General features: G+C 28.3%; 5 protein-coding genes, 1 long non-coding RNA gene and 1 pseudogene across 8 annotated transcripts in view; 5 read left to right on the top strand and 2 right to left on the bottom strand.

Annotated features, from left to right (window-relative positions):
* Positions 1–1,584: 1,584 nt before the first annotated feature.
* LOC114131728 (solute carrier family 23 member 2) lies at positions 1,585–25,090 on the bottom strand. Of its 3 annotated transcripts, XM_050205980.1 has the most exons (15): positions 24,928–25,090; positions 21,776–21,878; positions 20,265–20,402; positions 18,338–18,495; positions 16,274–16,479; positions 13,979–14,105; positions 13,156–13,276; positions 11,383–11,524; positions 11,138–11,251; positions 9,953–10,092; positions 9,561–9,708; positions 8,153–8,232; positions 7,509–7,650; positions 7,313–7,433; positions 1,585–1,706 (listed from the first exon to the last, which is right to left on the bottom strand). In XM_050205980.1, exons 2-15 carry the CDS (start codon positions 21,812–21,814, stop codon positions 1,649–1,651), a joined length of 1,734 nt encoding a protein of 577 aa, XP_050061937.1. In that variant the 5' UTR covers positions 21,815–21,878; positions 24,928–25,090; the 3' UTR covers positions 1,585–1,648. The 3 variants fall into 3 exon arrangements, with proteins under 3 accessions (XP_050061937.1, XP_027852830.1, XP_027852831.1); XM_027997029.2 differs by lacking the exon at positions 24,928–25,090 and having other exon boundaries at positions 21,776–21,954; XM_027997030.2 differs by lacking the exons at positions 21,776–21,878; positions 24,928–25,090 and adding an exon at positions 20,065–20,227 and having other exon boundaries at positions 20,293–20,402.
* Positions 25,091–29,317: 4,227 nt separating this feature from the next.
* On the bottom strand, positions 29,318–35,427 carry LOC126552141 (uncharacterized; annotated as a pseudogene).
* Positions 31,065–33,560, top strand: LOC126552140 (ras guanine nucleotide exchange factor R-like). The gene is made up of 9 exons (XM_050206731.1): positions 31,065–31,237; positions 31,589–31,883; positions 31,943–32,247; positions 32,319–32,366; positions 32,433–32,486; positions 32,555–32,647; positions 32,713–32,787; positions 32,854–32,946; positions 33,012–33,560. Exons 4-9 carry the CDS (start codon positions 32,357–32,359, stop codon positions 33,110–33,112), a joined length of 426 nt encoding a protein of 141 aa, XP_050062688.1. The 5' UTR covers positions 31,065–31,237; positions 31,589–31,883; positions 31,943–32,247; positions 32,319–32,356; the 3' UTR covers positions 33,113–33,560.
* A 273-nt stretch (positions 35,428–35,700) lies between the features above and the next one.
* Positions 35,701–37,677, top strand: LOC126552463 (piggyBac transposable element-derived protein 4-like). The gene is made up of 6 exons (XM_050207164.1): positions 35,701–35,767; positions 35,860–35,910; positions 35,979–36,044; positions 36,109–36,171; positions 36,374–37,551; positions 37,654–37,677. The coding sequence occupies exons 1-6, from the start codon at positions 35,701–35,703 to the stop codon at positions 37,675–37,677; spliced, it is 1,449 nt and encodes a 482-aa protein (XP_050063121.1).
* Positions 37,678–38,323: 646 nt separating this feature from the next.
* Positions 38,324–45,716, top strand: LOC114131555 (uncharacterized). Its single transcript, XR_007605981.1, has 9 exons — positions 38,324–38,565; positions 39,025–39,166; positions 41,034–41,201; positions 41,346–41,724; positions 41,829–42,007; positions 42,082–42,505; positions 42,579–42,853; positions 42,936–43,095; positions 44,063–45,716. It is a non-coding gene; the product is annotated as an uncharacterized LOC114131555 (long non-coding RNA).
* A 346-nt stretch (positions 45,717–46,062) lies between these two features.
* Positions 46,063–49,799, top strand: LOC114131556 (pyruvate kinase-like). The gene is made up of 9 exons (XM_027996804.2): positions 46,063–46,232; positions 46,317–46,446; positions 46,533–46,765; positions 46,992–47,175; positions 47,291–47,500; positions 47,728–47,912; positions 48,089–48,331; positions 49,098–49,320; positions 49,557–49,799. The coding sequence occupies exons 1-9, from the start codon at positions 46,179–46,181 to the stop codon at positions 49,745–49,747; spliced, it is 1,653 nt and encodes a 550-aa protein (XP_027852605.2). The 5' UTR covers positions 46,063–46,178; the 3' UTR covers positions 49,748–49,799.
* A 9,899-nt stretch (positions 49,800–59,698) lies between these two features.
* Positions 59,699–60,162, top strand: part of LOC114131554 (uncharacterized) — a 10,243-nt gene continuing 9,779 nt past the window's right edge. The window contains exon 1 of the mRNA XM_050206730.1: positions 59,699–59,837. Coding sequence (XP_050062687.1) covers positions 59,747–59,837 — 91 coding nt within the window. The 5' untranslated portion in view covers positions 59,699–59,746. The remainder of the gene's footprint in view (positions 59,838–60,162) is intronic.

Raw genomic sequence — 60,162 nt, 5'->3', positions numbered from 1 at the left:
TAAATTCTGTTTATTATCAGTTAATATTTCTATATTACATTTGTATTTAACTCTGAGGTCTTCAACAATTTGTTCAAAGTTTTTTTTTCCATCATTTGTTTTCCTTACAAAAATAAACGATTAATTACAATATGACAATTTAAATATAATACCTTTGGTTCGGATGTTAGATAGATCTTTCAGAGTTATAATTTTTCCCGTTTCTGTACTTATCCTGAATTCATTTTTTTATTTGCCTGCATGTCTATCAATTCGATAATGTCTGATTTATCTTTAGGTGTCATACGGCTTTGGTTAGGTAAATTATTAAATAGTGTTTCATTTGTTTCGTGGTTATGAGTATCACACATTTTATCTATTACCAATTTATTCATATCATTTATTTTTAAGTAAATAAATGATAGACACTCTTGTTTTATACTCCTAAATAATGTTATGCAATAATGTTTTATAAAAAATACATACTAGGTATTTAGAATAAAAATATATACAAACACGATTTCACTCTTTTTTTCTAAACATGTTTTATTTTTTTATGAGCTCCACCATGAACGCACGTATACTTTAAAAAAACAATATTTTAAATTCTCTGAAGTTTTTTCCAGTTTTTTTGGACATGTTTTTTTTGCTGCAATCAGCGTTCTTCTTAGTTTTCACTTAGTTAGGTTAAAGTTAGGATATATATTACTATAAAGTTGTCAAATACAATATTGTAAAACTACTGATTTATGATTTGTTTCATAAAATTAATTTTTTTTTTGAAAGGGTGGAAAAATATTTAGCCCCGGTGCACGTATACATTAAATGCGCCACTACTCATTGCTCCGGGTGATCAACTTTTCCGCCAAAATCGACTTTCCCGATTATTATTTGTACAAAAATATAAATTTCCTTTTACCGTCAGTACAAATTTCAATTTCTACATTTCGGCAACCCCCTACCATGTAAAAAAGTAGAGTTATTGAATGTGTCTTTGTAAAATCACATATTTAATTAAAAATTAAACCTAATTATTTTTATTATTTTAAAAATCATTACCAATTACCAATCACTCTACTTGTTTACGTGGCAAGGGGTTACCAAAATATAGAAACTGAAATTTGTACTAACGGTAAACGGACTTAGCGGTAAACGGAAAGGTCAATTTTGGCGGAAAACGGTTTTAAAATATAAGATAAATATTGTACTTTTTACATTTTAAATCAAAAATAAATAAAAATACAGTTTTTGTAGGTATGTTTTGTTTTTATAATGCACATTGCACAAGCACAAGGACCTATGTAGTAACCAATAGTTATTTATTTGATTTATTTGGAAAATTCATCAAATTAGCCAATTATAAACTGCGAGAGTTAACAACCCGTATAATGATACGTATGACGTAATTTATCAAAGATAAAGAAATTATATTAATAACAATAAGTTATACTTATGAATCTTCCTATGTTAATTGTCTATCTAACTGTGTAAACCACATCGAAGTCCATTCAACCGTTTCAGAACTGCGATAAAAAAAAGTGACTTAATTTTTTACTTTGTATTGATGATACAAATAACGAGACTTGATAAATACATACAACTCAATAAACAATATTAGGTATATAATTTTACAATAAATTATATTAATAAAATACACACATTGAAAATTCTAATTTTTCTTTGGTCTGTAGGTTGGTAAAAATGGAATTGAGTACGTCCATTTCATCCTGAAAAAAATGAAAGTATAAAAATTATCATTGTCAATAGTATTTATAAATATACGTATGTGTTTTATCCATAGTAAATATTAAATATCTAAATCTCAATTCATCATAGTTTTGTCTTATTATTGTATTATTTAGGTACTTACAAATCATTTTTGAAAAAAGACTGTCAATATTATTATAAGTGACGGTTATATTAATTAAAAAAAAAAAAAACAAGTACAAAAAAAAATTGTTTTGGTGTTTAAATTATACTATTGGGCCTGAACGATTAGGTCAATAGATCTGTTTAGATCAATGTCCGATCTGTATGGACCATAGAGTAATATAGAGAGGCCGTCTCCTTATATCGTCTGTATGTCAGGTTGAAGCGCAGTTAGACTCCCTTTTGCAGGGTCACCATGTATATAAACAAAAAAAAAATGTACAACTAAAACTTCAGGTCAACCTGTTTGACATAACTATTAAGTGATAACTGAATAATTGATAATGTTAATATCTTTTAGTGTTTACACTTTACCTCGTGTTTACCAACATTAGCCGGACTTTTAGTATTTTTTTTTAAAAACAAATTCAGTAGTTTTTTGTTTTGTTTAATTCATTCAATTATTTTAATAAAAAATGCCGAGTTGTTTTTTCTGTAGCAGATCGAGAAATGCAAATTCCAAAAGTGCTAATATTTCTTTTCATAAGTAAGTATCAGTAACAAATGTTATTTGACTATTATTTGCCATTGAGTGTCTTTATTAAAATTTATTTTATTTATATAAAAATGTCTTTTATATTCATATAATAATTATTTATTTTTATTCAGGTTTCCAACTAATGAAAATATTAGAATAAAATGGTTGAATTTTATAAATGAAAATGGTTTAAATACAAAGGATATCACAAAGAATAGTTTATTATGTTCTGCTCATTTTGATTCAGCAAGTTTTATTTTTAATCAAAACCAAAACATGAGGATTCTCCAAAAAACTGCTGTTCCAACATGTATTGTTGAAAGAGTAAAAAATGTAAGTTAAATAATATATTCAAAAAATGCCCAAGAATATAGAGTTTTTATTTTATATTATCGCATTTCAGTTTAAAATTGTTTATCCGGAATTAGTAAAACCTTTCCTGCCAAGTGATTTAAACACTGATGTGTCTAGTACAAGTGACAACCGTGTTTTGTTCGAAAGGACTGAAGTCAAGGTGAATATCATATTTTAATTATTACTCTTATTAACTTTAAATAATTATAATAACATTTTTTTTTAGTTATCTTCTATGTATGAATTAAATGTAGAAGAAGACATGGACATTTCATTGATATCTGTTGGTCAAGGCTTACAAAAAAGATGAAAATATACATGAACAGGTATCTAATTATATAATCTTTTATTATTTTTAACGTTTTTAAACATAATTTTTTATTCTTGTTATATTTTAGGAATTGGCTAGTTGTACTATTAGTCCAAACGGCAAAGATGAAATTGCATCATTGCTGTCAGTTGATGAATCATCCATAAACACAGTGAGCACTTCTGATACATTCAGTATTAAAAAACCTTGTGTAAATATGACTGTTTAAATTCAATGATATAAAATTATATATTTTGTTTGTTTATTATGTGTTAGAAGTACATGATTTCAAACTTATTATTTTTAATTTAGATAAAACGTGAAACATCACTTATGGATGATAGCTGGATTCATGCATCAGATACTCCACGTCGTCGCTTCTTAAAACGTGGAATTCAGGCACTAAAGGGTGAGCTTGCAATTAAAGATATGAGGCTCAAAACAGCACTGCAAACTGTTAGGAGACAGAGAAAAAAAATTGCAACAATGAAAACAATCATCATAAAATTGCAAAACGAGAACCTCATAAATGAAGATGTTGGCTTCACATTGTTGGAATCTTTTGGTAATAATCAAGATTTAATTACTAATTGGGCTAAAAAAAATATGGGTAAGAAAGTTCCTAAAAAATATAGTCCATCAGGCAATATGCTTTATCATTGCACTTTTTCTCCGTTAGAGTTTATGAATATGTTCGAAAACAGTTTAACGCTATACTACCACACCAGCGTACACTTAGTAAATGGTATGCTAATGTTAATGCCAACCCTAGATTTACACAAGAATCTCTTAAACTATTAACATTGAAAGTAAAAAATTCCCCTAATTTGGTTTATTGTGCCCTGATGATGGATGAGATGGCTATTCGCCAACATCTTCAGTATGATAGCTCTACTGGAACATACCACGGGCGTGTAGATTTAGGCAATGGAATGACCAATGATAGCCTTGATATAGCCAAAGAATGCTTTGTGCTTATGGTTGTTTCTATAAATGAAAATTGGAAGCTACCAATTGGGTACGTTTTAGTAAGTAATCTTAATAGTTCCCAAAAATCTGAACTAATTAAACATGCTTTAACACTTTTACAACAAACTGGTATATCGATAATTAGTTTAACATTTTATGGATGTACAACCAACTTAACAACTGCAAAACTTTTGGGATGTAATTTTAGTATAAATACCTTAAACACATCTTTTGTTTTTGAAAACATATCTAATGAAATAGTAACATTTATGGATCCAGCTCATATGATAAAGTTAGTGATAAATGCTGTTGGAGAAAAAAACAATTTTTGGATGATGAAGATAATATTATTGATTTTGAATATATAGTAAGGTTATTTTGTTTGCAAGAAGAAGAAAGTTGTCATTTAGCAAATAAATTGAGAAAAGAATATATTTTTTACTGTAAACAAAAAATGAAAGTTAAGCTTGTATCACAACTGCTTAGTCAGTCTGTTGCTGATGCTTTGAGATTTTGTATGAATAATTTAAAGATGGATGAGTTTTCGGAAGCTGGTGCCACAATTACATTTATGGAAATGTTTAATATTGAATTTGATATACTAAATTCACGCTCGATTAATAAATCGAATTAACACGAATTTTCACGCTTGAATTTGTATAGGATATAAAAAAGCATTGATCAAAGAGAATATAAAAGATATTTCTATATTTACAGACAAATTTATTAATTATATAAAAGGTCTTAAGGTAAAAGAATTTGATGGATTTGTACCTGTCTTAGATTCTGAAAGAAAAACGGGATTCATTGGATTTATTGGAGGATTAAATAGTACTTTAAGATTGTATAATACTTTTGTAGACTCGGGCAAATTAGACCATATAAAAATGTACAAATGTAGTCAGGATCACATAGAATTGTTTTTTGGCACAATAAGAGCATCAGGAGGTTATAATAATAATCCAACGGCCCAACAGTTTAGAGCAGCATATAGAAAATTAGTAATTAGAGTAAATAATGTCCAAAGTTTTAATACCGGCAATTGTATACCACTTGAGGATATTGATATTTTACATTACTCCAGTACAGATCCTATTAAAGTACTGAATAATAATTCTATAGGTATTAGTTCAGACTTAATTATTGATGAGGTAAATGTTGAAAATATTAATTCATTTATTATAGATCATGATTATATTGGTAACATTTCTGAACATTCATTAAGCCAGTTTACCAAAGAAATTATTATTTATACAGCTGGTTTTGTAGTTTATAAACTTATAAGTAATTATCTTAAATGTGAAGAATGCAAACTTTCATTAGTAGCTGTGGTAAAAGATTGTTTTTTAAATTCTTTAATTTCTCTAAAGAATAAAGGTGGTGATAAAAGAGGATTAATGTACCCCAGTGATGATGTCATTTTCATTTGTTTTAAAACTGAACATTTTTTAAAAATCTACAATTATAAAGAAAAAGCAATTAACAGATTAGAAATCCAGTACAAAGTTTTAGCACATTATTTTTGTCTTTAAGAACTCATAGTCAAGAAACAAGCAGTCCATTATCAGATCATTTTACTCTTTTAATAAAATCAATTGCAACCACCTACATAAATTTAAAAATTAATTATATTTTTAAAAAACATAATGAAACACCATACCTTAGACAATGGTACAATAAACTTACCCAGTTTAGAGGTCAATGAATTTAAAAATTATATAATTAATATCATTTATATTAAAATAATAAATGTAGAAAAAAATGCATGTTTTAGTTCTAAGTTGTAACATTTATGTTAAATATTAAATATAAATAATTAATTGGTTGTAGTATAATGTTGTTTTATTTTAATTAAAGGTAAACCATCGTAATAAATCAAAGAGTGTCTAATAAAATTCAAGAAAGTCTTCTGTCTTGTTTCTTCGCTATTCATTAACAATATATGGTAAACAAAAGTATTTATTTTTTTCAAAAGTATCCCAGGATAATTTGTGTAAGTATGGAAATTTAAGTCAAGTATGTATTTAGTAGTGAATAAGATATTGTCTTTTTTAATTCTAGAGTTTAAACTTGTACATTTTAATATATAATTTCATAACTTTTCATTAAATTTCAGGTATAAATAACAATAATTTTTGTTTGATCTTTATTTATCTTAGTTTCTGTTATAGTATGTTGATATATGGATATTTAGTATGTACATATTTATCTTTTATTGCAGCGGTTCCCAAAGTTTCTCAGCCTCGAAGCCTTTTTTTAAGTAAAAGTTTCTCATGGAGCCCCCAAGAAATATTTAACGTTAATTTTTATCTGCCTGTGTTCTATCTTCTATGAAGAACACAAATTGTATACAATACAGGGTTATTCAAAATGATTCATCTGATTTCTGATGCTTATATAATTTTATTTTTTAGGTTTAAAACAATATGTTAAGTTTAATAACTCTGAATTATACTAATCGGTAAATTATATTTATTTTCAACAACGAACAATTTTAAAAATTGTAACCCATAACTTTAAATGAATCCAACAAAAATAACAAAAGTTATCACACATAATGTGAAAAAGTATTTCTGAGTAAGTAGTAAATAAAAAGTAAAAATTATTGTCTGACTAATATTACCGGGTAATACAATATGTTACATATTTAATATGGCTAACCTGTAAAAGGGAGTCTAACTGCGCTTCAATTATTTTATAGAACGGCCTCTCTATATTACTCTATGGTATGGACCATGGTGCTTGATATTGTTTTATAGCTATGTATTATAATGAACCTTATACATTTAAACTACTAATCTGAAAAAATAATATGTGATGTGCTATTTTTTATTTTTAAATAACAACAAATATAATTTATTTAAAGTATTTATAATTTAAAAAATTGTCGTGGTCAAACATTTATTAAAATAACCTTATTAATTTATGTTTTAAAAAAACTTTTTTAACTGTATAAGTATCTCAGTATCTATAATGGCCCATTGGGACTGTAAAATGTTCCATAAACAGAAAATAAAGATTGGGGAATTATTTTTTTAAAACCATTTAAAAATGTAGGTAGGTACTAAACAGCATAAAACAATTTTTATAATCTTTATTTGAATGTGACAAAAACTAGCCTTTAGATTTCTATTTGGTACGTTTTAATTGTTGAATTTTAATCCATTGTGTTTTTTGCAAGATTCACGTACACTGTTAATATAATGCGGTCACATTGGCATAATTTATATTTAAAACAAATTTTGTAGTTACTTATCATCTAAAACATATCAAAAGAATTATTCAATACTAACTTCCTTAACGCTTTCATGCCAATCGGAAAATCATAAGTGCTTGTTTCTTCGCCTGTAGTGGGTTCACTAGTCAGATTCATTTCATTGGCCCAAGCTATGAGACCCCTTTCTTCTGGAGTGCCTATATTGACAATAAAATATAATATATGTTTATTCAAACAACTTACGATTTACAATGATTTTTTTAATTTTCAACCTGGTATGGTATTGTCCAAGAAGCAGCCGATCAAACCACCGACCAATATACTCGTACTGCAAATGACTGTTAACACACTGTCTAATATTTCGTTTCCGGTTTGAATTGCATTCGGGTGAGCGATAAGCCATTTCGGTAAAACCTGAAATCGTAAACGATTAAATCAATAGAGGTTTGAAGTTTAATTAAAAAAGATAATTGTTTAATTCCCAAGCAATAAACGAATTTTACATAAATACTGAATTCTTGTATTAGTAATTGCACAAGGTACTATACAGTATGTCCCAAAAGTCCCTTATCATCCGATATGGAAAATCAATATATTTAAACGTGGTTTTTTTACAATACTAAGTATAGAAATTCTGATTGAATGGTATGAAATTCAATTTTTTTTTTTAATTTAAAAATTAAAAAAAAAATTTTTATGCATTTAAGAATTTTAATTTTTTGAGATAGCCATTTTGTTGAATATATTTTTTAAGACAGTTCAAAAAAAAAATAAATAAATATATTATAACTGAATAAAAATTGGTTTGATTAAGTTAGTGCAAGTTATGTTTTTGAAAAGCTATAAAAAATAGTTCTCATTTAAAATTTAGTTTTTTATTTATGGGTAAATTGATCTAAAAACGTAATGCACTTACCAGCGAAAAGAACATTGAAAATCCAATGATATATAAATTCCTCGACGAATTCAATTGAACGTATTGCAGAGCGGATAAACCTATAAACCCAAATATAAGTTAATTTAGTAAATAAATATTAAATACAAATATAATTTAAGTGAAAAATTGCTCAAGTAATCATGTAATTTATAAACACGTGTTAAATTTGTTTTTAGGGTGAAAGTTCCCATGAAGAATTTTATAATTAATTCAGTACTTATTGTTTATAACAAAGGATACCAATATAATTTAATTAATTTATCTTCTGTAACTAACAATGGCCATACTACATATTGACGGAGATCGTCGTGTTTAGACTCTCCCCTCCGAAAAAAAAGCTCACAAAGTCACCCTAAAAATTATTCCAAAAGTATAAAGGTGCTTTAGTTTCACTTTTATAAACATTAAATATATATCCCAAACAGAATATTTGTATACTATATAATATGTAAACTATGTATAACTATACATTATAAACTATGTAGTATAAAAAATATAAATTCAAAAAAACATTTTTATTATTTTGTATTTATGATTTTTTTGAATATTAACATATTAAATCAAAAATCAAAAACTACTGTTGCTCAAATTTCATAAATAAAATCAGCAATAATTTTAATATTGAAGATTTAAAAAATACAACTAAAAAAGAAATTTTCCCTTGTTTATGAAAAATGCTATGAGTAGCACTTACTCTACTAGTTAGTTCAGCAACATATGAACGATATTTTTCAGTTATGAGAAGAATAAAGCGTGTATGAGAACTGCATCAAGAACTTTTTATAAATCTGTCAGTTCTATACATGGAAAAATATTTAACAAACAGTATTTACAGTGAATATATTTTAAATGGATTTTAAAAATCCTCAAGAATGACGGTTTTAAAATAAAATAAAGTATTTACGAGACTCATTTATAGTTTTATTTTTTCTAATATAAACGCTAAGTATTTTTTATTAACTAAATATTATTAAATTTTAAATATGAAAAAAATATTAAATAGTTATTTTAATTTATATATTTGACACAGTACAATTATTTGAATATTAATTAAAAAAATTGTCAACAATTATCAATGATAGGTTTGTGGGGGGAGGCATGCCCGCACGACTTAAGTTCATGTAAAAAATTGTAGTCCCCTTGGCTTTTTCAATGGATATCCACCAGGGATTCTACAATACCATTGCAACCGGAGTTTTTATTTTTAACTACTATTTTTTTTTTTTATATATATATTATTGTAATTAGGTAAGTATTGATTGTAGAGCTATTGATAAAGATACATTCTAAGAGTTTTAAAACTAAAAATTTAAAATACAGTTTAATATTTTAAGTCATTCAACAAATAATTTAGTTCAATTTAAATGTTTTAAATTAAAATTATTACCAAATGCACTAATCATTCCGAACATAATACAAAACATGCCTCCAACAATAGGCTCAGGAATGATTATAAAAACTGCTCCAAATTTATTGACAACGCCTTGAATCAACATCAATGCACTGGCGTACTGTATTACGCGCCTACTGCCAATCTACATAAATAAATTTTAAATTAATAAAATCGATACAAATTTTAAGAAAATAATATTTTCCTACGAGGAATTTATATGTGTATTGTTGTATCCTCCTTGAAAACGTTAATAAGACATAATGTTTTTTTAAACTTAATAAGATTTTATTTAAATGTCATTCTAAATTAAATTTACTATTATGCACTTGCAAGATGAGGGCACAACAATAAACACGGGATGATATCTTGTATCATTTTTATATCACCTTTGTGACGCCGATCGCACCAACATTTTCTCCGAACGTGTTGGTGCCATTTCCACTTCCCATGAGTCCAGCAAATACCGTTCCTAGTCCCTCAAATCCAATTCCTCTGTTGATAGCGTGTATTGGTGGAGGTGGAGCTCCTAATATTCATACACAAAATTCAATTTATTTATTGCTTAAAGTTAAACAAGCATCCAATATTGACTACATAAATTTTTATGATTTTTGTTTATAAATATTGCATGACTATCATCATAAATAATTGTTTAAGTACTTGCGAGTTTTGAATTTTGTAATCTGAGATAAAAAAAAAACTAATTTAAGTATAACTTTTTGAAAGTGTTATATAAAAATTCATTATGTAAAATCGATAAAAGTAGATTTTTTTTTCAAACCATTAATTGTTATTACAACCATCCACACACTTAGTACTGCCATCCAACTCAGTAATGACCTCTAATTTAATTTTATTGTTTGAATTTCGGAGAAATTTGTATCGACGTATCTTCTCTGGCTTACACATGCAAAACATATAGCATATATACATACCGGTTTATTATTAAAGTATATTAATAGTTAATTTTAGAAAATAAGTATTTATTATCAAATCTGTAGAGAATAATATTAAATGTCCTCCAATAATTTTGATGTTAAGTATTTATTTTAAAACAAGTCTTATGCATTTTAATAAATTTATTATTCATTTTAAACAGTCTATATCTACTTGAAAAATTTTTTAGTAAAATACTGCTACGTAGATTTGCTATTTTGCTATGTGTATATGAAAAAGGTAACAATTGAATGTGAAGTTCTTTGAAAGTCTTATGTCATAAATTGTGAAATGTCGTATTAACTCTAAAATTCAAGCCATAACGATCGCGATTGTTACCAAATTTGGCCTAAAGTACCTAATTTGTCTTATATGAAGGTTTAGCTTAATTTTCTTTAATTTTAAAATATCACAATACGAAGCGCCCACCTAACTATTATCATTTGTCGGACCTCAAAATTGTTGTTCGCCATGATCGATTCATTGTGGTTAAATGTGTATATTGTATAGAAACACACTAATTTCAGTATCTTACTCGTGTAACTTAATGTTATATTTTATCCAGTCACACCATCACATTATATGTTGAGCATAAAGTAAGAGATGGCTGTTTATTATTTTTGATAAGTACATACCACACATTTTGGCTGTTGTCGGATAGTAGCTTATGGACTCAACAGTACACGCCAATACGCCAGCCAACATGCCTATGACGCCGGCTACACTAACGGTTGGCCAACCCCATTGACCTTTGAATTTCAGATGATACACAAATATTAACATGTAATGAATATCACTAATAACTTAGGTGAAACGTACATTATGATAAGTACCTACGTCTCGCCTAAGTGTAGTTTAAATATAACTGTATTATAATTACCAGGATACGGCACTCGGAACCATGATGAATCACCTATAATCCGAATCTTGACATCGGTTCTTGCGGGATGTCCGATTGGGAAGTAATCGTACATGGTGAATAGCGCGCACAGAATCCACATGATTGTTATAGTCAGTAGTACCTGAAACGATAACATAAAATATTATCATTAATCATCGTTAGATGATTATCTTTTCCTCTTTTTTTCTTATAGAGTGGCGACTTATTGATATTTTACAATCTATACATTACATACAATAAAAAAAAAATTATAAAATAATTATTACATAGGCTGTGAATGACTTGAAGAAAGCTTCACAATTGAATCACCTTATATAACGAAGTAAAAATTATATTAAGTACTATATAGTGTATAAGCATGTCTTATAAACTAAGTAGTTCTCAGCAACAATTGTGTTTGAAGTGTCTTGTAAGGTTGTCAGGAAGTGTCTTTGAGGCCATTTGTGAGATGAGGTGATTTGAATTTAACAGAAGTTTCTTTTAGAACCTTCTGTAAAAGATAATAGCTGTATTGTGAATGGTTTTGACTTGAAGATCGCCATAGAATAGTTAGTTAGCTACCTATCACGGAGTTTTTACAATAATACGAAGGCTAAGTATTGCAAGCCTTGAATCGTTTTGATATTTAATTTTTTTTGCTGAACCCTAGAGTGAGATTTTGGAGGTCCATATGAGATGGTGGACATTTTTATAGAAAAAGTGTTTTGAATGTTTGTATTCGACCTGAATAAGGGCCTTTGTAGGTTAAGTTTACTGTTAAACATTTTTTGGTTGTTTTTAAACGTGGACCTTACTCGACAAGTAAGATGAAATTGTTCAGAGTGATCGTCGGGTAGTCTTTTGGTCAAAGTGAGAAGCTTATGTCGTTATGTGTAATGATTTAGATACATTGATATTAATTTTCTATTTAATAAACCAGAAAATAAAGATGTTTAAATGTAGTTAGATTTTTTAACTGACAGTGGAAGGATTGGAATTTGAGGAGAATAAGGTTGTGTTATTGGCATATCTTCCAATGAGGGTGAATAGTTAACTGGTAAATCTGTGGTGTAGAAATGAGGAACGCCGGGTAGTGCTTCAAGGTATGATAATAGTTTAGTCGTTTACTGTTGACTATGACAGAACGATTTGTCTTCGAGGTATGACTTTAAGAAACAGGACCTACGTTAGTCATGTTTTTATTGTTATCATATGAAATTTCTTTATTCTCTAAACATTCTAAATCATAACTAAAATCATTAATATATTTATTATTTTTTTCTTAATAATTAACAGATTTCTGTTCATGTAAATAATTCGAAAGCTTTATTGATTGTCCTTAAAAGTCTGTAGAAAATTGAATATTTTCAAAAATTAACTCGTTTCATTTTATATTTCTAGAATCCTATAGTTCAAAATTTAATCTTAAAAAGATTAAAATCTTCATAATCCTTGAATACAATTGGATTTGGAACTAAACTAATTAAAAAAAGATGGTGAAATTAGCCAGTCTTGAAACATGGTTAAAAAACATTTTCATCAACCGTGGTAAAACTGTATAATTATAATTTTAAGAAACAATGAAGAATATTAGGTCTCAATAATCGAAGATGATGGTTTAGTTAAATTTGATTACAAAACATTTAAAGGCTGAGGACTTGATATGTCTAGTGGCTACTACCAGTTAGCTTTGTTTTATTACTAAAATACGGAAAAGTGCTTGCACAATCTATAGTGATTATTATAAACATAGCCATATAAATAGATACCCACCGGAAATAGCTGGAATACGTTAAATTTTGTGTTTGAAAATCCATTAGTTTTGCTGTACGTCGGGACTGGTAACTTGACATTCGTCAGGAATTGCGAAAATAGCGTAAGTAGGATGATCGTCCTGCAAAAAAAACCGTTTAATTTATACGAAAGAAACAGCCTTGAATAGACTTCTGCTTTAAAAATTTGATTTATTTAATCTATACGATTCGTTAAGACTTAAGAGGAAATTTGTTATTATATTAGCCAATTTAAAAGTGCCATATGTACACCGTAGGTTTGCCAAAGTCCTCCGATGAAGTAAAAATTAAATTTCAATGATAAACGCAAACCATAATAATTTTATTTGATATTAATTAATTTCGATTTGCACATTAGAAATATTGAAATTAATTAATATCAATTAATAGTTTACTATTTCTTTTTGTTTGGTATGTGAGATACCAAACAATGTTTGAATATCATCGAATTATATAACATTTTTAATATAAGTTTTTGATGTAGGTATATTCTATTCAATTATACTACCTATGCGTGTTTATATGTATATAATAGTAAAAAAATGTTCATCTTTCGAATTATTAATATTTGATTATATAAAATAATCTATAACCTTATAAGTGAGATCTCAAGTAGTTGATTAAGGCTGGGCTATTAGGTAGGTACCCAAAGATTATTTTGGTTTTTATTTTTTACGCAATAGCTCACACGATATCACACGCTACTGAGGTGAACTTAATTGCTTAGGGTACTAAATTATTTAAACACCCTACACGTTATTTTATTATATATTTGTTATTGGTAGAAGTCGACCAGCTGTTACCCCATAGATATGCCCCAGTGCTTGGAAGCCGATTCGGCAGCATTCTCGAAGAGTGATAGGCCTACCAGCGACACAGTCGGAACGATCGTCAATGGTGTAACGTACTTGACCACTTTTCCGATAAGACCTAAAAGTATTACATTTTTAATTAGTTACGTAATTTTAAAATACCTATTATTACAATATTTTTATGACAACTGTTTTACATTAATTATTTATTATAGTTGATATTTGATTTTGACGGTATGTCACAAAGCATATAGGTAACTATAATAGGTATATCTAAAATAGAAAAAAGTTCATATCAAACTTCAAAATCAAATTTCACACTATGCAAGTATTCTTGAGCATTTATTCACATATTTACTACACATTATATTTATTATAATGGTAATGCGTATAAAATGTTTTTTATTTGAGAGGACGCCCCACCCATATGTGTTGTCTCCGTCTTACAAGTAGGTACGTAAGATAGCAAATTTTCACTCAGCAGATCACTTGTAGCTCCGTTAGTTTAAAAATTAGAGTGAATCGACCTATTATGAAACTTGAAGGTAAGAACATTATCTGTGTTTATATGTAAATTAAAAATGCTCATTCATCTCTTTAAAAAAGATTAATCGTAAAAAAAAATCAACATATGAACCAAGATAATGTTCTTACCATCAAGTTTCATAATAGGTTGATTCACTCTAATTTTTAAACCAACGGAGCTACACGCGATCTGCAAAATTTGCTATGTTACGTACTTTTAAGACGGAGACAGACAACACATGTGGAGTCCTCTTAATTTTTTACTTGATTACAATTTGTTCTTAAAAATATATATTTAATGATAAATATTTTATTAGTAGTCAAATCGTTAATAAATTAAAAGGCCGGGGAAGTATAGAAAAGTATAGGTGAATTCAAAACTTTTACCTAATCGATGGAAACTGTCAACCTCCAATATAGTTATAACGATATGAACTTAATTAACAGACTGGAGTTATGTTAAAGTTAAATAATATATATATAATATACAATTTTAAATTATAGGCTGTAACGTATTAATATTTAATACGACCATCTATAAAAGAATAATTCTAAATTCTGCAGTAAAATAGTTTTTAATTAATAAAGTAATCATATTAAATAACTTTTGATGTTTATATTCAACTTTTGTAGGGCCTACTAAAAGGGTCTCTTAAGCTCCGGGTGCCCATGGGCCCCTGCAAAACTTAAGACGGCTCTGATAATATTATTAATTATATGTATATTAATTACTACTAATAATAATTATTAATAATAATTTATTATGTATTATAATGTAAATATAAATGTAGAAAATTAGGTTATAATAAAAATGTTCATTCATTTTGTTTAGCACAAATATAAATTTAATAACAAAATAAAATGAATATGACGTATCACAGAGAACAAACAATCAGAACTGAATTTTTAATTAAGATTAAATTGCTTGGTATGGTGATCTATTTCTTTAAAATTTATCACAATATGTCATCATAATTTATTGTCTAGAAGATAAAAGTAATAAAAGTGAGCCCCGATTAACAATCTCGATATCGTGATATTTTCAATAATTACTTTTAGATATCGATATCAAAATTATTAAAAAAATACCTACGATATCGGTATCGTATCGAATTATCGATATCTTTGGCCAACACTAATATATATACAGTAAAATTTCTCTATAACGGACTCTCTATTAGACGGAATCCTCCTTATAACGAAAAATTTCATAGTCCCAGTTCAAATAATATATGAAATTGACTTCTCTAAGACGGAACCTTTACAAACAAAAAACTAAAACTGACCATTTTCGTGACCCAATCAGTAAAATTTTCTCTGCAAGATAGAAAATAAAATCATATAAAAATAAAAATAAATTAATTTTATCATTATCTGAAATATTGGTTTAATTATTACTTTCTAATAAGCGTCTAGACGTATATCAGGAATAGCAAAAATTAGATGTGTATTATGTATATTAATTTTATCATTATCTGAAATATCGTACAATGGTTTTACTTAAGGATGTTCATAGTAATTTATTTATTCTCTTCTAATAAGATAAAATTATAATCTATTAAAGCTAACAACAAAAGCACTAGAATGTGCTGAACATGCTGTTCTTAGTCATGAAAAGCGGTTAAATATTACAAACTATTTTGATATAAAATATGTAAAATAATAAATATACATTTATTAATTATGTATTACTTTTTCATAATTAAGAATATAATATAAAAAATATAGTATGACGTATAATGTATACATGCGATCACTCACCAGAATACCCAAGAAAAACCTGAAACAAAGCCGATACGGCTATTGCACCTGAAAGCTCTCTCATACGCACTTTCCAAAGTTCTTCTTGATCGTAAGATGACATTTCGTTAATGCTTGCCATAGATGGACACCTCCACTGTGGTAGTTTCAAAATCGCCAATGTTGGTACAAGAAATGAAATTGTTCCTCCCTGTACGATTGGAAGCCTGTTGAAAAATATGATTAATGGGTTATAATTTATTAATAATAATCCCAAAATTAATTATTTTTAAATTGATTTTTGAGATTTAAAATGATAATGTTAATATTTTTTATTATTCATTACAATAATAGTAATCTGTTATAAGTACTTAACCAAAATCAAATATTATTAGGATGTATAGGAATAAAAAATTAATTGGGTAGGGATTACTTAACGATTAAAATATTAAAAGAATATTATTTAATTTATACGATTAATTTATTTAAGCTATATAGATTATTTTGATACATAATTATTATCTTTATGGTGAGGCTAATCAAATCGTAATAAACAATAGTATAATTATGTAATTAAAACACGACTGACTATTGTTTCAAAATTTAATAACGTTTAAGTCAAGACAATAAAATGTTATTAACAAGTTATATAATGGTATTAATATCAAATATTTATTAAGAATAAACCGTTATTATTATTATACATGGTTACGAATAATACGAGTATTCGGTATATGGAGTCAAGAATGATACAAGAATTTACATTTTGAATATTTAAAATGTCAGATAAGACAGCGATAAAATATATTGTGATAGATGGAAAGATTTTTACTAAAGTTTATTATAATTTTATATTATATTGATCGTAACAGTGTTACTCCATACTAAAACTCATGTTTTTTTATTAATATTTTAAACATGTTTAAATCATTCTATTTTTTAAAAATACATTTAATACAAAAAAAACATTTATCAAAAATATACGATAAGATAGCGAATGACCTGATAAATAGCCTTGACGAATTTAGTAAGGAAAAAAGAAAAACAATGTCAACCTTTAATTTCAGACATTTTAGTAGGAGAGAGTAGTGTTATTTTGTGAAACTAGGATGCAATCAAAGCAATTCATGAGACACAGCATTAGTCTTGGCAAACCAAGTTGTATGTAAATGTATCAAGGATACTTTCAAACAATAACTACATGATCCGGATAAAGAAATTTAAAACCCTTAAGAAAGAATATACTAACTCTTCTGAATTATCCGTCGCATACACAGAAATAGAAATTAATTGTAATGAACCTAAAGGATATAAAACCTATTAAGTCTGCAGGGCAATCGAAGTTCTAAATAAACTGTTGCAGTTACTATTACACATTTTATTGGTTGTCTGATAATTAAACACCAGAAATCAGATATATATTTTAACTAAACAATTTTTGATATACAAAAAATAACTCAAAGCAAATAGTTTCTTATTGATGCCATAACAAAACCAATTATAATTACCTACTTAAGAGGACGCCGTACCCACATTTTTTGTTTTTGTCTTGCACATATACGATATAGCAAATTTTCGTTCACCTGTTTCAATAATGTACTGTTAGCTTTGATGTAAACGTGTATTAAACTATTAGAAAATTTATAAGTAAGATTATTATCCAGGGCTCAACGTAGGGCTTTATTGATATTACTTTTAAATAAATTATGACCTTTTTGAAATTGTACATTTAAAAATGACCATAACTTATTTAAAAAATAATAATATCAATAAAAGGCAGTATGGGGACCTAGATAATAATCTTACCGTTAAATTGTATAATAGTTTAATACACTTCTATGCCAAAGTTAACAGCACACTATTGGAACTGGTGAACGAACATTTACTAATTTATTTCTATGTCGTACTGCCGTACTTGTGCAAGACAAAGACAACACATGTAGGTACGACGCCCTCTTAAAAGATATATTTAAAAATAGGTTTATTTAGTTTTTTAAATTTAACGTGGTATCTTTAAGCGTTGTAAAAAGAACCAATTTATTACTTAGGTGGAATTGATTGATACAATTAGTTATAAAAACATACCTGCAACCAAATGTAACTTGTATAAACGTTACTATAGCTGTTACGAATATCATTGTTGATATAATATGGCCTCGAGCGGGATCATCTTCCTTCATGCACAGGGCTGGTGTTAGGATAAACGGGATCGAAACAATAGCACCAATCATCGTAAGGTAATGCTGCAAAACACACACAAATATAAATATAAATTATACATAAAGTAACAGTAAAATCTAGAAGAGGACGTACTGTCAATTTCTTTCCACCAGTAACATAACATGACAAACAAAATAATTAATTTTAATACACCCATATTAAATATAATCAAGGTCCCCGTATTAAAATTCTGGAAACTGATTCAAAATCAAAATAATATTTGATAAATAGTTTAAATACAAAAATACCTTAACAATTTATTTAAGTAGTGTATGATGACATTTTAAAATATTATTTATATAAATTTGCTTAACTTTATATTATATAATATAACCTATTATAAGTAATCTAATATGAAATATAAATTCAGTATTTTAGAACATATTTTTTCTTATTCAATTATTTAAATTTTAAATTCTTAATGAAAGTTAACTAATGTATTGATTTTACAATGATTTATGTTTATTTTTTCGTACTAACAAGTTTTATTAACAAATTTCTTTTGATTTTTCGAAGGTGGTTTTTGGTAGAGAATTGGATATAAATGATACTAGGAGGTTAACTTTTCGAATCACTTTTCAAAATAATTTGAAAAAAAAAATAGTGAAAAACTAGAATTTTTAAGCTAAACTAGTTTTTGACGAAATCGATTTTGTTATTTTTACAAAATTACATAATTTAAAAATTAATTACTGTAACGACTAACTAAATAAACATCTACTACAATTATATAATTTTCATAATATTTTGTGCTACCCATTTATAAATAATTGAAATTAAATTTTTTATTCAATTTAAGTATGATAAAATTTTTGTTTCAAATAAAAAAACCTTGAAAAATGAATAGTATATATAGTATATACCTACAAGTACTATAATAGTATAACATATTATAATTTAATTATTTTGTTATTTCAAAATATTAAAATTTAAAATATAATCATCCAAGCCTTTAAAATTTGATACAAGATTCCTTATAAGTTTATTTTCTAGAAATAAAAAAAAATTGATATGAAATCATAAAAGATTTTTTGGATAATTAAAGTTCAAAATTACATCAAACAGAATTTGCTTATTATTCATATTAATCCAAAATTACCTTTAACAATTTTAAAATATTTTTAGTTTTTTAGTGGAAATGTTGATAAAAATGTTTAAGATCGATAATTGAATACAATCTCAAAAATAAATAATTCTTCTCGTAATTTAAAACTATTTAAAATACATGAGCAAATTTTTTTTATTATTCTATAGTTAAAAATATACATATAAAATTTTAATTTTTTAAATTTAAGGCTTAAAAGGTAATACAAGGTTAAGTACTCATTATTAGTTTTTTTCTAAAATCTAAGAATAAAAAACTATACTGCCATATTATTTTTTTTATTAATCGCTTTTAAGGTTTAAAGTGGTAATTTGAATAAAGAATATTTTTTTTAGTTATTTTGTTGAAATTCAAAAGTATAATATATATGTATACTGTAATTATTTACGCAATGATATTTTCAAAATATGTATTTTAATTTTAATCTATTAACTATTTATACCATGTATTATTATAGATACCACAAATAAAATAAAATATACTTTACAAATATGCTAACAACCGTTTCCTCTGCGAGAATTATTTTTAATATGCAATGGTGTATTAATGAATTCAAATTTAAAGCACCATACTGGCCATACTTAGTGATTGAATATAATAACGGTGCAGTAGAACAGTTACTAACTTGTCCACTTCTTTTTATTTTGAATCTGTTACGATTAAGAATTAATTAACATTTATACATACTTGCAGAGCCATAAAGATGCATAAATACCATGGTGGATTATCGTCAATGCCGTATGTTATTGACAGTCCTTCATTGTTCTTAAAGTTCGAATTTTTATTTTGCTCAATGGACTGAGACGATATTATGAACTCGCTCGACTAAAAGTAAATTAATTTCAATTTTAGGCAATCAATGACATAATATATTATGATATAATTTGCTTTAATGTTTGTATGGAAAATGTGGAATTATAATTATATTCATATTTTTTCATTTTTTGTTGTATTTCATATTTATTCTATTGTTCTTCGAATAATATTAATGCTCATATAGTCATATGAATTTTAAATGCATATTAACTTAAATATGTTCGATAAAATATTATTATTATTATTTTTGTTATTAGCATTGTAAGTATTTAAAAATTGAACTATCAATAAAATCCTAAATGTGTCACAGTCTATAGATTAACCAAACTTTTAAGTTTGAAGAAAATGTTATACCGTATGTATGTCTCTATCTTAAACGTATGAAATGACAATTTTTTTTAATAAATGTATATTTTTATAAAGTATGAAAAATGTTTAATCATAATATTTTATGGAATTAAAATAGATGAAAGTGAATAGTTATATAGTTATACTCACATACATACACGCATACTGTATAGGTATAGGTATCCTATAGGTATATTACTGTTGTTTTAAAAATAGCAACACACTCACCTCATAATATTATAATAATATATCTATATAATATCTATTAAATCCGTCGTTATTAGTTTTAAAATATATATATATAATTTAATTGCTGGTAGATGGGAGTTTGATTTGAGTTTTTTCCACTTTTATTTTTTTTTCTTGAATGCCACAAAATAAGATCAATCCAAGCCCGGGTTAAAGGGGGCAAGGGGGGCACGGTCCCGGGGCCCGTTTTTATTTGTACAATATATGTTTTTAATGCGTTTAAAATAGTTTAAAAAAAAAAAAAATGTGTTTTTTGAGTGAGTATAGTAGATGAATTTAAAATCATTAATTATATTATATGATATTATATTCAGAAAATTATATTTTGAAATTGATCGATTTCAATGAAACTATTCCACAATTTGCAAAAGAAAAAGCAAGGAAAAAATTTAAATTATACGTATATATAATATATAATATGCGTATAATGAATTATTACATAATTATTAATTTATATTTTTTTTTTTTGTTTTGTACAACATTATACAATAATATACAGTCTTTAAAATGTAGTGATAAATTTTTTTGAAGTTAAATTTGAAAGGGAGACCACTAAGTTGATGGTGTCCTGGGGCCCAATCGATCTTTAATCATCTGGGATTGGATTGATCCCCTACTTGTAAGGTATCTAACGAAAAATTCTTGTTTAAAATGTTAATTAATCAATAATTAAGAGAATATAGTTGTTAATAATATATGTAAACGTTTTATCAATAATGAATGATATTACAGGATTCAATACCATAAATTATACTTATAAAATAAAAATAAATGTTTATACATACGTTTAGGTTAACATTTACAAATTCTTTTTGATCATCCATGATCGAGATGGCCGAAATAAACTGAACATGAGATATTACTCTCAGTGAATGTCTGATAATGTGGCTAGAAAAATTAAAATTACAATCAGACACTGGCAGTGTAAATCAAATCGATTAATTATCTGAAATATTCATGGTAGTATGTGTAAGATGCATAAGACTTGTCATTAAACAATATAATAACATAATATAGGTAAACAAGTACATGTAATAAGTACCTTTATAAACATTATATCTGCTAATCCAGATTGTAAATTATGTTATCTTATTTGAACTATATAAAAAAAAATTGTTTATTTAAGCCACATGAATAAGTACTTAAAGTATGCAAATAGTACCTATCTATAATCTGTACTATATTACTGTGTATATTTGCAACGTGCAACGGTCAATGTCAATACTAATAAAAATTTTAAAACACTGCTGTATAATTTTGCCATGTTACCACATAGTTATTATTATAATCACAATATGTGTCGTACTGTCGTTAAAAATCAAATCTTAATTTTAGGAACACCTGCTTGAAATATATTTTTAACGCATTCCAAACATCGTTGATAATGGTTGTAATTGGTATCACCGGTATGTATAAAAAAATAAATATTTAATCCTTGTATCAGCTGTTTCCACGCCGTTGTGTAATATATTTAACAGTTTTGGAGGTTTTTTATTTGGTTTATTTCAACTTAACAGATTTTTTCGAACTAATAAAGTTGCATGAAAAGCAAATGATGCATCTGTCTATGTATTCCAAATATCTGTTACTTGTATAATATAGCCATTTTACAGGCTTTTAATTTGAAATTTGAAATTTATAAATAATCTTTAATAAATTCTTTAACTATGAATTTTTCCTACTACACAATATATATTTTAAATATTATAGAAAATTAAATTTAACATCATGAAATTACCAAAATTAACCTACTTACTCATATTAAATTTCTATCTACAGCACTACCTTCAATGAATTGACGAATGTTTATTAATAAAATATTATATATTATAATAGGTACCTATGACATATTATACCTACCTATAAAGTTTCTCATTCTATAGCCGTTTTATACCTTATACTTTATAGGATTAGTTTTCACTGTATTTTTGTATTTTGTAGATATCTATAAAACACGCCATTGAACTAAATATCAGTACCTAGTATAAATAAATTATACTACACAAATCACTAATTTTTAATAAACATAAGTTCATTTAAGTAATATTAATTTTACTGTTTTATCAAATAAATACCTAATGAATAATTTGTTTATAATAATAAATTGGATTTATAAAATAAAATATTTTAGATTCTGAACGAAGTGATGAATGTATTGATTCTACAGTAATGTGTGTGTGTTTTATTTTACGTCTGTGTACAGTGTACACCATAACTTGTCATTGGAATAATGATACAATTCAAAACTTCAGGGAAGGTTTCTGGTGACGAATTGAAAATCCTTGATGCATTTTAAAGGTTAAAAGTAAGAAGTTTCCAGCATTTTTAAAAATAATCACAAAAAACCACGAAAAACCACGAAAAAGTGATAAAAAAACGGGAATTTTTCGTAAAACCAGTTTCCCAGTTTTCGACAAAATCGATTTTTTAATATAATTTTAAACTCAAAAACAAATCACTGTAAATACTTGAAATTTCCACTAAATGTTTATATTTGCATTTTCTATACACGATTATTTTATATTGCTTTTTTTGAGCTATTTATAGACGACTGAAATTTTCAATTTTTCTAAATAGGTATCTTTTTTTAAAACATCGATAAAAAAATAATAAAAAAAAATGAAAATTTAATAAAAAGTTTTTTATAAGTTTTTATTATTGTAGTTAAAAAAAAAATCATTCAACAATTTTTTTTTATTAGCGTTTAAAGTTCAAATATTGACAAAAATTCTTTAAAATCATGAATATTTCAATATTTGCAAATTATTTTGTAGTAAAATGTTTACAAAAAATATTGTATAAGTAGCTAAGAATTGAAAATTTAATACAAAATTTTCCATAAGTTTGTTTTACAATAATTGTAAACAAAGTTAAAATTTGGCAAATTAAAAAAAAACTTATCTTAATTTTAATATTTACGAAATCCAAAATCCAGTTGTAAAATAACGATTATTTACAATCAAAGAATTACAAGACACTTTGCGTTATTTTTCCGAGCTTTTTGGAAATATACTCTATTTATATTATACATGTATTAAATATGTATACTTATAGTACCTACTACAACTTTTAATCATATACATTTTCATTTCTAGTGTATTTTTATTTTTAGGATTGTTAGTAGAGTAGGTATTTATGTCGTTAATTCATTTTTATATTAAATTTTCTTGGGTGTTAAAAGACATAATTTACCCTACTTATAAATAATAAACACATCCTTTAGAATTAACCAAACGATTAATACCTAATATGAATTAATCCTCAGCCAATCGATTATTTAAGATTTTAACATAGGTATAGTATTAATTCATTGATTAAATTAACAAATATGTTTATATTTTATTATATAATGATTTTTTGTAGATTTAGCAAGATATATAGTTTTTAAGCAAATGAAAGTACTTTAATCAATAAAACAATAGTTAATTAAAAAATCTAAGATAAATAATCAATAATTTCACCGGAAGAGTTAATGAAAATATTTTAGAATCAATAATACGTTTTATAACTTTTTGAATGGCAAAAAAATTGTATCAACATTTTAAAAATAAGACTAAAAAAATTTCAAATGTCTGTAAATAACTCAAATAAATTTAAAATATTTTAAAAATTTTACCATTTACAAAAATAATCATATAAACCAATTTATGATCATTTTTAAATATTAATATTTTACATTCTTATAACTCACATAAAAATTAAATATTGTAAAAGTCAACTTGAGGATATAATTAATGTTTTCTTCTTTAAGTTTGATAATAGATTATTTTCACTATAATATTTCATAAGCTAAACACAAAATTAAAATTGTTCAACGTATAATTTGATATGATGATATGCGCAAGACAAAATGCGAAAAAAAAACATAAGATACGACTTCTTCTTTGTCAATTAATTAAACTAATATATTTAAATATATTTATACTGAAATACATACCTAAAAATATTAAAATATTTGCTAATATAAATTACTTATATTTAATTTTTTAATTATTTCACACGAAAAAAAGTTATAGGTGCACACGATTTCGTTCATTAAATAATATAATTAATATAATAACAGTCGAAGTAATTTGTACTTCAATGTTAATAAAACTGTTTAAATTATTCTGAAAAGATATTTCTTAAAACCCATCATTTATTCTATTTATCGATATGACGTGATGACCGTACCTCTCTACTAATACTACTCATTCCTTTGTGGAGTATATTAGTATTGCGATATACATTTTTGAAGGTTTTAATAGTATTTGTTTAAGATAAAGATAAACAAATTTAAAGTATTTTTATGAACGTCTTAAAAATTATTTATTTAACTAGATATTAAAATTGTTTTTTTTTTTTATCATTTATACTTGTGTAATTGTCTACTTTTGTTTGTACTGCATGTTAGAATTAATTTACTGCCTGCATTGTATTGTACACAAGACACATGTGTTATGTGTGCAGAATTTAATTAGTCGAATAACAATCTAGTTTCAAAATCATTGAATTGCTAGTGGTTAATACAACTTCAAAATGAACAATAAAAATCAATTGAACTGATACGTGCCCATAAAACAAGAACCGAAATAAGTGATTGGCTCAGAATTTATTTTATTTTTAGATTAATATTTTTAGACTGAAGATGTTTCTAATTTTTTACTATAGAACTAATATCTATAATAGGTACTGGAAAATTCAAAACTTAACAATATAAAATATTGTACCTATGTAGGTATTCTTATAATTTTTTAACTACAATAAGAATAACTTCTGAGAAATTTTGAATTAAATTGCCAAATAAATTTCATCGATATTTATAAAAAAAAAAAACTAAACAAAAACAAAAAATTCAAAAGCCTATAAAAAGCCTTAAAATAGGCGAATATTTTGAAGATTAAATTATGTAAAAAATATGCCAATCTAAGAAACTGGTGAAATTTTCAATTATCTACGACTTACACTTTTTGAACAATAACAATTATTGTTCTGGTCTCCACTTATACATTTTTTTTTCTACTTAATCTACTCGTACTACATAATACTATATAATATCTATCTATTATTTTTACCATTTTACCTTTTCGCGGCTTATATTAGTGTATCATCACCAAAAACAGTGAAATGAATTTGAAGCAGTGTTCCGTACGCGTTGTAGACTTTTATTAATTAACAGTAAAACAATTAATGCTTACCTTAAAAAAGGCTGGTAAATATAATAGATTGACAATCCGAAACTTTTCAAAACGTGCCTCGCTCCAATTAGCCACTGTCCGCACGTAAGACGTGTCTAAAAAACAAACAAACAAACAAAAAACAGTAGCATTATTGTTATTTTACGAGGGCTGTGAATTCACGGCGGACTGAGGGGTGCTCATTTTGGTCATTAAGGAATGTGTGGATTAATGTCTAATTATACTGATTAACTAACCGATTACCGTACATTAAATCCGTGATATTTCGATTAGCGCGCCACAAACACACAACTGTCGCTTACTGTTTTGCAGGACTAGAGTATTTTTTATTTTAATGGGTTTCAACACTCAGCTTTTCGGCGGACGTCATGTGCGTTATTGTCACGGTCGCATGTAAAATATATAATAATATGGGTAATATGAACTCTTGGATCATGGACCGATTATCTTCACACGGTGTAATACGCATGATGCAGAAATGTGTGTTTATACATTTACAATTATTGTTATTGTTATTGTATACAAGTTTGAACAGTGTTAATAGCGTTTATGCACATCGACGGATTCACAGAATTGTACTGTGACGTTTTATAATAATGTTATTACATGAGTACAATTTATTTAACGCATACAGCATACACCACTGTACATTAAGCATTAGTTATTAAATTCATAATACATGTGTTTCACTATCTCAGTACATTGAACATTGATAATATTCGTATAATATTATGTATACGAAGAAGTAAAAACGATACCTATTGTATGCACATCGTTCACCTGTTATTCTGTGGTGAAATTCTTTAGGTACCTACGTAAAGTTTTGAAATTGTGTTTGTCTACTGTACATAATAGTTTTTTTCAGATCGAAGTGCTGACAGACATCATAAAATTATATACATATATATATTTTTTATTATTATTATTATTAACTTATTTACGATGACGGCTGATAATAATGGTACATATTGTTTGTCTATGATATTAAGTTTCTCTTGTGCAAGCACTTAGTTTTGACAAAAAATAATCATCTATTTATGGATTAGGGTTTAGGTCTATTGTTTTTGTTGATTGGACATCATTTGATTAAGTAATATCTTTTTCACACTTTACAATTACAATACCATGTCTGTGAAGATAGCTCCTATACCACTGATAAGAGATTGGTTGATACCAATTATATTTAGTTGCATTTACTTTATTTAATAGGGGTAATTAAGTAACTAGACTTGAAACCCCTTAGGTAAGTGTAATAGTGCATTTTGAAAATAAAACCCATATAATATTGCTTTTAATCTCTGTACACTATACCTAATGACTAATGAGTAATTATTAATGACTAATGTAGGCACCAAGAATCAAATTAAATGGTTTTCAAATTTATGAATTTATATAAAAAAATGTATGCTAATTATAAAATTACATAAATATTGATAATCTACAAATTATATTATGGTGTCCATATTATATACATATGAAGTAAAATTTGTAGTCAATATTATTACTTATTTTTATTTTTTGTTTCATTATTATTTATTTATGTTCATTTTATCATCACTGTATGATGTTTTTTGATTATTTGAAAAGTATTAACTATGTACCTAAATATCTACACATATTTAAATTATACCATGTAAACTAGGATAGATACTTAACATAAAAAAATCAATATTTTGTCTCCTCTACAAACCATAGGTAGTTTTCAAAGACAATCCATTTATTATATTTATTTAAATTTAATCTTTGAGGGCTATTTTCAAAATATATTAATCCGTGATTTATTTATATTATCAAGAAATAACAATAAAATGTATAGTAAAAAAAAAAAAAACAATTTTATGTATGTATACTTACAGACAAATTGCTTGAAGATGAAATATCACAAGAAAAAGTTCCTGATTATTCAAGTGATACATAATAATCTATTTAGTTATATATTATTTTATACTTTTATAGTGTTATATATATTTTGTGTATGATTTTTAAAATGTTAAAATTACATATCTAATCATAAGAACCTTCAAATCATTTTTATAATTTGAAATAAAATTATCAATTTAAATAAAATAAAAAGTACAAATATTTACAGTAATTGGTGAACCTACTTAGAAAAACATACAACTGAGTAGAAAATTTGTACTATTTACAATTTAATAGTACAATATGTTAAGTCCATTTCCTTGGCACCCCCACTTTGGAATTTCAAAACAAAACTAAGAGCCTTTTTTTGTGCTGATTTGTGCTTTTGAACTTCCCGAGATACAAACGTTTTTTATAGGGGGTGCTGGGGAAATGGTTGCACCCCCATTTTCATATTTAAAAGTTTGAATGGTAATGAATTAATCTGTGCATCGTTTGAACTAATTTGTACCGAAAGTCCCGAAGTTTGTGCTTTTGTACTTCCCGAGATACGAACGTTTTTCATATGGGGTGCCTAGGAAATGGTTTTACTAACTTTTAACCCTTATAAAAAGTATCATAACGCCTTAAGGCTATAATTACCCTTAGTAAGAAATAGTATTAAATATTATTTTGTAATTTGGTATAGTATAATTATAGTTTTAACAATAATAATAAATAATATAATATAATATTTATTAATTATTTTTAATTTAAATTGTCATTTAAAAAAATATATACTAATTATTATATGTTTAATATTGACTATTAAATATTAATGCATGTACCAAAATGGCAAAATGTCTAAATATGATTTTTTTTTAATAACACCGAACGTGTTGCACTGTATTATCAACAATATATGCTCAACTACTTATTAAATTATCTCCAAAAATAATTGGGACATTGAATAGGTTGTTCATACAGTTCGAAATTCGTATTTAAGATCATGTTCAAAGTTTGTTAAGAAAATGTGCACCATGTTCTATTATATGTGTTAAAAAGTTTATCGACATACAGTATAACGTATAAAAGAAAAGGAAGAACTTGTGAAAATAATCGATTTTGAAATGATATTTTTTCAAGCATATTTTAGGTAATTGGAAAACTATAACCTAACCTATATTTTGATTTATAATATTTTACTATTGGCAAGTAAATGTTTAAATCATTATAGTTCAAATGCTAAAGAAATAAGGGACAAATTAAAAATGTATGTTGATCATGCAGGAGCTTTAGAGTACCAACAGAGACAGTTATAAAAGAAAATTAATAGACATATATACTAAAAATAAAATTTGTACTAATCTTTTGAACAATGCTTTTTTTTGCAGCAAACATCAATGCTAATATGTCCTCTTCCAATTGAATTTTTATATTATTAGGTAAATCTTTCATTGTTTCCATCAAATAGGTGCAAACTGGGTCAGTCACTGATGGTGTTGTAGGTGGTGGTGGTGGTGTTTTGGGCCTAGACGATATTAATTCGTTTAAAATAGCTTCACCAATAACATCATACGTTTTTCCTGAAATTTATATTAAAATCACACAATATGTAGAATTTTTTTAATAGTTTAATAATTAATGGTAAAATAGTATCAAGTTGACTGCCACGAGTTTTTTTGTGAACTTTTCTCTATTGCCATGAGCATCATATTAGGGCCACGCGTTGACTTTCCTCCATTGCCATGAGAGACACATATTGATGCTCAACATTTTTAAATGTTGAAATTAAGCATACATATTATACCTCAGTTTTGTTAATTTTTTTGAATAGAGAATAAAAATCTAAATATATAACTACTTGTAGCATTGGGACTTATGACCGGTATTATTTCATACATTTAAATTAAAATAAATCAAATTTCCATTATTGTATAATTTACCATAAAATGAGCAGTTTTTAGACTTGTGTAGGTACAAACCGACCTCTATGCAAAATTATATGCAAAAACGGTTTACCGTGAAAACTGACAATTTCCAAATTTGGAAAATCACGTTTACGAGCTGTTTGCCGGGAAAACCGTGGGAGATATGACGAAAACCAATAGAGATTAAATTGTTGTCCGTAAGGATCTGCATAAGTTCTATTATTTAGATTTTTCGAAAACGTGTTATTTAGGTTTTTTAAAAACATCGTATACGTCAAACGCCATTTAAAAAATAAAAGTTTTAAATAATGACTTTTTGGAAAAACGAAAAACTGGTCCTAGTGAAGAATCCCTCGGAGAATAAATCGACCTCTATGCAAATTGTACGTCCGGCCATCGGTTTACCGGGAAAACGCGATTCCATGGTGATTCCTATAGAGTTTGTATAAAACGGCGGGTGATTCCATGGTGATTCCTATAGAGTTTGTATAAAACGGGGGGTGATTCCATGGTGATTCCATAGTTTGGAGTAAAAATACTAAAAAACATAGAGTCACTGAGCTGACGATTGTAAGTAAGCCGCGCACCGCGCAATCATCCGTGTGCCATGCAAATACATTATGAATCAATTAATTAAAAATCGAATAATTGTGCGATCGAAATGAGACTTGCACCATTGCATTACACTCGTACTCGGCTATTATCCCTGTTAATTTTATGCAAAAATACAAAAAAACCCTGTAGGCACCGAGCTGACTACTGTTAGATGTCCGCGCACCGCGAAATCACCCGTGTGCCCGTGTGCCATGCAAATATATTATTACATTGTTCCTGGCTACCATCCCAGCAAATTGCATGTAAAAATACGAAAAACCGTAGTCTCGTAAAATTTTCATGACTGCTGGGTGATTTCAGTTGTATTATTTTATATTATAATTTAAGTTATAATATAAAATATTCTATTATTGTTTTAGGATTCCAACCGCAGCATTCTGGCTTTTTTTTTGTGTCGTTTCATAGTTCGTGATTATAATATTATGATAACAGTTTAATTGTTATTTGTGTGGTGGTTGATGATTCAATGGTTGGCCCATATATTATTGCAATATTTTTGAATAATTTTTATTTTCAATATGGAAAGTCCCGGATCCATATCGCTGCTGATCCCCCCATACCACCTCTCTATGTGTCAACTGCACTGGTCGGTCGGTAAAGACTACCTAATCAATTGGGCTCTGATTTCATTTCTTCGCCGACTGTACAATGTACACCATCCGTCATTGTTGCTGTTCTTTTTAAAGTAATGTATGTTTTGTATTCATAGTAGGACTGCTGTTATTGTTAATTATACCTTAAAAGAACGTAATACTGGTGTTTGTTGTCTCCGTCTTACACGTGCGTAACATAGCAAGTTTAAGCTCAGCAGAACACTCGTTGGTTTAAAAAACTAGAGTACATGAGTACCTTCATGTTTCATAATAGGTCGACTCACTCTGCCCTGATGTCGGCTCATTATTCGTTTTCGCGTGGGACTTATTTTTATACCTATTATTTAATTGTGTCTTGTGAGCGAATCCCTCTACGCACTAGTAACAGCACCATCTACGCGTGAGTTACAGCATCAAAATTAATCTCATTTCATACATTCTAGGTTAAAATGATAACAAGGAAGTCGAAGAGTTGGAAGGCTCATATACTGGCTACTGCTGACGACTACTGTGCGATTAACATTGTTGGCAAGTTATTGAGACTCACGCCACACACTACTGGTATGATGTCCGTTCTGCCAGAAGCCGGAAACGATTATAAAATACACGACACACAATTGTCATATTACAACTTTTCGATTCAAGAGTCTAGTCCTTTCTTGTATACCAAAAATTCAAGATACAGAAATAATAGGTACACGGAATTGTCAATTTCGGCCAAAAGAACCATAAAAAAAGGTTTGTATCTTTTTTAATGAATGTGTATTATATATATTAAAGCTAACGACTTGTTACAGGTGAAGTTATAGAAGGGTTACCACTTACCCAATTGAAGCACAATATATTGTCCGTGGTCAAAATGATTATTCGTTAATTAAAAGTGGCAGGACAAGGCTACATTTATTATTCCTAGGACCCGCTGCTTTTTGTAACCATGATTGTGAGGCAAATGCAGAAATTATCTGCACATCAAAAATAAGAAGTGATGTAAAAGCAATTGAAGACATACAAGCAGGAGAAGAAATAACTGTATACTATGGCCGACACTACTTTGATGATGATAACCTGCGGTGTCTATGTCAATCGTGTGTTCTTAATCGGTGTAAGTATTCTGTTAATCTTTAATTCCATACCTACTTAAAATTATGAATTTTTTTTTTTTTTTTATAATAGCAGAGGTATCAGATAACGATCGTATAGAAGATTTAGATATGTTAGATGGTAATTATTTTTATATTAATGGAATTAAAACATTTTTAAGCTCAATTTTAACTATAACATTTTCAGGCGATGAGTGTTCAATAACGGAATCGAATGCGTTATCACCAGGACGTGGTTTAGGTAATTACTGTGAAATGTGAATGTATTTTATGCAACTAACTAAATAATTAAACTAAAGATTTTTTTAGATAACTTATCACTTGGCCATCATGACCATTTTATTACACCACTAAACGGGTACGACAATTCTAATGAAGCTAGTGAGAAAACTACCGAACAGAGTAAGTAACGTTGATTTCTATACAATAATCAAAATATTAAAGTCAATTTTTCATTTGTTTTATAGTAACTGTTGTTGATAAGTCACCACCGTCTAATACTAGTCCCCGTGAGGAAAGCGATAATGTTTTTGATGCCCAATGTAAGCAGTTTATAATTTATCTGTGCAATACTTAAAATATTAAGTTAAATTTTAAAATACTTTCAGCAGTCGAAAATTCATTGACAACACCCGCTATCATCAGTTCAAACAATGAGTCGGGCGGTTCTAATGACACTAGTGAGAAAACTACCGAACAGAGTAAGTAACGTTGATTTCTAGACAATAATCAAAATATTAAAGTCAATTTTTCATTTGTTTTATAGTAACTGTTGTTGATAAGTCACCACCGTCTAATACTAGTCCCCAGGAGGAAAGCCATAATGTAAATAACTCCTTCCAAACAACACGAGCGGACCCCCCTTGACATCATATTTTCCCCAAATGGTGTGATAAATCGGTATTGTATAATTCGGTTTTTAATTAGGTCATATTTTCCCCAAATGGTGTGATAAATCGGTATTATATAATTCGGTTTTAAATTACATCATATTTTCCCCAAATGGTGTGATAAATCGGTTTTTAATTAGGTCATATTTTCCCCAAATGATGTGATAAATCGGTATTATATTATTCGGTTTTAAATTACGTCATATTTTCCCCAAATGGTGTGATAAATCGGTATTATATTATTCGGTTTTAAATTAAGTCATATTTTCCCCAAATGGTGTGATAAATCTGTATTATATAATTCGGTTTTTAATAACGTCATGCAGCAAACATCAATGCTAATATGTCCTCTTCCAATTGAATTTTTATATTATTAGGTAAATCTTTCATTGTTTCCATCAAATAGGTGCAAACTGGGTCAGTCACTGATGGTGTTGTAGGTGGTGGTGGTGGTGTTTTGGGCCTAGACGATATTAATTCGTTTAAAATAGCTTCACCAATAACATCATACGTTTTTCCTGAAATTTATATTAAAATCACACAATATGTAGAATTTTTTAATATTTTAATAATTAATGGTAAAATAGTATTAATTAATGTTGATCATTACGATTCTTGGTTTTTTGGTTTCTATTCAAACTAAAGTATTCTTATATCTCATTGTAACTGTTCATCCTCATTATTGTGATTACTAATAAATTATTAATAGCATTATATGGACCATATTATTTTTTCATTTTAATATACAACAATTAGTATTGATTTATAAAGATATTCAAGTAATAATATAATGATCAATAAATTAAAATAATATAGATAATATGTCATAATTATGGGTATTTATGGTAATTGTAATTATAATAACTACATAATTCATCTATCTATAAATAACATAGACATTTTACTTTTTCTTGATGACGAAGCATTTGAAGTGGTTGGACTATTTTTGTCAATTTCAAGTGTCAAGTTTGAAGAAGTACTAAAAAAAAATATGTATCATGAAAAACAAAAAAAAAAACTTCATATTTTTAGAATTGGTATTTCAATGGTCACATATATAATATGTAGTATTGACTGTTTGCTGTAATTTACATTTAATATAATTTAACTATGAAAAAATAAACAAGGTAAATTACTTACGTTGGTTCAACAGCTAAAATGTCCTCAAGAAACTTGAGTTCCTCAAAATGCTCCCATACTTTTAATGGTGTACTGCCACTACCAGATGGACGTTTGTAACTTTTTTTTCTCTTGCATACTTATCCCTCAAATATTTCCATTTATTCATAATAGACGTTACATCATAATTACCTAAGAAAAAAAAACCCCAACAAACACGCAAAAGAATACACAAATACAAACCATTATTCAATAATAATACAAAATAGCTTGATAATAGATTGGACCAAACCTCCACACTCCAAATGGACCAATTCCCATAATTTTCTTTTTTTAATTTCAGTCCGGTCCTTTAGAGGTAGACGATGGTCCCACAAAGCAGGATGTTTAAGCACTGCCCCAATAATATTAGAATATAAGGTTTCATTACTAACTGTATCATCTACTATTTCGGTAGTCTTTGGCCTAATATTTTGTGGCTTAATTGCTGTCCTCACTTGATCCAGCGATTGTGATGTAAATAAATATGTATATAAATATTAAAAAATATAATTGAATAATGCAAATATTGAATTACAATTATAAACAGTATAATAATAATGCCAATGGTATTATGATTTAAAGTAGGTCTGTTAACTGAATTGTTACCTACATACCAAGGCTATATAAAAACATATTATTTAAATATAACTTCAATATTTAATTTGAAAATGTAATAATTATACTTAACTCTTAACATGATACATACCTAGTACATTACAATCGTGGATGAAATGAGGCAAATACAACCTTTGGCATTTTGAACAAGTTTTAACCACAACAGACATGGCAAAATGGTACCTATACAATAGTCAATATTCAATATTGCAATACCTATAGCAAACACGTATGACTGACTAGTGACGACTGTCGGACTGTATGAGCTACGACTGATACGAGCAACGAGCGTAGTTCAGTACTTCGTAGTTTTCGGCTTCGGCGTGTCGCAGTTACAAGATTGTCTAGATATGCAAATCGCTAATTTGAAATTAATAATTTGTTATCAGTAATTATAATCATGTCATTTTAGTCAATATTCAATAATAATAGTGATAGTAATTAATAATCTATAACCACTCTTTAACCGTTTTTACCAGAAACGACAAAAGTTGAGATGTATTCAATTCTAGGTATCCTCGGTTTAAACTTGGTTGTACCAACATACCAAAAGTTAAACGTCCAATCAGAATGCGATTTGACCAACACGACACGACACACGACGTAGCTGTGAATGCGCCTTCAATGTGAATGATAAGAAATTGTATTTGTTATCGTAAATCGTTATCTACGGCTATTTATAGATATTTACAAAAATATATTTACCATTACTGATGGTGTTTACTAGTAAAATAAAAATTTCAAATTTAATTTAAAGTCATAAAAATGAATCCATACGAAATTAATGAAATGTTGGATTCCGATTTGGATGATTTTGACGATGACGACTCGGATAAAGATCCAGATTATAACAATTGTTAGTAAATACTTATGTTTATTATAAATGGTATATTCAAATTTTTGCATTTTAATTAAATTAATAATTTTTAAAAATTATTAATAGAATAGCTGCATTTGAAGACGATTCAGATCCTGATCAAATTGAACCTGAAGAAAACGGTATTTTTATAGAAATAATATGTTCCTTATGCAAATTATTTATTAACTAACATTGAAATTTATTTTAGATGATGCACTGTCAGGAATATATTATTTTAATGATGAGAATATTAACAGAATCGACTCACTTGCTGGTATTTATATATTTTGTATAATTGTATATCACAGATAATTACATTGGTTTCTTATAAATTTCAGATATATCTCATATTAGTGGTTCTGAAATGTCTGTCGATTCTTCACCACCTGCTAATATACTAAGTACTACACCTCATCAAGCTCATCAACAAATTGATCGCCAGTGGAGAGATGATGACCATAATATTAATAATTATACTTTCAACACAAATAACAACAATATTGGTTTGGATCCAGATCTAATTGACACTCTCCAAGATGGAACACCATTAGATATTTTATCAATGTATAGTAAGTAATGATTTAATACACAAAATTGTGATAGAAACTAATAGATATGCTGCTCAACTATTGAGTGCTAGAACAATTTCCCCACATGCACGTTTAAACAAATGGCACGACACAAATGAATGTGAAATAAAACAATTATTTGGTCTTCTTATATGGACTGGATTAGTTTCACTACCATCCTATCATCTTTATTGGAGTTTATCAAGAATTTATTGTACACAATTTAGTACTATAATGAGCCGTAATAGATTTGAATGTTTAATGAAAACTCTACATTTTTCAGACAATACTTGTGCTGACCCTACAAATAGGTTGTACAAATTAGGAACAGTTATCAATGATATAATGATAAATTCTAATTATTGTATGCAACCAGAACAAAGCATGTGCATTGATGAGTCCTTAGTTAAATTTATGGGAAGACTTGCTTTTAAACAATATATTAAAAATAAAAGGGACAGATTTGGCATCAAAGAATTCAAATTATGTATTTCTCCTTGTTATACTATTGCTATGAAAGTATACTGTGGAAAAGAAGTTAATAATATGTTAAATGTTGGAAATGTTGGAAGTAATGTTGTAATGGAATTAGCAGAACCCTATCTTGATAATGGCAGAACTATTTTTGTTGACAACTGGTATTCAAGTGTAGAACTAGCTGAATTATTACAATCAAGAAACACATATTTAGTTGGAACATTAAGGTGTAATAGAAAGTCTAATCCGAAAGAAGTAACTAAAAAAAAATTTAAAAAAAGGGAAATTGTATCTCAGCGAAGCTCATCTAATGTGTTGGTACTGAAGTGGCGGGACAAACGGGATTTAGTCATGATTTCATCTAAACATGATAGTGCTCTTACAAGTTTGAAAATAAGAGGAAAAACGGTACAAAAACCTACAGTAGTTGTTGATAATAATATTGGGAAAACTTCAATTGACCTCTCAGATCAGATGACTTCCTACTCTAACCCTCTTCGTCGCAGTCAAAAGTGGTACAGAAAAGTTGCTCTAGATGCATTATTAAACATTAGTGTTGTTAATGCTCTAGTTTTATTCCAGAAAGTTACATCTTCAAAAATATCTATAACAGAATTTAGATCTACACTTGTAGAACAGTTAATAAATAAAGAAACTATCACAGAAATTGTATCACAAAAACATACCTTAGAAAAATCAAACAGATCTAGATGTGTTGGATGTTACTCAAAAGCAGTAAAAGAAAAAGGCAGAAAATATGCACAGAATAATGCAAAAAAAAATTACACTAAATGTTTTTTATGTAATAAACATTTTTGTCTTGATTGTTTCTTTGAGGAACATAAAATTGTAAAGAAGTAAAGTTTGTATTGGTTTGTTTTGATTTATAATTTATAAAATAAAGTTATTGTTACCTATTATTATTTTTATTCATCTGAGTAGACTGGAAAAAGATATTTCTGGTTTTTACTACTTCGTTTTCAGTTTTGTTTTATAAAAGATATCTTATTACCTATCTACTACTATTATTCAATTGAATAGACTGAACATTTTTTTTTAAAAGTTTTTAGTTATTTTTTTTTTTTTTTTTGTACAAGAATGTTGAAATTAAACAATATTATTTTTTATATGTTAATAAAATTAATTGCATACAATTGACTACATGTTATTATTGCTTTTCTCTACATCTACCAATAATATTTATACTTGGTAATGTTAATTTATGATAACCTATTTTATTATGTGGTTGAGGGTCAAATATGGGTTTCAAATATGAGAAAAATAATATATTTTTGATAGGTGACTCAGTTTGGCCATGAGACCTATTTTAGGGTCTCGCTCCTAATCAGTTAAAAAATATTATAAAACTCTTCTGTTAGTCATAATAATAGTATGTGTAAAATTTCAAACCATTTAGACAATTTTTTTTTAAAACATTTTTTTTGAGTAAACCGCACCAAAAATCATTTGGCGGTTTGGTCAAAGATAATTGAGACCCACATTTGGGTCTCATGGCGCTCAACGTGTTAATCATTAAAACATTTTTTTTTTTAATAACTTATATTGTATTTGATTTTAGGTTATCTTAATTTCACTCGAACCAAATGAAAATGGTGTATATATAGCTACAACTGAAGATAAAAAACAAAACGATTAAAAGATACGAACAATATGTCAGAATTTAGTTGTTCTTTTGAAAAAGTTAAAGAATTCAAGGCTTTAGAAATTGTTGGCGTTAAATGACAAATGGTACGTAATTTAGTGCATATAAATATATGATTCATATAATTCAAGAACCAAAAATAGTAAATTTGTAATTTTATTCAAAAAAATATCTAGTTATTATTTATTTGTATTTTATTTTACTATAAGTAATATTTGTCTTAGGTATTGATTGGCTTATCATAATATGAAACTTAAAACTTAATTTTTCATTTAATTAATATACCAAGTATAAATGTACACTATTTTAGAATAATAAAAAAAAATATTTTATGCAGTATTGTGAGTTAATTAAATTATTTTATTTGAAATGAATATACTTTTTAAATACATTTAATATTAATTATATTATAAACTGTAAAACAAAGGCCATTATGACTTTTTATAGATATATAATAATTAATATAAAACTGAAAAAGATTAGTGATCACTTGCATAATGTGTTTATAAAAAATGGCTGATTTTGAAATTACTTTTTTTTTTTAGGTATAGAGGAAGAATGATATTATGTTACAATGAATTTCAATTTAATGATACAAGAATTGAGTTGATTGATGTTGATTCTTTTTATCAAATTAAACTAGATAATTTGTTTGTTCTTCCGTAATTCTTTTTGTATGAACAATTAGTAAGTCATATACTGAATTACTGAACATTATAATTAATACAATTTTACACTTATTTTACACATTTTCTTAATAAATTTTTTTTATTTTATAATTTCATGCTTAGGATTTTAAATATTATATAAACAGGCGTGGTTAGGGTACAGGCCACATAGGTACTATGTATTGTACTTCCACTGGCGAATAGCGGATGAGATAAGTAGAAACACTTTAAAAATTATTGTGGACGGCGAGTACTGTCTCAAAAATCTTAGAATAAGTATAACAACATCCAAGTTCATAATATATTTTTGTTTTTTCTGTTTATATTATCTTCCCTGTCATCATTACTGTATTTACCGCTTACTTAGTATTTTTGTCCATCCTAAAGAACAAACTAAAAATATGATAAAACTTTTATAACTTTACTTTTGAATTCGTGTTATGTTTAATTGAGATTGATAGGTGCATGACGTTTAAAGACTGTTAATTTCAATTCTGTAGAGTGAACATTTAAAATGTTTAAATATTTACACAAAGTGTATAAGAATTCTGGAACGATGGATTCATCTGATTGATCTCAAGTAAACGTAATAATACATTCAAATCAATTTTGAATCGGTTTCTGGATTGCCGGCTGCCGCCAAGCGTGGTATCCAACGCGTCCTAAGCGTGCGGTATCGTCGGTATGCTGGTATATTGGAAACGACGATTGGACGCGTCGTAGCGTCGTCTCCATTACTTTACGGGGACGCTGTTCGAGTACGTTTAGAGTGTTTTTTTCTGTTTTATATCCGCTTTCGTTCAGATATTATTGTTTAATACCTATCGCGTATTATTTATTAATTATATATATATATAATTATTTCTAGTATCTAGAGACGTATTCAGGATTTTGCTGCCCCCTGAGTACTCTTTTTTTTTTTTTTGTAACTGTTTAAATCAATTTAAAAATAAAACCTTCCAGCTATATTTACTGCCCCCCAAAAAAGTGCTGCCGGGGGAAATTGCCCCTCTTGCCCCCCCCTTATATAGATACGCCACTGCTAGTATCATGAGAATACAAATGTATTATAGGTAGCAAAAGAGTTGTATTGCTTTTTACAAAATATACATAGAAATAAGACCTGTTATAACAAAAAAACCATCGAATTTAAGTTTTCTGTTAATTTAGTAAAAACGATAAATAGTTGTAAACGCTGCAAAACTAGGGACTAGGTACCTAAACATTTTAAAAAGTTAGCAACACATAATTAAATATAGCAATTTAGGTAGGTACTTTAAATAAAATATAAACCATAGAGTACCTGCCTACCTTTGTCGACAAACATAATGCGTAATATTTATTAATAATATTAAGAAATGTTACTATGTTAGTACATGCAAAATAGCGTAAATATTTCGTTTTATAGTTTACACTAGACGAGTGAGATGCGCAGCCTATATATAGACTACTATTATTAATAGGTATACTCATCTGTGTTAATCTTAATCGTAACTTTTATTGACAGAGCATGCTATAGCTGTGTGTGCAAGTTATACAACGTTTGTTATCAATGTTAGATACCGGTTATTTCGAGACTCCCTCCATTAGCGCTTCATCCGGTTTTTATAATTTACATGTTTGTGTACAGAACAATTTTATTATTTTCCTTTATTTATAAACAAATACAAATTTGTGATTATTAAATAAGATATAACGTTAATACAATAATACATTATGATAAATGATCATACCTGTATTTCTGCTTCAAGACCGGAATTACGCCTAGGCCTAGAGCAGCAAATTTCGTAAGATCCCAATCCATTATGTTTAAATTCTTCTTTATAATTATACAGTATTTGTTGGCGTAACATTTTTAATATCTTCATGTATTATATTTATTATAGAATATCAGAGCATGTAGCAATATCGTGGTGTACTCGGAGTGTCCGATAAATACCAACACCACTTACAGAGAGTCCCAGAAACTACAGCCATTACCGCACATATGCTGTCAAATGTGGACTAAATTTGTCAAGCAAGTAATGATTTCAAACAATTCAAACAATAATAAGGTATGGAAAAATTGAATAAACAATTAGGGAATAGACTGTCTTTAATTTAACAATAATACTAAGGTATATATGATCAGTTATTAGTTTTAACTGTAGGGACATAAGTGAACTCAAACTATTCATAATATTCCAATTTCCAAGCAGCCACCATCTGCAAAGAGTCATTCATGGCTCTCTCCAGAAGCTATGTGGTGTGGCCGGTTGCCACGATCACCGCATCATCGGCGAAGCACACGATATGGATGCCATCCGGATATCCCAACCGCATTAGTCCATCATAGAAGATGTTTCGCAATATAGCTCCTTCTCAAGAAACGCTCTTGAGACCGCTGCTTCCACCACGTCGGCCGTTCAATCCTTGGCTATAAGCCCTGTTTGCCACACCGTCTAAAGGTTAGGATACGCCATATGTAGTCCATTTTGCAATGAAACATTTATTTATGAAATAACTTCCCTATACCATCTTCATCAGGTGCATATCCTACTAAAGCCACCAACATACGTAGGCAGGGAAAATTCAAAGGTAAACTATTTATTTTTTTTTAAAAACAGATAACGATGGCAATTTTATTGCAAATATTACTGTAATAGTATTATTACTAAATGGCGTTTTCTTCATTTTAATAGAATATGTTAAATATGATTGCAAGTTCAATTTATCAGTTCCCCCAAAACAGATACATAACATCGTTAAGTCACATTTATTGAACAGTTACGGTTCAAGAATTAAAAGTACTGAGAAATTTAATTATACTTTAATCACAAAGTGCAGTACAATCCAAAGTTTAAAATATCAAAAAATCAATGTATGTAACAATTATAATAATATACATATATATACAATTCACAATAAAAATAATTATACAATATTTATTAACAGATACTCTCAAGATACAAAAATATAGATAATATTATACACTACGTAAAGGCAGACAGGCTGGCTGAATATATTATGGATTCAAAGCCTCACACATTAAGAAATATAGCATCAAGATTCACGATTGAAAAAATAGATAAAAAAAAAGGGAGGAAATAGCCATAAATAAAAAATCATCAATAGACATAATTAAAAGTGAAGCCGTTAAACAATATTGTAAATTTCTTTTAACTAATCTACCAATCAAAAATCAAAAGCAATCAGTCATTTCCGAACTTAACTCAATAGAATTTTTTAAAACCATCACTCCATCAATACATAAAACATTCAATATAAACGATCTCGTGCAATCGGCCACCTCAATACAATTCATTGATTACATATTCAGCTGTGTTATACTATATTGCTCCCCTGATATCCTTCATGAGTAAGTCACATTTTGTAATATATCTTAATGCCTAATTTGAGGTAGTTCAATCTTATTGCATCTCATGTTTCAGTGTCCAAGTGTGTGAAGTGGATACGTTAGAAGAAATCTATAATCAAAAAAAAAAAAAAAATTAATACAAATGAGTATAATTATTAACTATATAGTAAATTATTATCAACAAATAAAGGGATTGGTAGATGACAAAGGCAACGCCATTCTGAATTGTCTACCATACATAAATTGTAACCATCTTTATTCAATGGATAAAACATTCCATGAATTCATAATGGCAGTAGAATCATGGTGACGGAATCCATTTATTGATCTAAATTATAAAAACACAAAGTAAATTTTAAAATTTAATATTCTATCACATAACCTAAATAATTAAAATAAATAATGAAATACCTTAATTTATAAAAAACAGGTTAACAACAAGGGTTCCGGATGTCAGAATTCAAATTGATGACAAGTCAGTCATTGAATTCTTTACCCCAGATCCAAATATCGATGATTACAATACAGCATTAGTATTGACTTGTGTTTATGTATATTATGAAAACTTAAATTTTACTCAAAAGTACACAGTATGTTGATAATGTTTAGATATTTATAAGACAGCATTTTTTTTTACCTAATTTAAAAATATTATCATAAGAACTCATAACATTACCATTACAAAATGCTGTCTGTTACTATATAATTATTTAAAATGTATTAATGACTTGAATTTTACTTTTCCATAATTATTTAGTATATATAATCACATTAAAATAATAATGTGCATTATAAGACACTTTTTTATTGAAAAACCTGCACTGAAAGCAGCATTAGTCAAATTAGTTGATGAAAATTATTTGACATTTCAAAAATAGGTACCATGCTTACAAAATACACAAACCTAATAAACCAAATATATACAACTATATTCAAAAATTTAAAAATTTAGCAACAGTAAACGACATAATGAACATAACAAAAGATATATACTTGACGACAGCTGTTTTTTACAATGTAATTTTATTTGTTTGTCTTGAAACATCTGCAATGGTTCTTAAATATAAATAATGTATATAATTATGTGTTGGTTTAAGCTTCCAACAACAATTTTCTCAATTACTTCTGCCAAACACAAACTTGCAACAAATCAGAATTTCATAATACAAAAATTTCAACAAAAATCAATCTTTATTCAACATTTTTTAAAGTCAATACTAACCAATCATTTCAATATTACATCTTTAGACACAATATTGCATATTTATCAACAAAAAACTGAAAAATACAAACAATATATATACAATTTACTTCAAACTTTGCCAAAACTTAAAAAGGACTTTCAATTATCAATTATAAATCATCGAAACGCTTCAAAATTCACCAATCATACAAACTCATCCTTCAAATCCACCTACCTTACAAACAAAACTCACCGCTTCAAAATTAAAGTTTTACGTCCAGGCTTCAGATATTCAAACTTATATTAAACAACATTATTCTTGAATAAACTATTTATTTAATTATTTACATTTAATCTCTTGGTTGTATTAACAGGTTTTTGATGTTGGCAGATGTATTCAAATTCAGAATCAACTTCATTGCTTCCACTGAAAATATTTTAAAATATTCGTGCAATCATACCGCACCACCCTGGTGTGGGGTTATTACACGTGCCGCGTTTTTTTATAGTGGTGTCGCCTGGAGCCCTATTCCACTGACATTATTAATAAAATATGTTTTATATGAATGCAATTGCACCTTGCGTGCGTTAGCACTTCATCGTCACTGTAGAACTAATAAATGATTAGCCAAGGTAGTCTGATGGTAGATAAGTAATAATTATTTATTGTATAAAAAAAAAAAAAATTAGTATATTCACTGCAAAATGATACTTACTTGATACTTACCTTTGCTCGTGCGGAGTCTCTGTCCATTTTAATGGTATGATATATTACAACAAAGTAAGTGTTTGTACATTACATTATACAGTAGTTTTGTTTGGCCAACTCAGTGTTATATTTCAGTATACACTAGGTAAGTATGGGATTTACGATCAAAAATTTAATTTAATTTAGAAAATATAAATGAAGTTAATAAGATCGAGAGGGAATATTGTGGTGATGGCTCGCTAGACTGCTAGATATATATCTCTAGCCTTCATGGTACCAGGTTAACAATTGATAAGAGGTATGTTGATAAGGTATATTGATATATACCACGATTAAAGATATCTTTAATCGTGATATATACCGCTACCGTGTTTATCTTGTTTTTGATAAGGTGATTTAGTGTGAACTTCCGACCGTCGTTATTGTATTATGATTATTTTTTTCGTTAATTTATTAATTTTTGTAAGATTTTTCGGGCCCCGTTTAAACTTTTAAATCGTCTTTCGGGTGTTTACAAAGGGTCCTCTGCTGCGATCGCACGTGGAATAATATATTTCACGTCGCTGTTAGAAATTCGAATGCCCGTCATAGTGGTTCTAAGTTTTTCTTTCGAGATATCCTATAATTTTTTTTCCTGGAAGCATTTGCCTTTTGACATCCCCTAATAACTATAAAATAAAAATGTAAAATACTCCTATTGTACCCCGGCATTTGATTTGTTTTTGAATTAGGTTTTGAGCTTCGGACCTTCTTAGACTCGTGCCCAAAAGCCAGACACTTAAAACATCTCGTGTTTCTCTTTTCGGCCTTCCGAACCCTGTAGTTGACAACGCTGATCCTTAACCACCCTGTTTTAATCACATAGCGAGCCTGGCTTACCTGTAGAAGGACTAGGGCTGTCTGTAAGAAGTCCTTAAGTTAAAAATCTTAACTAACTTATTCTGAAATTTCTCATCTTTCCAATAAATCCAATGAATGGCTCCGTGAACGTGTAATTTCGGCCCTTAAAAACGACACCGTCAACATCATAAACGAAAAAGTTCTTTCCATGTTCGAAGCTGATAAAAAAAAACTATATTTCCATAGATACACTAACTAATCAAGGTGAAACTATAGATATACCGACTAAATTTCTTAACTCATTAAATCCATCAGGTCTCCTCCCTACACAAACTTGATTTAAAAATCAGTGCGCCTATTATTCTCATGCGAAATTTAAATGCTCCCAAATTTTGAACGAGATTAAAAATATTATCTTTGAAAAAAAACCTTATTGAAGCTGAAATTATTGCCGGCTCAGCGAGTGGTAAAATTTTATACATCCCAAGAATACCAATGATAACAAACGAGCACCCTTTCGAATTTAAACGTGTCCAATTTCCCGTTAAACTTTGTTTTGCTATGTCAATTAATAAGGCACAAGGACAGACAATGAAAGTTGCAGGAATTGACATCAGCGATCCTTGCTTCACTCACGGACAATTTTATAATTTTATGTTGTCTGCTCCCGTGTAAGCTCAGAAAAAAAATTTGTTTCCGGGCAATGCCGCGTAATTCAGCTAGTATATATATATATATTTAAATCATTATTTACTATTTAGATTCTTCATTCAAGTAATTGAATTCTTTAACGTAGTTTGAACATCAAATAGTTTCTTAGGCAACGTTAATTAAACAGACTTTTAATTAATGTAAACAAATTTAATTTATATGTTTTGAATAAAATTAATTTAAAGTTTATTTTCTATGATACATTTTTTTGGGGGAACATATTGAAAAAAATGGACTCTACAAATATACCTAAAGCCGAAGAATCATGTGTCGTGTACCCCTGGGTAAGAATATTAATGGAAATAGTAGATTATAAAATATGTCATTGTTGTTTTAATAAAATCATATTTATATATTTATACATAAAGGAACCTTGCTATGACAATGAGATGCAAATGAAAGCTTCATTCGAGGACAACTATCTTGACCATTTAAGCAATTTAAAAATTGAATCAAATCCATCACAAAATACATTAACTACTATAGCTTGTGGTGTTTGTACGTTAATATATTTATATATATATAAACACAAATTAATTATTTTTCCGTTTCAATGAATCAATCTTTTTACATTATTATTTCAGCACTTAACGTGACTAAAGGATTAATCGAAGAATTTTGTGAAAGAGGTGTATCTATAGTAATATTTGATTTTAGTGGTTTATCATTTGAACAAAGTCGAAAAATGGTTTTCGAAATTCGTCAGGGTGTTTTTAACTACAGTCTTAAAAAGAACAATCAAGTGCCATATTCAATGACATTAGTACTTGATCTTGGAGGATCTTGTATTACGACTGGAAGCATATTCCATACAAAGGTAATAAGTATTGATGTAAAATAATGATAAATAAGTGGTTATAATTTCTAAAACAAAATATTCAAGTTTAACGTTTTAATAGATTTATTGATTAACGAATTAATGTATAATAATAATATATATAGGTATTATAAAAGTCTCGAAATCATATAAACTTTAATTTCCAAAATAATTAATTAATTCCACGTGTCTAATAATTTGATAAGATTTATTTTTATTTAATTAGCCTATACAACGTTTAATAGAATTATCGACAAACGCTCATGTTTATGTCACTAACGATGTCGAATACAAATTTAAGTGTACAGAAGACCGTATTTATGTAAATAGCGATTTGATTCTTCGGCTTAAAACTAATGATCGGATTTATTTAGACTATGGAAAAATTGAACTGGCCGTGATCAGAGTCGGTAAACATGTATCCATTTTATTATTTTATATTAATTAACACTGAACAAATGATCAATGGAGTATTTTCTCAGTGACGACGATGTCAAAAATAACTTTAATTTTCCTTCTATTCAGACGAAGATGAAGTGTATTGTGTGATAAAGCGAGGAGAATTGTTGGGATCTGAAAAAACAGTGCACATTCCAAAAATTCCTATTGGCTCAACGACACTTTCTAAATTGGATGAGGAGAAAATTCGTACAGCGATCCAACTTAAAGTGGACGTTATCTTGGTGCCTGGCGTAAGAAATTCTGTCTTTTTTGACCATGTTCGCAAGTTTGTCAGTAAGTTATTTATGAAATCACTATGATTGACGATATGATTCTTTTCAATGTCTAGTATTACAATTGTAATAGTTTCCGTCTTAATATTTCACTAGTTAAATATCATCTTATTTTTTATCTGATACCAGAATATGTCACACTATCTACGGCCATATGCTAACCCTATTTTATCGGTCCTAAACTGAGGAAATATTTCATTTACGTTGCTTCAAATGAGTTTTTTTTAGACACAGAGCGAGGTGGGGACATCAGCCTGTATGCAAAAATTGATAATACCGTCGGGCTGGAGAACTTTGATGATATATTACCAGTTGTAGATGGCGTCTTTTTGAATCGACCAAACTTATCCATGGAGGTTGGCCATGACAAGATATTTCTGGCCCAGAAAATTGTCTTATCTAAATGCAATGTAGTGAGTTTTTGGGAGAGCAACTGCGTTATAAACATACTTTTAACGTCAAAAAAATACTATCTATTATATAAAACATGGTCAATTTTTTAAATATGATCGATTAACATATTAATTTTAAGTTACACTTATTTAATTTTACACAATGATTGATCCCCTAACCATCATACAATATACAGGCTGGAAAACCAACCATCACGTATGGGGAATATCTTAATTCCATGGAAGTAAGTACAGTACCTACAAACGCTGAAGTTAATGATCTCATAAATACCGTAATGGATGGAACTGATTGCATTTATCTGGACGTTACGATGCGCAGTGAAAATAAATCACATTGTATTCAGTACGCATCTTCACTGTGTCGGCAGGGCGAAGCAACCATATGGGAACAACAGTTATTCACCGAACTCAATAAAAAGGTATACAACCTTACATTACAGTATTATTATTTATCGTATCGATGTTTGTAAGCGGAAAAGAACAAACATATTTCTTTTATGAGTTTAAAATTAAATTAAAAAAATTACCTGATAAAATAATTTTGTTATTATACAATATTTTACTAGGACCATGCACCGAGATCAATAAGATATACTGGAGCGCAGACTAGAGTGTAAAAACGGTCCTCACTCCTGTATGACAAGAAATAATAATATGCAATTGATATACTTATCTATGATTAAAATAAATTATTTTCAGGTTTTTATACTTTCATTTTTGGTAAATATAAAATTTAAGCCCACATTAAAACAATAAAGTTGGTACCAAAGTTAACACAATACAACCATTATCCCAGAGCAATGTTAAAACATTCAGCCTTTCATTGTTATTCTTTTGGAAATAAATTTCTTGCCATAAGTGCCATAAGGTGGTGGAGGTAGCAGCAGTTGAAAAGGCCTGCTGACATTTCATGTCTTTGCTTTAACACAGAATCGAAAACCGTCGCGGACAAGCGTTACGGTTACCCTGGTTATGGTTTCAAAAGACTTAAAAGACATAAAATGTGGTACTTCATTGCAGACTTGTATGCAATATGATTTTCAACGTCATCTTAAAACCATATAAAACATACAAAATGTTTTCACAACATAACGAACGTTGACAATTCTGCGCTCCACTATATACTTCTCTACTTTAGTGACACAATGATACATTCATGTAATGTATAATACGTTATGCTTTCAGTCCAAACCAAAAATTGATCCTGCATATGCGATTAGCATTGGGTGTGTAGAAGTATCATTTAAATGTCATGCAGCTGCAATTATTGTGATCACCACGTCTGGTATGTCAGCCCGATTAATAGCTAGATACCGGCCTCGATGTCCTATATTAGCGATCGTCAGGCACGGAAAATCTGCAAGAAAATTGTCTGTGTGGCGTAATGTTATAGCCTTGCAGTACATTGGTAAATAAATAAAAATAATAATATGTTTATTGTTTATACTACGCGTAAAATAATAATCGAAGACGCGAGTATCTCAACAATTTTGAGGTACAAGTATTCCTTTCGTAATGCAAATATTAAATGATGTAATATTATTTCTAAAGACTTTATTATGTGATTAAAACTAAAATATTTTTTCACAAATCTACGCTTTCTTCTTCAATCATATATCAGACGACGTCATGTATATGTTACAGATCCAATAGAAAACATTTGGTCTAAAGAAATTGAAAATCGTACAAGGTTTGCGATGGATTTTGGAAAAAGAAAGGGGATATTACATCAGGGAGACTTGGTTTTACACATGAGTTGCTCTAAACAAAACGCAGGTTTTGCTAACACTATGAGCTTGTTCTACGTTAGTGCTGGAGACTTTGTAAACGCATAAAAATATATTTAAAAATTTGATAAAAATAAAACGTTACATTTTTATTTTATTATTATTTTGAATGACCTAATTTGTACCTACTAAGCAAAGAATTAAAAAGCAATATACTGTCATATTCTATGTTGGTACTCTCGAAGGATCTTTGGACGTCATTGATTTTTTTACAGTATTTGTAAATTTAATACAATAAGTATCCCCAGCTTAAGATCAAGATTTCCGAGGTGCGTTGACATCAAGAACTACGTGTGTGATATCAATTATCTCAACTATCGTATTTAGTATCATAACATAGGGTTGCCGTATTCACTGCAGACCAACACATGGTTAGGTATTTTTGATCCACCATATTTGTTAAATAAACTCGCAACATGTTTTTCAAACAACATATTTGTATTGATGATTAACTTACTGATAACAAATATATCATACAATTTTATAATGTGGACAACAAACTTAATTTAAGATTAACACCTTTTTTTTGCTGTTTGAACTGACGGGAAACCGCGGGAACTGCTTTTGCGTACGTCTGCGGTGCCGTCATCGTTTATTTAGAAAACATTTTTCTACAAATATTTTGATAATACATTAACCGTTAAGTCCCTTAAGGCGCGCGTATAAACTATTTATCTAAAATAGATCGAAAGAAAAAAAACGACATAGTTGGCTTATGGCCATGGTTTTCTGTTTGGTATCCCGACCCGGCTTTGCTGTCTACCAGTTTCGAATACCCGTTCGTTTCCTCGTTACGTGTTTCCGCCCTTAGATGGATGTGAAGGGTGATGCCTCGCCATTTGTTGGTTTATGTTGGTGACTGCGGTTCTCCCCTAAACCAACAATTTCCCTCATTGGTTTTTCTATAAGTACCACATCAAGCGGTATTAATGATATCGGACAAACACCAAACTGGTTTCTGGTATACAACCAGGGTTGGGCAGTATCAAAGATACAATTGCATCTTGTATCGTGTATCGTGATACATGATTTTCAAGTATCAAGTATCATGTATCATGATATATTTTTAGAAGTATCATGTATCTTTAGTTCTATAATGTAACTGTGGCAAAGTAGGTACCATATTTATTACCAAGTTTATAATATTATTCATCTTCAATAGCCACAACTGAAAACAAAATATTTCTTGGGTCTGCTAGTAATCTGTCGACATCAGGTAAAGTGACTCTCACACTGTCTCCGATGTTAGCTGGGGGAAACTTATGGATAGGCCTAAATTTCATTTTTTCAACTTGGTTCATTAAACAAATTTCAGAGTTTTTTCTATTATTATCTATTAATTTCTGTTTTTATATTATGTTTAGTTAAATGGAACAATTGGTCTAACTACAAGCCTTTTCGTTTAGATGACAGTTTTGTTTATCAAGGTCCACAAAATTTACACAAGTTTAATGAACATAAGTACAACTTCTTGAGTCAAATATTTGTATCATTTTCTAATTTCTGCCATCTTTCGATGCTTACCACCATGACCAATATTAAGGTGTATCTCATTTAGTATACCTATCATATAATTCATCAATTTTTAAGTAATATAGTAAATTAGTACCTACTCCCTTTTTCGTGAGTGCTTAATTTTCTCTTTTCCTCCGATATTAATAATTTTCAGATTTATTGCTGCCTTTCAATTCATTAATTACCTATATTTAAGCATTTTTCATTTGACAAATAAGATGAATTATCTTTTTTTTTCAGACAACAATTTCTCAAATAAATTATAAAGTTCCGTTTTTCCATTTATTTAAAATACTTAACACTCTATTGGCAATTGTCACGCGTGAAAATTGAAACAGACTAACAGATCGAAACGCGATGCATAGGTATAAAATTATAAAAAAAAATGTCGTAGAATTAAGATAAGATATTATTAGATGTGGTCAGCAATCCACTGCCTGTGTTGCAATCATAATATGCATGCGATTAAAATTTATTTATCTAAATTTAAAAATCATATTAATTTATTAGTATTTTTATATTTTTTTTATTAAAATGTGTTAATATGCTTATACTATGTTAAATTAATATACCAAACAGTGATGAAACTTAAATAAATTACATTTGTTATAATTATATAAATTTTGTTTAACATTTAAATTGTAATAATAAAATAAGGTGAATGAATTTATTTTTTATTTTTTGGCTCTTGACACCAAAAAAGTTACTGGACCACCATATAATGCTAACAAAAGCTCTTATAGCCTATTTCGTATATAACATTTAACCAATTATGTAACGATGTTTTATCGAAAGTGCATTTTATAGAATCGCAACTTTCATATCGGTTTTCGATACATAATGGAATACTGGTTAACGAATATTTATCGATATAATTCGATACGTTATTATCAGAGTTACAGAATCAATCTACTGACGACATTTCTATTTAATAAAACAAAGGTTTTCAATGCAAACAATTTTTTTCTAACAAATAAAATATTATTAGCTTGTATTAAAAACGGGTATAATTCAAACATTCGACTAATTTTGTTTCAAATTTACACTTCGTTCAAGTTATTATTATTATTTTTTTTTTTGAATTGAGTCACAGTCACGAATTTATAAAAACATATACGGTTTTTTTCAACGATTTAAGAAATGTATTTATTGTTCTGCAATAAATATCTTTAAAGCGATGAATAAGTGCAAAGAGTGCAAAAAAGTTTGTCACCTTCAGTGCCAAAAAAAATTGTAAAAATAGTAGATCAGGAAAAAATAAAAGAAGATATAGAAAAGTTAAAATCAAATTTAGAAATAATGAAAACTGAAATTGTTGCACAGCACGTGAATAAAATAACAGAAAAAAAGGAGATTTATTACAATATAACGAGAAAAAACTTACCAAGACTTAGTAAGAGCACCAAGAGACTTACACCAGCTTAATCTATATACATATAGGAAACCGCCCCGATTCACTCATCAACGCCCAGACCAAACCGCTGGGTATAGGGACTTCAAATTTTGTACAGAGGTTCTTTAAGCAACGTAGAGGCGCACTAAGAAAGGATTTTTCAAAATTCTCATTTTAAAAGGTTGCTAAAACGAGGATTTTGTGATTTACGATGGAATTTTGGTTTATAAATAGTTGCTATAAAAACCTGATTTAAATGGTGATACATTTACATTTAGTCATTTTTGTCCCAAGTGGAAGAACAACCAATGTAGTATTATATAAGGAGGTGCTTCAATAATAATATAAAAATATAATAATATTCACGGCCTATAAATATATATGTTGTCAATGAATCTACTAGTGCTATGTTTATAGCAAAACATACGCACACACACAAAATTAAATTGTGAATTCGACGTAATATTAGCACTATCAATACGATTAAATTAAAAACTAACACACGGCATACGAAAATGTAAAAAAAGGAAAATAACACACGGGCAACGCCTTGTCGGGTCAGCTAGTAGAAAATAATATTTGAAAAAAAAATACTCTATAATACTGTTGTGTAAATATCTCGTGTATCAAATTTCCAAAGAGGTTATAAATGTTCAAACAATACATCGTATGTCATCTAACAAAATTATTGACACTAATCCGTATGTCATGATACACTATGACATGGAGATACGAGTTATTGTGTCATGATACATTTGATTTTATAAACACATTTACGTGTCTCCTGAAAAAAGTGAATTATTTATAATTTAATAATTTCGGACTTACGAGGTATTGCAGGTTCACCGACGATATATTGCAGGTACACCAATGAAGAGGCTTTTGAAATTGTTTTACTATTTAATGACTGGTTTGATTTGCTAAACACTCAGCATCAATTAGACAAAGGAGTAAAAAGTTATGGCCTAGATGAAACAAATCAGAATGATTCACTAATAAGATGAATAATTTTATAAAATCCATAAGAGTTCACCAAAATACTGAAATACTGGAATGCCTCAAAAATACGGTCGGACACCTAAAACGTAACGACCACCACGAATCGGTTAGGAACGTTGAGTCGTTTGTTTCGTTTGTTGTTGTATAATTTTCTTCAATAACGATGGAACGAAATATTTTGAACCTTTCTAAATCCAACCATGGTGCAGGTGAAAAGTAGGCCACCTGATTTCAGCAAAAATGATGTGGAAATATTCTCATTTACTATGTGTAAGTACCTACAAATGTATTGTTTTTAATTTTAAGATTTTTTATTTATTTTGGTTATTATATTAGTCCTAATTAACTCTAAAAATTACCACTAAGAACATTAATAAAAGATACTTAGGTTATTGAATGGGAAATTTAAAATGTAATTTGTAGTGTAGGATTTGGTTATGTTTATTGTGGTAATTTGAATTATTAATTATTATGATTCAATTTTAATAAACTTGTAATAAGACTCACCTGGTTAAATACATATTAGTCTCACCCGGTTACTACATATTAGACTCACCCGGTTAATGTTAATCTCCTTAACGAAAATCGTGTAAAATCAATGCTTTGAACTTACAGCTTTGTACAGTCGTTGCCAGATAAATTGAGCCGGCGGCGGCGGCGAGATAACGGAAAACCAGTGGTTCTCCGTATTTCAATATTATTACCGAAAATACTTCAATAAACCAACAATTGTTACAAAAATTATTTTACGATATTAATTTAAAATCCAATTCGGTCGAAATACACCGGGTTAGGTTAGTTGTTTTTAGCAGTATACTGCAGCTAGAACGATAGCATGGGAGAGAGAGTACAGAAAATTCTGCAGAAAATTGTTTGCACTGAGCCGGGTTCGAACTGGTGACTGCGCGCGTCGTAGCCAACTGTGTGACCTATGCACCACACTGCCAGCGACTAGTTTGGGCTACACTTACTGAAAAACGCCGCCGCGGCCGGCTCAATTTATCTGGCAACGACTGTAAGTGGTATGAGTGCATTCCTGAGTGCATTTACTATCGTTCTGTAGTGTTTTTGTATATATACACACGATTATTCGATTTTTTGAACAGGCGTACATATGTTTTGCCGTCACATTCCAACTAAAACAAATAAAATTATCAAATACAAAACAAAATTGGAAGGAAAATATTGTAGCAACGCAATCGCTTAATAAATCGTTGGTTTTATTGTTTGTTTTTTCAAAATGAGTAAACGTAGCTTATTTATTGTGGACCTTGCAAAAAAAATATGGTTATGCAGAAACATAATGTACCTGCAGTCTCTTGCAACGACAACAGGGGTTTGTTGTCGTTTGCTACATGTAAGTGATAAACCTACAAATGTATTGTTTTATTTTTATTTATTTTGGTTATTATATTAGTCCTAATTAACTTCTTAGGAGTAACCAACTCCTAAAAAAAATTACCACTAAGAACATTAATAAAAGATACTAAGGTTATTGAATGGGATATTCAAAATGTAATTGATAATAGAGGATTTGGTTATGTTTATTGTGGTAATTTGAATTAATAATTATTATTATTTAATTGTAATAAACCATACAAATACTAATTTATTTTATTTATTTATTTTTTCACCAATAAAATGTCGTTGTAACAAGTCCAAATAAGTATTATAATAAATAAGAGGCCAAACGAGCGTTCGACAAGGAAATCTATTATAAGATCTCAAAAATTCCACAACAGAATTACTTTCAATAATCATTAAGCTACGTTAATATGCATTTATTTATATAATTTCTCGATTAAAGCCTGGGCTATACACGACGTTTTCCAACGCGTCGTATTCCGTGACGTTTTCCGTCACCAGTATTTTTTTTTTTTAATTTTTTTTTTTATTAAGTTTTCCTGACAGTTGATCATCTAAACTTAAGGCTAAGGAATAAAATATTTGACATTTTGAAAAAGGTTAACAAAAGAAGAAAAAAAAATTACAAAATCAGTAACAATTGATAAATTAGAAATTGACAAAGTTTTAAAAGCTTAGATCTAACTATATTTTTACAACAGTAATAAGTATGTATAATTAAGATTTAATTAAGAATTAATAAATATAAGAAAATAATAATACAATAGACAGTTAGCGTATGAGGTCATGTGGACGTTCACGCTTGAGACGGCGTATTGGAGGAGGGACACTTAGGTTGTAGTATTTAGCGCTGCTAGCAGACTGTAAGTGGTTGAAGAAGTTGCTTGTTAATTTCTTTATATAATCAGTTATAGAAGGTAGCTGGAAGTCCGTGTGCAGTGCAGCATTACGTATAAACCATGGGGCGTTAGATATTGTCCTAAGGACTTTAGATTGAAATATTTGTATCTTGTGTATATGGGTCTTAGCACAATTTCCCCACACAGGGACTGCATATAAAATTAGTGGTTGTAAAATTTGTTTGTATATCATAATAGAACATTTTCAGCTTAGCGATGATTGTCGGTTTAGCAACGGGTAAAGTATCTTTAGTCTCTGGTAGCCTTGTTGTAGTTTAGAGGTGATGTGTGGGTTCCAGGTTAATTTCCTGTCTAATATTACGCCGAGATATTTGATGCTAGGTAACCAGGGAATGTTATTACCGTACAGTGTTTAACTGCTGGGAGTTTTGGGCGACGATTAGTGAAAAGGACTGCTGTGCTTTTTTGAGGGTTTAGTTTTATCTTCCATTTATCTCCCCATTTTTGGATGTAATTCAGGTGGTCTTGGATATTTCTTGTCACTGTTTCAACGTCTGTAGAGCTTGAATATATTGCGCTGTCGTCGGCATAAAGTGCTATTTCTGTATTAATTGATGCGGGAAAGTCCGAAACATAAAGGTTAAAAAGTAACAGAGAAATTGTTGAGCCTTGAGGTACACCTGCATTTATAATTTTTATTTGTGAAGTAGTGTAATTTATTTTGACTTTGAAACAGCGAGCAGTGAGGTAGGATTTAATTAAATTGTAAATAGCATTTGGGGTGTTTAACATTTTTAGTTTATATAAGAGTCCGTCATACCAGACCCGATCAAAAGCTTGTGCTATATCTAAAAAGGCTGCACCTGTATGTTGTTTTTTTTCGTAACCATTGCTTATATGTTCAGTTAGACGTAGGAGTTGTTGGGTAGTTAAGTGATTTGATTTAAATCCAAATTGGAAATGCGGAATAGCATTTATTGCATTTAAATAATTGGTGAGCCTGGAGTGTACAATTTTTTTAAATATTTTTGAAATTGATGACAGTAAACCGTCACCAGTATAGCCCATTTTAATTTAAAACAATGTAAAATTAGGAGTTAGCGTTTTTTTTTTTAAGTGCTGATCTTATTTTCGTGCAGATCTCTTCTTTTGTTTCCTTCAGAACTGAACGTTTATTTGGACTCTTACTTATAGTTAAGTATACGCGAAACGTACGTAAAACGCTATATATAAGGTCAAATAGACAAATGCCTACGTAACCATATGGAAATCTGGCAACATTGACTAAACTAACAATCATGTTCTACCGTAATCTAGCTTCTAAAATAACTATATTACAAAAATATTTTACTGATAGTTATAAATATTTTTGTGTTAGAATGTATTTTTATTTTGTACGATGAGAACAAACAATAGTCGAATTTAATATAATATTTTTTTCTATTACTAGAATCCAAAAAGTAATTACAAAATGTCTTCAAAACAGGTAAATAAATCATTATTTTACTCATATTACAATATTTATACTTTTAAAGTGTTATTTTTAATATTATAACACTGTATAACATAGGTATTTACACCAGTTGCGGATCCGACAACCGTTTAGTTGGAAAATATTGATGGGTGAGGGAGGGTCTCTATTAATTTTTCCGACTAAGATTTAACTAATAAATCCACCACTAATTTAACACGTTCACAGCCGCGTGTCAACTATAGTCGACATCAGGTCCATTGATTTGTAAACGGAATTATTTGACTCTGATTTATTCTAATAAATATGATAATATGGTTTTTTCAAACACTTCTCTACGTGTCGATTGGTGTTTTTGGTTTTTAAACTTGACCACTAGATAGCGATATAAGGGGTATTAATTATTGCAAGCATATTTTTTTCAAATACTTTTATTCCTTTTTACAGGTTATACTGTATAATAATGCATGCATATGTTTTCAGTTTGATTATCAATAACTTGGCAACTCATTTTAGATAATAAATTCTATGATAACAAACGATTATTATTATCAAAATAATATTTATTCTTTGTATCGTTTTTGTTGTGCGATATTCGAAACTCGATTTCAGGTATCATTACGGATTACAGTGGTAACTTATAGAAAATATGGATCCTGATACAATAAATAACTTACTGGATGGTAGTTTTGACTCATTTGATGATGTTTATAGTTCAGATGAATATTCATCGCCAGGTATGCAAGAATGTAATCATACAAGTAGTGATTCTGATAATATTTCTAAACATAGTATTTGTATTGCAAATGATGAGTGGAGGTACGATACAAATTCAGTACCTCATACTTTTGAGTTTACTGGTAATCCAGGTCTACAGTGTAATTTACTAAATGACGAGCCTTATAAATATTTTATTACCTATATATTTTGATGTTGAGCTATTTAATATTATAGTTACATGTATAAAAATGAGAGCAAATAATATTATAAGTAACGGTCTAAAACAAAATTCAAACCTAGGAAGATGAAAAGATATTGATGTAGGTAAGTTAAAAAAGTTTCTTGGGTTAACAATTATAATGGGCTTTTTAAAATTTTCAACACTTCGTTCTTACTAGTCTAAGAATGAAAGATTATCATTCGATTTTCGGAAAAACAATGATTCATCATCAATATGAAAATATTTTGCGCTGCTTATGTTTTTACAATCCAAATTCGGTTGATAGATCTGAACGTTTACATAAAATAAATAACATCACAAAACATATAACTACAAATTTTCAAAAAACTTATTACTCAAATCAAAACCTTTCGCTAGACGAATCTATATTATTATGGAGGGGGAGATTGAGTTTCCACCAGTATATACCTAGCAAGGCCCCCAAATACGGTATAATTTTTTGAATTATGTACTAACGATGGATTCGTATTAGATCTGGTAATTTATAAAGGCAAAGGAACAATTGAAAACGACACACCGTTTACTTTTGGGATTGTTGATAAATTAATGTCAAATTATTTTGGAAAAGGCCATAATTTATAAATGGACAATTATTATAATAGTATACCTTTGAAAAAATACTTATTAGAGAATGTCGTGGGTACATTGAGGAAAAACCGGAAAGAAAATCCAAAAGAAATAATGAATGCAAATTTAAAAAAAGGGGAAGAAATTCACCCAGAGAATGGAAATATACATGTTTTAAAATGGTGGGACAAACGTGATGTTTTAATGGTTTCAACCAAACATAATTTACATTTTACTTCTGTAATTGACAAATTTGGAAGGAGTAAATTTAAACCAACTATGGTATCTGATTATAACAATAATATTTCAGGTATAGATAGAGCAAAGCAGATGATTAGTTATTACCCAACTCTAAGGAAATGTTTACGGTGGTACATTAAAGTTTTTTTCCACACTATGAACATATGCATATGGAATGCTAATTATTTGTTAAATATTTATTTTCTCATTTGGTAATGCATTCATAACTAAGTGTCTAAGTCGGTGATTTTTGTGGTTGGATCTGACCATAGCTGTATTTGTAAAAATAACTTAAATATAACGATGGTGGCGTGGCAGAAGTATTGCAAAAGCAGTTAGGTAGTCGTTTCAAAACGAAAACGAAAACGAGATTGTAGGTTAGGTTAGGTGAACCGCGGTCCACAACGATAATAAATGCTTTACCGGAATCGACAATCGTAACGCTAATACACGATATGCGAAATCGATTATTTAGCTTTATTGATTAATGAATCTGCTATTAACTCAAAGCAAATCAATTGGTATTATATTGAAATAAAAAATATATATATCTGGTTAATGATAATTTATGTTTTAATTTTGATACCAATAGATTGTTTAAATAAATATTATTTATTAAAGTGTTTTGTAAAAGACGTTATTTAATTATAATATATAAAATATATAAATTAAAAGTATGGTTACAGTTATGTCAAAATGTTTATCCAGAAAACCCTTTATTGTGTTATTAGAGAACAGAATAAGACAAATTATTTATACAATGTTGGGTGAGAATAAAGTTAATAATTATATTTATGTTACCAATTTTAATAGCTATAGTACCATACGGACTATGATGCGAACATTTATAAATGGAGCGTATAGGAGAGAAAATGATTCATTCCCTAAATGTTTTTAAATAATATTTATTTGGTATGACCTCTCTCCGTATTATTATATTGTATACATGCCTAGTGTCTACGGTGTAAAAATACAGGAAAATAATTTGTTTAGGCATCATAGTTAACAGTTAACTCAATAGTTATACTAATAGAATACTAATATTATATGAAGTGTATAAAGCAATAGGTACGTTCGAAATAATACGAGATG

Source organism: Aphis gossypii, chromosome X (genome assembly GCF_020184175.1).
Source record: "Aphis gossypii isolate Hap1 chromosome X, ASM2018417v2, whole genome shotgun sequence".
Classification (NCBI taxonomy): Eukaryota; Metazoa; Arthropoda; class Insecta; order Hemiptera; family Aphididae; genus Aphis; species Aphis gossypii.
The sequence above is the reverse complement of the archived record's forward strand: the minus strand, read 5'-3'. Positions and strand labels throughout refer to the sequence as shown.

What these genes read in the sequence shown, in the direction of transcription:
- LOC114131728 (XM_050205980.1), bottom strand. Translation starts at nt 21,814, where the DNA reads ATGGATGATCAAAAAGAATTTGTAAATGTTAACCTAAAC. An exon ending in CAAGTTACATTTGGTTGCAG is followed by an intron (nt 16,480 to 18,337) that starts GTATGTTTTTAT and finishes ATTTTTCAACAG; the next exon opens with GCTTCCAATCGTACAGGGAG. An exon ending in GACAACAGCCAAAATGTGTG is followed by an intron (nt 10,093 to 11,137) that starts GTATGTACTTAT and finishes TATGAATATTAG; the next exon opens with GAGCTCCACCTCCACCAATA.
- LOC126552140 (XM_050206731.1), top strand. An exon ending in ATCACCAGGACGTGGTTTAG is followed by an intron (nt 32,487 to 32,554) that starts GTAATTACTGTG and finishes AGATTTTTTTAG; the next exon opens with ATAACTTATCACTTGGCCAT. An exon ending in TGAGAAAACTACCGAACAGA is followed by an intron (nt 32,648 to 32,712) that starts GTAAGTAACGTT and finishes TTTGTTTTATAG; the next exon opens with TAACTGTTGTTGATAAGTCA.
- LOC126552463 (XM_050207164.1), top strand. Translation starts at nt 35,701, where the DNA reads ATGTTGGATTCCGATTTGGATGATTTTGACGATGACGACTCGGATAAA. An exon ending in AATTGAACCTGAAGAAAACG is followed by an intron (nt 35,911 to 35,978) that starts GTATTTTTATAG and finishes AATTTATTTTAG; the next exon opens with ATGATGCACTGTCAGGAATA. An exon ending in TTGGATGTTACTCAAAAGCA is followed by an intron (nt 37,552 to 37,653) that starts GTAAAAGAAAAA and finishes TGTTTCTTTGAG; the next exon opens with GAACATAAAATTGTAAAGAA.
- LOC114131556 (XM_027996804.2), top strand. Translation starts at nt 46,179, where the DNA reads ATGGACTCTACAAATATACCTAAAGCCGAAGAATCATGTGTCGTGTAC. An exon ending in GAAGCATATTCCATACAAAG is followed by an intron (nt 46,766 to 46,991) that starts GTAATAAGTATT and finishes TTATTTAATTAG; the next exon opens with CCTATACAACGTTTAATAGA. An exon ending in TCTTATCTAAATGCAATGTA is followed by an intron (nt 47,913 to 48,088) that starts GTGAGTTTTTGG and finishes TACAATATACAG; the next exon opens with GCTGGAAAACCAACCATCAC.